A 72,089-nucleotide genomic window follows, 5' to 3' on the forward strand; every position below is an offset into this window, starting at 1 on the left:
CATATCCAGAAAACGTAAAAATAAATGTATTAAATACATGACCAAACTTAATAGATTTACCAACGGAATTCTTAAAAAATTGCCAGCCTACTAAACTTGCTTGATAAAAGTCATTTGATCAATTTACTGCCTTATTAAAATAATTTGACCAATCTATTAAAATAGATTAATATCACCACCCCAAATTGGATTTACTAATTCAAAATAAGATCGAGCTTTACAAACTATATAGACTTAACTAATTAAGAATAACATTCTAACTCTCATTATATCTTGCCTCCAAATTCAAGAATTAGTATAAAAGTGTTTCTAATATATTAAATATTACATACAAAGAGGAATAACAAACTGTAGCCGCCTTTCTCTATCTTACCATAGAAAAAGAAAAGATGGAAAAACAATTCTAACAAAAAAAACTAACAAACGAATTAAATCAAATTTTCAGACTTTAAGAAGATATAGATCTCATATATCATGTTTAAACTATACAGAGGAGATTGAGTGTTATCCTTTTTGTAAGATTTCACAATTAAAAAAAAATATTTACAATATGTTGAGTTGAACTTGCGAACTTAAAACCACGAAAGATACTTCGATTTTCGACTCCGACCTAAAAAGTCCACCAAACAATTTATCTTCAAGTAATTTTCACTCTAAAAGAACAATACTAGTGTTTCTTAGTTGCTCCTTTTTTTATCTGTCTGATTGCCTTCCATACTCCTCCCTTTTGTGTCTTTATTTATATAAATGAATGGGATTATGTATTCAAAGAAATGGGTGTTGGTGAGATCGTGTGTATGTGATGTCGTGTGCGGTGAGTGACATAAAAGTTAGAGAGTGTGGAATGAGAGACGTTAGGCTTGTGGGATTTTTGGGGTTAAAGATTTGGGATTAGTGATTAAATTAGGATCTTTTCTCCATTTCTTTTTTATCGTTTAGAGAAATAAAAGAAAATATAAAGATAAGAATATTAATTACCTATTTTTAGATTAATACAAATACATACTTGGACTATGATTTAAATGACACTAAAAATAGATTAAAATTACTAATTTACTTATTAAGATCCTAATTTTAAAAAAAAGTAATATTTTTTTTGTAAATTTTTTCTATTTAAAAATATGAACAAAACATATACTCTAAGAACATGCAATTTTTTTTTGTTTTTAATGTTTCTCAAATAAAACCTATAAAAGTAAGCTAAAAGTTTAAAATATCAAGATTAGACCTAAAAATAATATTTACAGGAAAATAGAATCGAATTCGGGTGTGGTAAAAAATTAGTTGTTCACACAAACGAGTCAAGCTAAGGACCACTTCCCATCTCACATTTAATCGTTGTTTTTCCTGCATAAGGCTAAGCATTGCCTCATTCCATTGCATATGGCTAAGCACTGCCTCATTCATTGCATAAGGCTAAACCCTGCCTTTATCTGCATGAGACTAAACATTATCTCCATTACATTGCATGAGGCTAAGCATTGCCTCCATCATTGCATAAGGCTAAACGCAACCTTCATATGCATGAGACTAGACACTGTCTCCATTATATTGCATGAGGCTAAGCACTGCCTCCATTATTGCATAAGGCTAAGCACTTCCTTCCTCTACATGAGACTAAACACTGTCTCCAGTACATTGCATGAGGCTAAGAACTACCTCCATTATTGCATAAGGTTAAGCACTGCCTTCCTCCGCATGAGATTAAGCATTATTTTCATTACATTGCATGAGGCTGAGCACTGCCTTCACTATTGCATAAGGCTAAGCACTTCCTTCCTCCATATGAGACTAAGAGCTATCTCCATTACATTGCATGAGGCTAAGCATTGCCTCCATTAGTGCATAAGGCTAAGCACTGCCTTTCTCCGCATAGGGCAAATCACTTCCCTCATTACATCGCACGAGACTAAGTACCGTCTCCACTATTGCATAAGGCTAAGCACTGCTTTTCTCCACATAGGGCAAATCACTGCCCTCATTACATCGCATGAGACTAAGCACTGTCTCCATCACTGGCATAAGGCTAAACACTACCTTTTCTCGCTTGCATATGACTAAGCATCACATGTTCCCTCTATCAAATGATCGAAATTGCCGCATCTTTGAATTTCATGGGCTGAAACATTGCCACATTGTCCAAAGATGTCATAGTCTGAAGGCATCATTTTCATAGCCCGAAGACATCATGCCATGGCCTGAGGATCTCTCAAAACTGCATATCATTATTCAAAGGCGTCTTAGTCCAGAGACTCCATCCTCATGGCCCGAGGACACCATTTTATGGCATGTGAATCCCTTATCATACGCTGCATGGCCCAGGACGAAGGACATCATCCTTATCATCCGAAGGGAATTTGTATCATGTTTAAATTTACGCAATAACCCTATATATTCACATGCATTGTGTTTTAGTTTTAGCAGGTAACTCGAGAGGTAACCCTTATACAAACGGGAGCAATTCTCGCTCCGGTTTTCGTTCACAATGTTCACATCTTTGATTATCTCAAATGTAACCAATGATCGGCAATTGATTACTCTTTGATCCGTAACCGCCCAAACATTTTATCTCGAATATCCGTAACATTCAAATTTGTATTCATAGCTCCACCTGAAATTATCTGTTACTCACGACACTATTCTATGCAAGAGATCCTTTTTCGAAACACACGACCACTCTTATAACAATTCAATCGGTTTCGTTCGCCGTTGAATCCAAAACTAAACGTGGTCCGATTCTCGTAACACCAGAGATATGTAGGAAACCTAAGAAGCAGAGTTCAACCCCCATTTTTTCAATCACACCTCATCCTCGCTCATTTCGCACAAAATTGGTCATCATTTTCTTTACCCGACAACTCTTTCATCATTCTCGGGTAAAGAGGGACAGTTGTTGATACCTAATGTTGCTCTCATATTTTATAAATTTTCCATATACTTTTAAATATTATTTTTACATTATTACCCAATTTGCAAGAGTCAAATAAGTATTTTCTATAATTTTCTATAATTTCTAAAGCTTTAAAATTGATTTTCTCGCATTTTATTTTTCAAATATTTATTAATTATACCTTCAAATTATTTTGGGATGATTTAATTATCCAAATTTATTATTTTCACGCACATGCATGTTTTATGATATTTTACATTATTTATATAATTACATTTTTGCATTTTCGTGTTATTTACATATTCTTTGCATTAATAGCCTATACTTTACAATTAATTACATTTATTATTCTATTTAGGGTCAAAATAACTCTTTATATTTTTATAATATTCATCCATTATTTTAAAAATATTAATTTTCATAAATAGTATTGTTTTTATATTTATTTAGCTATGTTATTATTTTATTTTTCCCTTAATTTCTTTTATTTAAAATCTGTCCCAAAATAGGCCAAATTTATGACCCAATCCACCAGCCCAGACTACAAAACCTTATCCCAATAACCCTTAGCCCTAACCAAATGACCCATTGATTAAACCCGGTCGCGACTTGCTCCTGTTGACCCGCCCCACTCTTTCCTTTATCTGAGTCGTTGATCTCAGAAATCAACGACCTGCAAGACATCTTCCCTTCTTAAGCTACCCAACCCCAAACCTTAACACATATTCCTCCAAGACAGCCGCCCCTAAATACTTTCCTTCTCCCTTCTTCAGAAACCCTAGTCACCTCCCCCAATTTTCTCCGAATCCGATCAAATCATGGATTCCCTCCGTGATTTACTTACCTTTTACGTGTTAACTTGATGTTACTTACATGACTTTGGTGTTACTTAGTACTTACCCATTTTTGGCAAGTATCGGTCTCCGAATCAACGGAAATCAGCTTCATTCTTCGAGATTTGGATGATATTTCATCTGTATACATTCATGGCAAGGTTGTGAGGGTCCGATTCACCAAGATCTTTGGCCAATATGTGATCCTTATCAAACTAGGGTTTACCTGGTTTCTTCTCCTACTCAAATTCTAAATTTATTTTTGCATGTTCTTCTTTCCTTGTTTATATTCGATTAACTATATTTCCTTATTGGTATGTTGATTCTTACTACTATGTAAACCTCTTTTCCATGTTTCCCCTCTAAGACTTAACAACTGCTACCACTACTATTATTCCCTCAACTCTCATTCTTTTATACTTTCTGTACTCTTGGTTGTGGCCGGATGAAAGACAAGGCCACCAGAATCTTCTCTAACTAAATCCCTAGAGCGAGCACTGCTCAGGGCTCGTTCGAAGCTCCTGTGAACTCTAATGCACTAGGGGTTTGGAATTCCTGCTGATGTTCTTACTTCGCTACTGGAATTTGGTGATTCTTCTCTATTTGTTGTTAAATTTTCAAACTGGTATGTGTTCAAACTCTCGCAAATATGTTTCTTCCCTATTTGTGTTCATGCTTCTGAATATCCCTGTTATGCGGGATTTTTCAAGGACAATATAATAATGTGCCGATCTTTGCACTGAGTTTCTCATAATCCTACATCTGAACTTGTACAAGTTAGCATGTGTTCAATTAGTGTAGTCAACTTAAAGGATTTTAGGACTATGATACTTGTTCGAAGTTGTTGTGTTCGTGTATGCTTAATCTCTTACATTGATTGTTTGATACTGCATCCTTTTCATGTCTCAATCTGAATACTTGCATTAAAACTCCTTGGGAATTACTGCTTTACCAAAATTTGCCCTAATAAGTCCCTATCTACTGAATCCTTTATGTTTGAGCTACTATTTTCCTTGATCTATATCTACATGAATCATATGTGTCTTAATTTTTGTCTTAACATGATTGCTCCATTGTCGAAAAACTTTAATGTTGTGCTTTGACTTATTCAATCCTGCATTCTCCGGTATTGCCTAAGTTTTCTAGTTGAATCTGAATGCATTTATCTTCTTCTGTCACACATGGTCAATGGGTATAAGTCTTGAAATTTTCTTGTCCTATTAACCTTAAATTAGTATACTTTCCTTACTACTCTAAGTTTTTTGGATTTTAAATCTTTGTGCTATTCCCTGTATGTTAAGATGTTTCTCGATTGTTGTAAGACCATGACCACCAGTATGTTTGTTATACTGTTTAGGTTCTCATGATAGAAACTTGCATGTGAAATTTCTATTCTCTTAACTGCAACTCTGTCAGACTTCTACGATTAAAGTTCCTAAGTCTAAAGTCCTTTTTGACTCATTCTGGATCATGCCTTAGGCTTGATTTCTAAAACTTGGCATTGTGTGTGTTTACTCTACTTACACAATAGACATGTCTCTTAAGTGTTCCTAATGTATGACTGTGTTCAGCATGCTACACCCTTCCTTTGTTGAATAATTGCAATCATGGACTTATGTTGTTTTCTGTGTAAAATTTACCCGGTTGAGAATTAAGCCATATTGATTCTCATAGTTTTCCTATTCTTTGCTTAATCAATCCTGTCACTCTTGCTTCTGAAATGCCAATGTGTTTATGTGAATCCTTCTAAATGTCCTATAATTTTTTCTCTAAGAGGTATTGCTTCAGGGCTATTTTATTGATTTCCATGTGTGGTTCATTAACTTATTTGGCTAAGTGGTCAATCTGTAATTATTGGGCTTGTTATGAGTTCATGGATGGCCTTGCACTGTGTCAATAGACACACTCTCCTATTTGAGATGCGTTTGGATCTAGGCCTGCTACCTGCGTGAAAGAGAACTGGTTAAAGGCCCAGGCAGTAGTGGGTTATTTTCATTTTGGCCTGTTCTTGGGCCTGCAGTTGTTCCTTGTGTAATATTTATACTTCTATTCATTATCTGGGCATGTAATAGTTTGTAAACAAACAGATGGGGTGATTAGTGAAAAGGGGGATGGGGTATCTTAATTTTTGCTTAAATGGGTAGAAAATATGTCCATAGGACTTATTTGCTTTGCTTGCTGGTGCTTTAATTCTACGCACTAATAGAAATCATGCCTATAGGAAATCACACGTGTCACTTACTCAATTTTCCTAATGCCCATACATTATCAAAAGCATTATTGTTTGGGTAAATGCTTTACCTACTCCTATGTCTACTTAGATAGCATACCGATAGGATGGGTAGTGCACGCATAGGACACAATTTAGAATTTAGTTTGAGCGCTTTAGGTAAATAACTTTAACATAGTAATTGGGTAGCAGGAGATGATAGTCTGTGCCCGTTGATAATATGAGTAACCCCTACCCTAAGAGAGTTGCGAAGTATTATTTATATTGTACGAGGTGATCCTTTAAGCTAAAACACTTAGGACCCCCTTCCTTTATATGTTTATTGGTTGTGACTTGTCTCTTAAACTTAGAATAATTAAGTGGTGTCATGTAACCTCTAAAGACTTGTACTAATCATTTACATATAGTTTAATTCCTTCACATGTATGATTTTCTTCACACTTGTTTACATTATAGTTAATCATTTAAATTCCCTGTCTTCCCTCACTTTCGTGATCACATAGGAAAATTATAATCTAATAATCCCACATAGCGTGAATTTAGGTCGGGACCCACAGTTGTGGACCTCGAAGAGTGCCTAACACCTTTTCTTTGAGGTAATTTGAGCCCTTACCCGAGCTTTGGTGACGTAGACTAATTAAACAGAGTTATTCACAAATAGGTGACCTAACACACCTTAAAATTATTAGGTGGAGACTCTTCTCTTTTGATACTCATTTAATGGAGTTGTCACATGTCGAAACCCGCTTTTGAGAGAAAAAAGGACGCAAAACTAGGTAATTGAGATTGCTAGGAGGATCGAGAGTATTCATGGCCAGAGTAGGGAGGCGAGCTCTAAGAAGTTGCCTCGTTATTTTGGTGGCTTCAGCGGTGCCTCTTCTAGAGGCAGGTTTCATTTGATAGAGTCCATCCCATCAGGCCGGTTAAGTTAGCTCTACAGGTCACTCATGATACTTCACTTAACCACATTGCTTATGGATCCCTTTTTGAGAAGCCAGTATTCAGTGCAACTTTAGCTCCTATCGGTGCACCTCCAATACAGAGTTACTAGGATGGTTATTCAGGTCGACAGGGATAGCTACAGAGTCAACAGTCACGTCAACAGATGGGTTGTTATACATTTGGGGATCTGAGGCACGTCATGGAGTTTTACACTAGATTATAGAGCATCATGCCATAGCAGGGTACTCGTGACATGGTTCCATCACTGGTTGCTCCATCACCTTCTCCGCGAGCTTGGGGAAGGGGTAAGATAGCTAGAGGTGGAGGCCAGTCAGTGAGAAGGCATACGAGAGGTAGAGTTCAGGTTGTTCGGGCTCAACCCATTGTTATGCATTTCCTAATAGGTCTAAGGCAGAGTTATCTGATGTAGTTATTATTGGTATTATCTCAGTTACTCATAGAGATGCTTTAGTGTTGTTTGATTCGGGTTCTACATATTCCTATGTGTCTTCATATTTTGCTTCGCACTTGAGTATGCCTCGTTATTCTCTTGATATTATTGTTTCTGTATCTATGCCTGTTGGGGATTCTATATTGGTAGATCGGGTGTACCGATTTTTTGTTTTTACCATTAGAGGTTCTCATACCTTAGCTGATCTTTTATTGTTGGACATGGTTGATTTTGAGGTCATTCTAGGTATGGATTGGTTATGCCCGTATCATACCATCTTGGATTGTCATGCTAAGACTGTGATTTTAGCTATGCCAAGGTTGCCTAGATTATAGTGGAGAGGGACGGACCCTTGGTCATTCCACAAGCAGAGTGGTTTCATTTTTTGATGTCTCAACGTATGGTTTAGAAGATGTGTCTAGAATATTTCGTGTACATTTGAGATTCTAGGCGGAGATTCCTTTTATGGATTCGGTTTTGGTTTTTTTTGAGCTTCCAGAGGTGTTCCTAGCAAATTTTCCCGGTATGCCGCCTGAACGGGATATTGACTTTTGCATTGACTTGGATCTGGGTACTCAGCGTATTAGTATTCCACAGTACCGTATGACTCTGGATAAGTTGAAGGAATTGAAAGAGAAGCTTCAGGATTTGCTTGATAAGGGATTTATTAGACCGAGTATTTCAGTTTGGGCTATGCCGGTTTTGTTTATTAAGAAGAAAGACGATTCTATGAGGATATGCATTGATTATTGACACCTAAACAAGGTTACTATCAACAACAAGTATTTGTTGCCTAGGATTGATGATTTATTTGACTAGCTTCAGAGACCAAGGTGCTTTCCAAGATTGATTTGATGTCGGGCTACCATTAATTGAAGATTAGGGCATCGGATGTCCCTAAGAACACTTTTAGGACTCGCTATTGTCACTATGAGTTCTTGGTGATGTCGTTTGAATTGACTAATGCCCCAACAACTTTTATAGATTTGATGAACCGAGTGTTTAAGCACTATTTTGGATTATTTTGTGATTTCCTTCATTAATGATGTTCCAGTTTACTCTCATAGTAGAGAGGAGCATGAACAACACTTTCGGGTTGTACTTCTGACTCTGAAGGATCGTCAGCTTTATGCCAAGTTTTCAAAATGAGAATTCTGGTTTGACACAGTTGCTTTTCTTGGGTCATGTTGTCTCTTCTTAGGCTATCAAGGTTCATCCTAAAAAGATTAAGGCAGTTCAGAGTTGTCCTAGACCTACTTCTGCTACAGAGATTTGGAGCTTCTTAGGTTTGGCAGGTTATTTTTGTCGGTTCGTGGATGGGTTTTCATCTATCGCAGCCTCATTGACCAAGTTGACCCAGAAGGTGCCCTATTCAGGTGGTCGGATGAGTTTGAGAAGAACTATCGGAAACTCAAGGTTTCTTTGACTACCGCTCCAGTGTTGGTCTTGCCTATAGGTTCGGGGACTTATATTGTGTATTGTGATGCTACATGCATTGGGATTGGAACATTGTTGATGTAGGATGGTAAGGTGATTACCTATGCATCTCGTCAGTTGTATGTTCATTAGAAGAACTGTCATGTTAATTATTTGGAGTTGGCAGCTATTGTGCATGCACTCAAGATTTGGAGGCACTATTTGTATGACATGTCATATGAGGTCTATACCGATCATCGGAGTCTCCACCAATTGTTTAAATAGGAGGATCTAACTTTGAGGCAACAAAAATAGCTAGAGTTGTTGAAAGACTATGATATCACTATATTGTATCATTTTGGGAAGACCAATATGGTGGCAGACACCTTGAGTAGGAAGACGTAGAGTATAGGCGGTTTGGCATTTATACCAGCTTTTGTGAGGCCATTAGCCATGGATGTTTAGGCTTTGGCCAACCGATTTGTGAGAGTGGATGTTTCGGAGCTTTGTCAGGTTCTTGCTTGTATTGTAGCATAGTCATCTTTGTTGGAGCGCATCAAGGATCACTAGTTTGATGATCGTCACTAGTTGGTGTTGAAAGACATAGTACAGCGGGTGGTGGTAAAAAGGTTGTGATTGGGGATGATCGTGTTATGAAGAGAGTTGATCCTTGAGGAGGCACATAGCTCTCGGTATTCTATTCATCCGGGTGTCACGTAGATGTACCATGGCTTGTAACAACATTACTGGTGTAGAATGATGAAGAAAGATATTGTTGGACATGTCTCTCAGTGTTTAAATTTCCAGCAGATGCAGTATGAACATCAATAAACGGGTGGTTTGACTCAGAGATTGTTGATGCTGGAGTGGAAGTGAGAGAGCATTAGTATGGACTTTGTGGTAGGGTTACCACAGATCTTGATGAAATATGATGTTATTTGTGTCATTATTGATAGATTGACCAAGTCCGTGCATTTCATTTCGGTGATGACTTCCTACACATTAGAGCGCTTGGCTAAGATCTACATTTGAGAGAATTTTCTTCTGCATGGTGTGCCCATTTCTATCATATCGTATCATGGCACATAGTTCACTTTACACTTTTGGAGAACCGTTCAGCGTGAGTTGGTCATATAAGTTTAGTTGAGAACCTCGTTCATCCTCAAATAGATGGGCAGTCCGAGCGAACGATTCAGATTTTGGAGGATATGTTGAGGGCCTGTGTTAGGGAGTTTGGAGGCCATTGGGATCAATTTCTACCACTGTCACAGTTTGCCTACCACAACAGCTACTGGTCCAACATTCGGATGACGTCGTACGAGGCTTTATATGGCAGTCGGTGTTGTTCTCCTATTGGAAGGTTTGAGCTTGGCGAGGCTAGCTTTATGGGTATAAATTTGGTTCGTGATGCTTTCAAGAATGTGAAGTTGATTCAGGATCGCCTTCAGGCAGCACAATCCAGGAAAAAAAGTTATCTGGATCGGAAGGTTCGAGATGTGGCTTACATGGAGGGTAAGAATGTTCTTCTTCAACTTTCGCCTATGAAGGGCGTGATGCGATTTGGGAAGAAGGGAAAGTTGAGCCCGAGGTTTATTGGTGCGTTTAAGATCTTGGAGAGAGTTGGGGAGGTTGCTTATAGGCTTGCATTGCCTCCTATCCTAGAAGGGGGTACATCCAGTATTTCACGTTTCTTTGCTTCGGAAGCACCATGAGGATAGCTCACACGTTTTTGACTTCATCATGGTACAACTTGATGAGAATTTGACTTATGAGGAAGAGTTGTTAGTTATTTTAGATCGGCAGGTTCGAAGGTTGAGGTCAAAGGATATTTCTTCTGTGAAAGTACTTTAGAGAGGTCAGTCGACTGAGGAAGTAACCTGGGAGTCCGAGTCTGATATGAGGAGTAGATACCCATATCTTTTTATTGGTCCAGGTACATTTCTATGTCTGTTCAAGGATGAACGTTTCTTTTAGAGATGGAAAATGTGACGATCTGATAGGTCATTTTAAATACTAGCTTCTTTTTCTTTGTTCTAAGACCTCTCATAGCTTCATTTGATGTTAAATGACTTGCGTGCATGGTCTGTGTCGCTATTCAGAAAGTTATATGTTAATCTTAAAGAAAATATAATTTTTGGCTTAAAATGAGGCTAGAGTTGACCATGGTCAACGTTTTTGATAAACGACCTCGGATCGGTTTTTTGATGATTTTAGAAGGTTCATATGATGTTATTAGACTTATACAGATGTTTGGTTGGGGTCCCGGGTGAACCGAGCGCGTTTTCGGCGCATTAGGTGAAATATTGGAAATATTGGGTTTTAAATTAAAAATATTTAAGTTTTGATGATCGATTTGTGATTTTTATGTTTTTTTGATGATTTGAAGTAGCGAGCGAGTTTGTATGATATTGTTACACTTGTGTACATGTTCAGACTAGAGGGCTCGGGTGGGTTTTCGGATGGGTTGCGCAAGGTTTTGTATAGCCGATACTTCAGCTGGTGTCACTTGCTTGCAGATCTCGTAATTGCGAGGTACTCCTGGCAAATGCGAGCCTCGCTTATGTGTGTGACTGCTCGCATTTGCAAAAGGGGACTTGGGGTTGGAACTTCTCTTTTACGAGGTCAATGTCATTTTTGCGAGCTAGATGGGGATCGAATTTGTGACCAAAGTGTCGCATTTGTCACACTGGTAGGCTGGGAGTTGCTTTCCATTTGTGAGCTGAAGGGTCTTCGCTAATGCGAAGGAAATGTTGCATTTGCGACAATTACATGACTGGGACATTGTTCGGTTTATTGAACAGTTGTTCGCATTTGCGAACCTCACAATTGCGAACAAGAGTTCGTAATTGCAACATCTGCAGCTGGGTAAAATGTGAGGATTTCAGGACTTAACTCATTTTACACAATTTTCCATCCCTAGACTCCATAGAGGCAATTTTGAGACTTTTTCTTCCCAAATTTGTTGGTAAGCAACCTTAACTTGTTTTTAATTAATCTCCATTACTTTTTCATTTATTTCTTCATCAAATTTAGAAATTTCAAAGTATAAATTGGGAGTTTTTGGGTAGAATTTAGGAATTTTATAAAATTGAGATGTAGACCTCAAATTGAGGTCAGATTTTGAAACAAATCACATATTTGGGCTCGGGGTGAATAGGTAATCTAGATTTGGTCTTAATTTCGAATTTCGACAATGTGGGTTCGAGTTGACTTTTTCAATTAAGATAAAGATTGAACCTTTTTCATTAATGGGTAGTTTGTAAGCCTTTTTTATAATGATTGAATGTTATTTGGCTAGATTCGATTGGTTTGGAGGCTTGTTCTAAAGGAAAAGCCATGATTGATTATTGGTTGTGTTAGAAAAGATGTAAGTATCTTAGTTAACCTAAATTTGAGGGAAATAAGGTAGAATCTAGTGTATTTGCTATGTGAGCTATGTGTTGGGAGCGGCGTATATGCGAGATGACGAGTGTATGTGCGTTGGTCATGGGATAAGCATGCAGATGTAATTTTCCTTACTTGTACCATGTTATTGCGTATGCGATTTCTTCCATGCCTTAGATAGATTGTTAATTCTTTGATTACTCGCTTTCATGTTTATTTCTTATGTTGAGATTGTTGTGATATTAGGAGTTGAGTTCGTGGAATTTGATGATTGGTTGTTGGCACTAAATGTTGAACGATTCTCATATCATGAGTTGTGTTATAGAACTATTGTTGAAGTTGAATTTGCTTTCCACCTTGCTTGGTATTTGTGTTGTTATTGCTTGGTGAGGAAGAGTGAAAAGCACAAAGGGTGTTGTGGTGCTTCATTTGCATGATTATTTATTATTATCATGTGAGGATGAGAGTAAGCACAAAGGGTGATGCCGTGCAAATGCTTTATTATTATTATTATCATATAAGGATGAGAGTAAAAGCACGAAGGGTGATGCGGTGTACTTGTATTTATCTGATATGGTGGGGATGAGAGTAAAAGAATGAAGGATGATGTCGTGCAATTTGTTGCTCTTATTGCTTTTAATTGATATTTGGAAATGTGAATTTGAATTGGGTTTTTCATTGCTTATTTTCGAAAGAGGTTTACTTAGTGATTCTTTACTTACTGTTTTCGTTTATTGTCCCCTTTTTATATGTCCCTATCCCGTTGTTACAATTGATTCTTTACTTGCTATTCCTTTATATATATACATTCAAACCTCTCTATATCATCCTGGTTTGTTTCGATATTTTTTGGCTGCTCTAGTGAAGTGTTGTTATAGAGAACATATATTATAACATAACATAAGAATCAGTTCCGAGAAAAATATGGCTTTTATAGTGAATGCTTGTTATATAGAGATGTTATTATAGAGAGGTCTGACTGTATATATGTATATATATATATATAAAAATATATATATATATGTTTGTGTGTGTGTGTGTGTGTACGGATGTACATATCTATGTATGTATGTATATAACTGCACAAGTTTATAGTAGGTGTCGTGTCTTAGCTTGGGCACTGCCTCGTCTGGGTTAGGCTCGATACTTATGGAGTATATTGGGTCAGTGGTACTCATACTATACTTCTGCACTTCTTGTACAGATCGTGACATTGGTACCAGTGAAGTCCCGAGAGGTACTTAGCGGATACCAGAATTGTCATGATCCAAAACCACCAATACATGATGGCGCCTAACTCACTTGGTAGGAAAGCCGTATATAACAAAAAGAAGAAAAATAACATAATTTAACAAAATGACACAAGTCTGAAGCTTTCCAATATAACACAATATTGCCATTACATGATAAAATCCCCCAGAACTAGTAAATACAGAGTCATGAGCTCTGATACGGAAATACAAGTTTGAAATGGCCAAATACAATACTGTCTGAAATAAAGGCAACAATATATAAGAGAGGAGATGCAAAGACTGCGGTCGAGAATGCAACTCTACCTCGTCTCCCATTGATCAGCTCAACAAGCAACTCCCCTACTGATGATTGGGTCCGACACCTGGATTTGCATAATAAAGTGCAGAGTGTAGCACGAGTACAACCGACCTCATGTACTCAACAAGTGTGTGTGTGTGTGTGTGTGTGTATATATATATATAAAAACTGCATGAGTTTGTAGTAGGTGTCGTGTCCTAGCTTCGTCACTACCTCATCTGGGTTAGGCTCGACACTTATGGAGTATATTGGGTGAGTTGTACTCATAATATACTTCTGCACTTTTTGTGCAGATCTTGACATTGGTACCGGCGGAGTCCCGAGAGGTACTTAGCGGATACCATAAGTGTCACGACCCAAAACCAATACATGATGGCAGCTAACTCACTTGCTAGGGAAGCCGAATATAACAAAAAGAAGAAAAATAACAAAATTTAACAAAATGACACAAGTCTGAAGCTTTCCAATATAACACAATACTGTCAATACATGATAAAATCCCCCAGAACTAGTAAATACAGAGTCATGAGCTCTGATATAGAAATACAAGTTTGAAATGGCCAAATACAATACTTTCTTAAATAAAGGTAACAGTATATAAGAGAAGAGATGCCAAGACTGCGGTCGAGAATGCAGCTCTACCTCGTCTCCCGTTGATCATCTCAACAAGCAACTCCGCTACTGATGTTTGGGTCTGACACCTGGATCTGCATAATTAAGTGTAGAGTGTAGCACAAGTACAAACGATCTCATGTACTCAACAAGTATCATAATTAACATCAGCGAGGTAAAATAATCAAGAATTATAAATGATACTTGTTATAACCTGTACAATTTCATAAATTCAACAAGTATAGAATAACAATATAATCAAGTCATAAAGAAGAACCATATGTGTGTGCACAATTACTCAAGTACTCTGCCTAGTCAATAATCTAGCATATAAAGATCATATGGTAGTAAATCAGGTAAATAACCACGGAAATTGCAAGTAAAGATAAAATGCAAAATCTAAAACAGACATTTGCTGGATTTTCCTCAATATTACCATATATGTACCAAGTCACTGATCAGTTTTTCTAAAATCCGCGTGTACACCATCAAGAAAGAAACATGAGAGGGTGATCCCAGGGGGATGGATCCATATCCACTCGCTGCACGGACAACTCACGTGCTACACGGGAAACTAATGTGCCAATAATCATCATCCGCTTGGCGTGGTCACATGCTCAATATCACAATCCACCTGTCATGGTCATGGGCTATCAGTCAAGATCATATCACACAGAGAACAGATATACAAGATTACATGTATATGGTGATTGAATATCAAGTTTCATACTCCTGGACTGATATAAATAACATGCTAAGGTGTATCCATGTGGAAAGTGTGCTATCATAGCTCAAATCATTAATTCCATCACGAAAATAGCAATTATAAAGTTAAATCAGGAGATTAATCTATGTGTAACCACATATATGGCTCAATTAGCTCACAACGAGCTACAAATATGTGAAATATCACCCAAATTGAGGTTGGAATTCAATTTACTAATCAAACACTAAAATTGAGGTTGGAATTATGAAATAATAACAAATCTGAGTCAAAAATACTTACCCCGATCCAAATCATGAAAATCCTCTTCAAAATCACCCAAACCCGAGCTCTCTAACTTAAAATGTGGTAAAATAACAAAAGCCCTCCAAATAGAGTATATATATATATATATATATATATATATATATATATATATATATATATATATATATATATACGTCTGCCTAGGGGTACTCTTCGCGATCGCAACAATGCCTTTGCGATCATGAAGAACAAAATTCAGCAGCTACCAAACCTCTTTTGCATACGCGACATCCTTGTCGGGAATGTGATGACCAAACAACCCCATGCCTACGCGAACACATGAACTCTCCCGCGAAACTGAAGGCTTAAGGCCAGATGCCCCTGCCAGCCTCCCTTCTACGTGAGCGTGTCATCTATCACACGTTCACGATGGTCACTGCACTCCAAAGCATCGCGAACGCATTCCCAAACTCGCGAATGCGAAGATCACTTCACCTTCCAACCAAGAAGTCTCCGCGAATGCAGCCACTATGTGACGATCGCGATGAAGAACACACCAAACATTAGATCAACAGTACAAACATGATGGAAATGGTCTGAAACACACCTGAGGCCCCCAGGACCCCATCCAATCACACCAACCAATGTCAAAACACAACACAAACCTACTCAAGGCCCCAAATCACACAAAATAACATCAAAACAACGAATCGCACACAATTCAAGCTTGATGAACTAATGCACTTTCAACTTCCAAAACTCATGTTGAACCATATCAAATCAACTCCGAATGACCTCAAATTTTGCATGCAAGTCCAAATGATACAACAGACCTATTCTAACTCCCGGAACCAAAATCCAAATTCGATATCATTAAAGTCAACTCCCGGTCAAACCTCTCAACCTTCTAAACCTTCAACTTTCCTACTTTCGCCAAAAAGCATCAAACCAACCTACGGACCTCCAAATAAAATACGGACATACGCTTAAGTCCAAAAATACCATACGAAGATATTGGAACTATCAAAACTCTATTATGGAGTTGTCTATAGAAAAGTCAAACTTCGGTCAACTCTTTCAACTTAGGTTTCCAAACTTGAGACTAAGTGTCCCAATTCACTCCAACACCTTCCCGAAACTAATCCAACCACCCCGGCAACTAACATAACCATAAATGAACATATAAAAGGAAATAAATAGGGGAACAAGGCTATATTATACAACACGACCGGTCGGGTCATTACAAAACGGTGATTCAAGGTAGAGTTTCATCTCGTTTGCAGGCCTTAGTCACTTTTCTATTTCTGTAGTACAATTTTCATTTCCCGAACAATGTTGTATTTTCTTTCAGAATGGTGTATAGAAAATTCTTGAAGCTTATGTACTTTGTGACACCACATCTTGGGATGGATCACGTGGTTGTTAGTTTTAGACTTATCTTGTTTACTTTTGAAATGCTTTTACTTTCTATTATCTTTTTGTTAGACGTAAATTTACCATTTTTTCTGTATTTCATCTACTGTGTGTTGGATTGTAGCACCAGCAGTAGGCTACAGAACACGTGAGGCGGCCTATGGTGCGAGGCTTTCGGTACACTGGAGGGAAAGAGTCGAGCCCTAAGACGCCCTTGCCTTGGCGCGAGGCAAGGCATAGGGCGAAGATGCCCTAGCGCACGGTGTCGGCTCCTTTAGCTATGTATTGCTTGGACTTTAGGTATAACCCCCAACCCTATTTCATGATTTTCTCTTATTTGGTCATTTTGAGAACTACACAACTCCGATTTGGGATATATTTGAAGGAGAGTTCATCTAAATAGTTTGGGTACATCATCTTACTATAGATCTACAATACACTACTTGATTTAAACATGTGTTTCCTTAGGATAAAGGATTTGAAATATAGAAATTGGGGTTTGGCTTGTCAAAATCCTCGTGGTTCATCAGTGAGCCACATTTAATGTAGTGCTCGCCTAGTTGAGTCTTCATTTAGGGCAATGCCGGCATAGAGTTCTTACCATGCTCCATTTACTCAGGGTTCCACAGGCAGTTATTCGGGTTATTAGGGTCAGTATCCTCGTAGAAAAGGTTGCTTCGAGTGTGGAGACTTGAGTCATCTCAAAAAGGATTGCCCCAAACTTCTGAGTAGAGTCCCAGAGTAGAGCATGAAATCTATAGTTTTAGTATAGCTAGCTACACCACCCGCACAACCATCTAGGGGTGGGGCTCAGTCTGTTCGACGTCGCCCTACAGGGGGAGGTTGGTCCGGTGGCGCACAAGCCCGTTGCTATGCATTTCTGGGTAGGCTAGAGGTAGTTACTTCAGATGCAGTGATCATAGGTATTGTTTCCATTTGTAACCGAGAGGAATTAGTTCTATTTGATCCTGGTTCTACATATTCCAATATGCCTGCATATCTTTCTTCTTGTTTGTATATACCATTTTCTTCACTTGATATTCTTGTTCATGTATCTATACTTGTTGGTGACTCTATTGTGGTGGATCGCGTTTATTGATCCTGTGTAGTGACTATTTCTGGTTTTGAGATGAGGGAAGAGTTTTTGATGTTAGATATGGTGGATTTTGATGTGATCTTGGGTATAGATTGGTTATGTACACACCATGTTATTCTTGATTGTCACACTAAGATTGTGAGATTGGCTATGCCGGGGTTGCCGGGGTTGGAGTAGAGAGGTTCCTTGGTTGCACTCCTAGCAGAGTGATTTTATACTTGAAGGCTCAACGAATGGTTGAGAAGGATTTTTTGGAATATTTGGCCTTTGTTCGAGATGTTAGTGATGATACTCCTACTATCGAGTCAGTTCCTATAGTGAGAGAGTTCCCCGATGTATTTCCTGCAGGCCTACCGAGCATGCCACGCGATAGGAATATTGAATTTGGCATTTATTTGGCACCAGGAATGCAACCTATTTCTATTCCTCTGTATCGTATGGATCCAGTTGGGTTAAAGAAATTGAAGGAGCAGTTGGAGGAGTTGCTTGATAAGGATTTCATCAGGCCTAATATGTTACCTTGGGGTGCACCAATATTGTTTATGAAGAAGAAGGATAGTTTTATGAGGATGTGCATTGACTACGGGCAGCTGGACAAGGTTACCATCAAGAATATGTATCCCTTGCCTCGTATTGATGATTTGTTTGAAAATATTCAGGGTGCCAGAGTGTTCTTAAAAATTGACTTGAGATTAGGGTATCATTAGTTGAAGATTTGGGCTTCAAATATTTCTAAGACGACTTTCAGAACTTGGTATGGGTACTATGAGTTTTTGGTGATGTCTTTTGGGTTGACTAATACCCCCAACAGCCTTTATGTATTTGATGAGCAGAGTGCTTCAGCCTTACCTAGATTTTTTTATTATTGTATTCATTGATGATATCTTGATATATTCCCCGAGTAGGGAGGAACACGAGCAACATTTGAGGATCGTGCTTTAGATTCTGAGGGAGAAACAGTTGTATGCTAAATTCTCTAACTGTGAGTTTTGATTGGATCTGTGACGTTCTTGGGTCACATGGTGTCTTGTGAAAGGACCTACAGTGGATCCAAAAATGATTGAGGCAGTTCAGAGCTGGCTTAGACCTACTTCAGTGACTAAGATTCAGATTTTCTTAGTTTGGCAGGTTACCATCGCCGTTTTGTGGAGGGATTTTCATCCATAGTAGCCCTATTGACCAGGTTAACCTAGAAGGGTGCTATTTTCAGGTGGTCCGAGGAGTATGGGGAGATCTATCAGAAGCTCAAGGCAACATTGACTACAACTCCAATTTTGGTATTACCTACAGAGTCGGGACAGAGTCGGGATCCTATACTATATGTTGATCTTGGATGTGTGCTTATGCAGAATGGAAGAGTGATTTCTTATGCTTCATACTAGTTGAAGGTTCCTGAGAAGAATTATCTGGTTCATGATTTAGAGTTGGTATCCATTGTCCATGCATTGAAGATTGGAGGCACTATTTATATGGCGTATCTTGCGAAGTGTATACTGATCATCGCAGTCTCCAGCACTTGATTAAACAGAAGGATTTAAATTTGAGGCAGTGGAGGTGGTTAGAATTACTGAAGGATTATGATATTACTATCTTGTACCACCTGGGGAAGGCTAATGTAGTAGCAGATGCCTTGACTAGAAATACAGTACGTATAGGCAGTTTAACTTTCATTCTAGTTGAGCAGAGGCCGTTGGCCATAGATGTTCAGGATTTAGCCAACATATTTATGAGATTGGATATTTCTGATTCCAGTAGGGTTCTTGCTTCAATGATGGCACAGTCTTGTTTACTCGAACACATTAAGGCTAGAAAGTTTAATGATCCCTATTAGCTCATTTTGAGGAATACAGTTCAGCGGGGAGGTACCACGGAGGTAGACATAGGTGATGATGGTGTATTGAGGTTGCAGGGTCGGTTCTGTGTTCTGAATATTGATAGGTAGAGAGTTGATTCTTGAGGAGGCTCACAATTATAGATATTCTGTTAACCCAGGAGTGGCAAAGACGTACCATGACTTGAGGCAGTATTTTTGGTGGTGGCGGATGATGAAAAATATTATGGGCCATGTTTCTAGATGTTTGAATTTCCACCATACTAAGTATGAGCACTAGAAGCCTGGTGGATTGAATCAAAGGTCGACTATTACAAAGTGGAAGTAAGAGAGGATTACTATGGATTTCGTAAAGGAATTGCCTTGGACTTTGAGGAAGTTTGATGCCATTTGGGTCATTATGGATCAGTTGACCAAATCTCCGCATTTCATTCCGGTTATGACTTCCTACACTTTAGAGAGGTTGGATAAGATCTATATTTGGGTGATTGTTCGTTTGCATGGTGTACTTGTTTCTATTATCTAGGATAGTGGCACTCAGTTTACTTCACATTTCTGGAGAGCAGTGCAGCATGAGTTGGGCGCCCAGGTTGAGTTGAGTACATAATTTCATCCTCGGACAGACGGGCAGTCCGAGTGCACCATTCAGATTTTGGAGGATATGTTAAGGGTATATGCTATTGACTTCGGAGGTAAGTGGAATCAGTTTCTACCATTAGTAGAGTTTGCCTACAACAATAACTATCAATCAAGTATTTAGATGGTGATTTATGAGGCCTTATATGGGAGGTAATTTCGTTCTCCAATTGATTGGTTTGAGCATGGGGGGGCTAGGTTGTTGGGCACTTACTTGTTTCATGATGCTCTGGAGAGAGTTTAGTTGATTTAGGAGAGGCTTCGCATAGCTCAGAGCAGGAAAAAGAGTTATGCAGATCGGATGGTTCGTGATCTTGATTTTATAGTAGGTGAGAAGGTTCTACTAAAGATATCACCTATGAAAAGTGTGATGAAGTTTGGGAAGTGGGGAAAGTTAAGCCCTTGGTTTATTGGTCCATTTTATGATTTTTGAGAGAGTTGATAAGGTGGCATATAGGCATGCATTGCCACTGAGGTTGTCATCAGTTCATCCGGTGATTTATATATCTATGCTCCAGCGTTATCATGCAGATCAGTCCTATGTGTTAGACTTCAGTTCAGTTTAGTTGGATGAGGACTTAAGTTATGAGGTTGAGCCGGTAGCGATTCTAGATCGGCAGGTTCTACGGTTGAGGTCCAAGATGATAGCTTCGATGAAGGTATAGTGGATAGGGCAAAGGGTTGAGGAGCCAAACTGGGAGGTCGAGTCTGAAATAAGGAGCAAGTATCCACAACTATTTGTTACATCAAGTATGTTTCTATACTCGTTGGAGGACGAATGTTTGTTCAAGAGGGGGAGAATGTAATGACCCAGCCGGTTGTTTGGTGTATCTGATCCCCTGTTATTTATCTTTTTTGTGTTCATTTGATATTTTTTGACTTGCAGGGTTGGTTGGTTTATTTCCGGGAAGGTTTTAGAGGGAGTTGGTACACTTGTTTCATTCTTGGAAGCTTAAGTTATAAGAGTTGACCGAGGTTTGATTTTTGTGTAAACAACCTCGGAATGGTATTTCGATGGTTCTTATAGGTTCATAGTGATTTTGGACTTATGCATATGTCCAGATTTAGATTTGGAGGTTCCTAGGTGATTTTGACTCATTTTGGCAAAAGTATTTGAAGGTTTAAAAGGTTCATAGATTTGATGTGGAGTTGACTTTGAAGATATTGAGGGCGTATTGTGATTCTGGGAGTTGGAATAGATTCATTTTTCATTTGGGACTTGTATGCAAAATTTGATGTCATTCCGAGTTGATTTGATGTGGTTCGGCATGAGTTTAGGAAGTTGGAAGTTCATTAGTTTCTTAGTCTTGAATTGACATGTGATTCGTGATTTTGAAGTTGTTTTGTTTGATTTTAGGCCTCGAGTAGGTCCTTGTTATGTTTTAGGATTAGTTGGTATGATTGGACGGAGTCCCTGGCGCCTCAGGTGTGTTTCGGGTTGATTTCGGATCATTTTGGATTAAGTTGGCATTTCTGAAGATTGCTGAGTTCTAGTGTTTTTCCATATGCAGAATTTTGGTTGTTGATGCGAGTCCGTAGATGCGGGCTTGGAGCCGCAGAAGCGAAGCTGGGCTAGAGTTGCCAGGGGTCGCAAATGCAGGAATTATTGGGCAGACTATATGTTTTCGAGAGTTTGGCCAATTTATTATATTTTGAGATCGGGAGCTCGGATTTAGGCAATTTTAGAGGATATTTTCATGATTTGGATTAGGGTAAGTATTTTCTACTCGGATTTGGTTATTATTCATGATTCCATCATTGTTTTAGGGTTTTGATTGATGAATCTATGGAAGAAAATTGGGGATTTTACTAAAAACTTTCTTAAGTGATAATTCGAGATTTGAAACTGGATTTATATGAAACCTATACGGTTGGACTCGTAGTGGAATGTATGTTCAGGATTTGTGACTTTTGATGGGTTCCCAGGTGCGGGCACGGGTTGAATTTTTTGATTGATTTTGCTTATTTGTTAGATATTGCATCTTTGTTGTTTGGAATGGTTTCCAATAGACTTATTTGATAATAATGGGTTATTTTTGGCAAGATTCGAGTCGTCTGGAGGTTTATACGCATGGGAAGGCGTTCCTAGAGTATTGATTTTGCTTGCTTGAGGTAAGTGTCTTGACTAAACTTGGTTTGAGGCATTAGTTATCTGAGTTATTGGTAATAGCTACGTGTTATGGGTAGCAAACATGTGTGGGGGTGAGCCTACATGTGTGCATCGGGGATTCATGCTCGTGGTAGTGCTTAGGCTATGATATGCCTTTAATCGATTACTAAGCTTTATTTTGTGATGTATCTTGTATGTGTACCCCTTTTGTGAGCTATTTGAACCATGTTTGAGGTTACATAGAGGTTAGTCTCCTGATTGAACTCGATAATTGCTACTTCTGTGATGTAATTACCTGGTTTGAGCTATGATAGCACACTTTGCACATACATACACTTTAGCATGTCACTTATACCAGTCCATGAGTATGAAAATCGAGATCCATTGTTCATGTACAAGTAATCTTGTATATCTTCCTTCTGTGTGATATGGATTGGACTAGTGGCATGTGAATTATCCATGCGATTGTGATTATTGGAACGTGAATACGTCATGCGATTGTGATTATTGGCATGTGAATACGCCATGCGGTTGTGATTATTGGAACATGAATATGTCGTGCGATTTTGATTATTGGCACGTGATTATGCCATGCGGTTGTGATTATTAGCAAGTGAATTCGTCGTGCGGTTGATATTATAGCACGTGAGTTTTCCGTGCATTTGTGGGGATAAAGATCCACCCCCTAGGGTCACCCTCTCATATTTCTCCCTTGATGGTGTACATGCGGTATGAGAAAACATGGCTAGTGTTTGATTTGGTTATTGCATTTCTTCTATAATTTCCATTTCCTTGGTTGTATACATTTTTTAATTGCATATCTTCTTTATATGCTAGAGAAGGAATGTATACATGACTTGTTTTGCATACCTTTTCTATATGATGGGTTGACTAATTGAAGCAGAACGTGCTACATTATCTTGTGCACCGAGGAGGCTTATTCTCTGACTTATGACTTGATGATGTTATTATTCTATTCTTTTGAGAATTATGAACTGTTCACGTAATTAGCGAGTATCATTAATAATTCTTGCTTCTATTACCTCGCCGAGGTTAGTTATGATACTTGCTAAGTACATGGGGTCGGTTGTATTAATACTACACTCTGTACTTAATTTTACAGATCCAAGTATTGGACCGAGTCGTAGCTAGCTGTGAGTTGTTGTTATGAGCATCTTCGAGGGACGGGTTAGAGCTACATCTTGAACGCAGCCTTTGGGCGTTTCTTGTCATTTTAGTACTATTGTTTACTTTCAGACAGTATCTCATTCTGTGTTCCAGATGTGTACTTCAATTTAGAGATCATGGCTCTATATTTACCAGTTCTGGGGGAGTGTACTTATCGATGCAGTTCATTTATTTTGTTGGCTTTAGACTTATGCTATTTCCACTATTTCTATCATTATATTTCGCTTATGTTATGTTAGCTTGCCTAGCAAGTGAGTTAGGCACCATCAGTCCCACCAACTCATCATGATCAGGGGGATATACTCATCGTCTGGAGCTACTGGTGGCTCCCTACTTGCTGCTCTAGCATGATCTCTAGCTACGGTACGTGCTCCTCTGCCTCTGCCCCGGCCTTTCATAAAACCGGCCTTGGGGGCAACACCATCAGTCACTGTAGCACGTGTTCTCACCATCTGTGAGAGAATAGAAAAATAAAATTCAAACTCGAGAATAAATAAATCAGCACGATAGAGAATGAAAGAAAGCAAACATTTTCCTAACGGTTCGGTAGCCACTTAAAAATAAATACAAACGTCTCTGTACTGAACCGCAAGACTCTACTAAACTTTCGCATGACCCCTACAACCTATGAAAATAGGACTCTGATACCAACTTGTCACGACCCAAAAACTACAAACCAGTCGTAATGGCGCCTAACTCACTTTCTAGGCAAGCCGAACAAAACAAAATAGAATAAGATAACAGAATTAAAGTAAATAATATAAATTCGAAGTCAATGGACATAAATGACTACATCAATACATAAATCTCACAGAACTAGTAATACAGAGTCACGAGCTCTACAATAGAAGTACAAGTCTTTAAATACAAATTAAAATATTGTATGGATAATAACAACAACAACTGAAATGGAATGAGATGCCAAAGTCTGCAGTCAAAATGCAGCTCTACCTCGTCTTTCGGCTACTCACAACAACAATCACAATGACTCTCGGCTCGGTCCAATACCTGCATCTGCACAATTAAGTGTAGAGTGACGTATGAGTATAACCGACCCCATGTATTGAGCAAGTATCATAACTAACAGCGGCGAGGTAATAGAGGCAAGATTTATTAATGATACTCGCTAATAACCTGCTCAATTATTGAATTTCACAAGTACACAACAATAATATCAACAAGGCATAAATCACAAATAAGGTCATCTCGGTGCCCAAGAGATAATGTGCCATGTATCAGTTAACAACCCATCATATAGAGAAGATATGCATATATGATCAAGTCTCGTATGCACAAGTAAACAAATAGAGAAGAGATGTACCATTCTCCCCCTAATAAAACTAAACAGCATATAGAGAATATATGCGAATAAATCATGTATACATCCAAGAAAATTGCAAACTAATAAAAGATGCAATAAATCATGTATACATCTAAGGAAATTGCAAATAGAGAAGAGATGCAATAAACCAAAACAAATGCTAATAGGTTTTCCTCATACCATGTGTACACCATCAAGAAAGACACATGAGAGGGTGACCCTAGGGGGATGGATCCTTAGCCACATGTTGCACGAACAATTCATGTGCCATATAGATAACCACCACATGTGCTAACACAACTCATATCCGCAGGAACCGCTCACGTGCTATGAAGCCAGTCCATACCACATAGAAAGCATATAGAAGAATACATGTATATGAACAATGGATATAAAGTTACATACTCAAGGACTAATATAAGTGACATGCTAAGGTGTAGGCATGTGTGAAGTGTACTTCCATAGTTCAGACCAGGCGATTACTCCACAAGAATAGAAAGTAACATTTTGAACAGGATATCAACCAACAGGTAATCTCTAACATGATTCAAATAGCTGAAAGGGGGTACATCATAAGAAGTATGATAACATGAAGCTTAGCAATCAATTTAGGGCATATAGTAGCCTAATCACTACCCCGAGCATGGATAATACTCCGGTACACGCACATGGGCTCAATCCCCTCACATGTGCGCTACCCATAGCGCATAGCCAACACTAATAACACAGGAAACTAGTGCCTCAACCATGTTTAAGTAATATAGTTACATCAAGCGATCCAAATCAATACTCTAGAAATGCTTTCCCGTGTGAATCAACCTCCAAACGGCTTGAATCTAGCAAAAAACAACTCAATGTTATGAAATAAGTCCGTAGCAAATAATTCCAAACAATAAAGATACGCTCTTTAATAAATATACAAATTCAACCCCGGGCCCGCACCCGGAACCTGAAAAAACTCAAAAATATTAAACATCCATTCCAATACGAGTTCAACCATACCATTTTCATCCAAATTTGACTCCAAATCGGGGTTCAAATCTTGAATTTTCACTTTGATAAGTTTTTACCAAAATCTCCAATTTTTCCTATTAGAATCACCAATCAAAAGCCAAAATCAAGTAAGGAATTATGAATAATAACAAAATCCGAGACAAAAATACTTACCCCAATCCAAATCGCGAAAATCGCCCCAAACATCGCCCAAATCCGAACACCATATCGTAAAATATAATAAAATGAGTAAAGATCAACCCAATTGTATACTTTGTGATCGCAAAGTACAAAATCTTTTGCCTTCCAAAATACCCTACGCTAATGCGGCCCCAGGACTGTGATCACATTTCACCAGTAGCCAAGCCTATGTGAACGTAGGTCCCTTCCACGAATACGAAGGCAAAATCAACCTGCCTACCCCGCCTGACTCACACGCTACGCGAACGCACCGCTTCAGCTCCTAAAGGATCGCAATCGCGTCCAACTTTCGCGAACGCGAAGAGAAAGATCCACCTTCCACCCAAACACAATAAACGATCGTGTGAGACCTTCTACGATCTCGATGAAGACACCATCATCAGAAAACCAGTAATTCCAAACATGAGAGAAATGGTCTGAAACCCATCTGAAACATACCCGAGGCCATTGGGACCCCGTCCAACCACACCAGCTAATCTCAAAACATAATACTGACCTACTCGAGGCCTTAACCACACAAAATAGCATCAAAACTGCAAATCTCCGATCAAGATCAAACTCTTAAGTTCATAAACTTCAAATCAACTCCCGATCAAACCTATGAACCTTCTAAACCTTTAAATTGCCAACTTTCGCCAAAAAGAACCAAATCGACTTAGGAGCTTCCAAATCCAAATTCAGACATACGTTTAAGTCCAAAATCACCATGCAAACCTATTGGAAAGCTCAAAATACAAATCCGAGACCATCTACATAAAATTCAAACATCGGTCAACTCTTATAACTTAAGCCTCCAATAATGAAATCAAGTGTTCCAACTCCCTCCAAAACGTTCCGCGAACCAAACTAACCAACCCCGCAAGTTACGAAACATAAAATGAACATAGAGAATGTAATAAATAAGAGAATGAGGCTCAAATACACAAAACGACCGATCGGATCGTTACAACACTTCAGTAGTTGTGTTGTCATCATTCTTCTGGCCACTACTTTTGCCTCGACTTTACTTTGGGAAATCTCTTTTGAAGTGATCAAGTTGACCGTAACTGTAGTACTTTTTACCTTTTGACCGATTTTTGGACTTTCCATGACCTTTCGATTTATCACGGGTACTCGAAGCTTTATGAAGACTTCTTCCATTGTTTTCCATGATAAGAGCATGTCCCTGGTTTTTAGGATTCTTCATTATCTTATCATTGAGTAGGATGGCTGATGTGACCTCCTTTAATTCGATGGTATCTTTACCATGTAAGATGTTTGTTGCCAAGTTATCATAGGAAGATGGCAACTAATTTAGAAGCAATATATCCTTATCTACTTCACTGATTGGTTCTTCGATATTTGCCAGCTGTGTGACTAATCCATTAAGCAATTTTAAATGGGACAATAAATTTGTACGTTCACTCATATAGATGGCATAAAGTTGCTTTCTCAAAAAAAACCTTATTCGTTAAGGATTTAGACATATATATACTTTCTAGTCTTTTCCAAATACCACATGCGTTATTTTCATCTCCAACATTATTGAGCACATCATCAGACAAGTGCAATTTGATTGCATTAGTCGTTTTCTTATCCATGACTGCCCAATCCTCAGCTTTCATGGTTTCTGGCTTTGCCTCTTTGTCATCTAGTGCAATACCTAACTCTTGTTGGATGAGTATGTCTTTCATCCTTTTTTTTCATATGGAGAAACTATTATTACCGTGGAATCTTATCATTTCATATTTTACTTTTGACATTTTGTTTGGTGACATAAAAAGCCGACCAGTAATAATATTTTTGTAAATGAGCAGATGATGTTCTCTGATGCCAATTATTGGTAAATAAAACCCCAAAAAATAATATTCACAGTATACGACTGTAATAAAAGTTGATTACTAAAATACAGGAAGCAACAATAATAATAAGAGAAACAACGACACCAAGATTTTATGTGGAGAAAAAAAATAACATTCTTTTAATTTTCTTACCTCACTACAATACTGCTCAAACTCTTTATTTTTTTTCCATAGAGTATATTTCTTCTTACTTGTGAATTGCTCTCTTACTCTCTTTGTTTGATGTGTCTTCAACTGAAATAAAAAGCATGCTAGTTATAAGAGAGAAATGACTTACATGATGTCATCCATGACATCACACCTTGTGCGAACTAAAGTAATTTGCAGTGTAAACAGAAGAAAACTTATCTATCTCCAATTTTCATATAGAGTTCATGTCGACAAAAATCTTTGCATAGATCTATCACGATCTAAAATCTCAACCAGTCATGATGGCGCCTAATGCACTTGCTAGGTAAGCCGTACATAACAATAGTAAACCATAATAGCAAAAATGACATAATTAACATAAGCTAAAACCTTAATATAGCATAATACCGTCATTAAATGATAAATCTCCCAGAATTGGTAAACACAGAGTCATGAGCTCTAAAACGAAAAAAAATAAAAGTCCGAAAGCTAAATGAGAATATTGTCTACAATAAAGACAATAGTACAATATGGAAAGAGATGACAAGACTGCAGTCGAGAATGAAGCTCTACCTCATCTGTCGGTGATCAACTCAACTAAACGCCTTGGCTACCGATGACTGGTTCGACACCTGAATCTGTACAATTAGGTGCAGAGTATAGTATGAGTACAATTGACCCCATGGACTCAGCAGGTATCATAATTAACCTCGGCGAGGTAAAAGCAGAGAATTATAAATCATACTCGTTATAACTTGTAGAGTTCATAAATTCAACAAGTACAAAACAATAACATGATCAAGTCATAAGGCACAAAAAGAGCAATCTTGGTGTACACAATTTCAAGTACTCTACTCAGCCAATAATCCAGCACATAAAGATGATAAGCAAGTAAATCAGGTAAATAACCAAGAAAATTGCAAATAAAGATGAAATGCAATAACCAAATAACACCGGCCAGATTTTCCTCAAACTTTCCATAATCGTACCAACCATTGATAGTTTTTCTCAAATTCGTGTGTACACAATCAAGAAGGCGCATGAAAGGGTGACCCTAGGGGGTTGGAACCATAACCACACGATGCACGGCGTAGTCACTTGCAATAATCATACTCCACCCGGCATCGTCACAGGATAAATATCATAATCTGCCCGAAGTGGTCACATGCTCAATTTCACGGATCTGCCCGGCGTGGTCACAGGCATAACAATACAATCTGCCTGACGTGGTCACAGGCATAACACAATCTGCCCGACGTGGTCACAAGCATAACAACACAATCCGCCTGGCGTGGTCACATGCATAACAACATAATCCGTCCGGCGTGGTCACATGCATCTAGTCCAAATCATATCACACATAAGCAAATATACAAGAATATATGTATATGATCAATAAATAGCATATTTCATACTCCTGGACTGGTATAAATGACATGCTAAGGTGTATGCATGTGCAAGTAAGCTATCATAGCTCAAATCGGCAATTTCATCACAGAAATAGCAAATATCAAGTTCAATCAGGAGATTAGCCTCTATGTAACCTCAAACATGGATCAAATAGATCACAACAAGGTTACAAATATGAGAACATCACAGCATAAAGCTTGGCAATCAATTCAAGGCATGCCATAGCCTAAGTACTACCCCAAGCATGGATAAATACTCTAGTGCTCGCACATGGGCTCAATCCCACACATATGTGCTACACATAGCATGTAACTATCACAAATAACTCAGGCAAGCAGTGCCTCAACCAAATTTAGGTAAGATACTTACCTCAAGCAAGCCAAATCACTATTCTAACAAGCCCTTCCCACGTGGATAAACCTCCGGACGACTCGAATCGTTCCAAAACAACTTAATATAATCAATAAAAGTCATAGGAACCGATTCCAATTGATAAAGCTAAGATTTTTAACAAAAATCAAAAAGTCAACCCTAGGCCCACACTTAGAACCCGACCAAACTCACAAATTTCGAACACTCATTTCGATATGAGTCCAAATTTATGTGTTTCATCTAATTCCAATCACAAATCGACCCTCAAATCATCAAATCCCACTCTCCAATAACATAGTCCAAAAAATGGTTATGAAAAACACTCCAAAAATCGCCCTAGACCGAGCTCCACAATTCCAAAAATGAGAAAACAATCAACCCTTCGAATATAAAAGTCTACCAGTAATTTCGCATCTGCGGCCATATAAACGCATCTGCGGTTCTGCATTTGTGGTCATAATATCGCTTCTGCGATACTAGTCCATCCTCCGGAATTACGCTTATGCGGCCCAATGCACGCATCCGTGCTTGCGCATCTACTGTAGATGTGGTCCCACTCTTGCGCCGAGGCCCTCGCACCTGTGATTTTCCCCAACTCCAACCTAGCCCACTTCTGAGACTCCTTGCCTGCACCTACTGACATGCATCTGTGAAAGGTCCTCCGCAGGTGCGAATACACTATATTCAACATCCCTTCAGCCATGCAACACAAATCCAAAGAAGCCGAAACCAATCTGAAACACACCTAAGGCCCCGGGACCCCGTCCAACCATACCAACCAATCCCAAAATATAACATGAACCAACTCGAAGCCTTAAATCACAAGAAACAACATCAAAACTATTAATCGCACTCAATTCAAGCCTAAGGAACTAATTCAAATTCTCAAATTCAAAACATACGTCGAACAAGCCTAAACAACTTCTAATGACCTCAAATTTTGCATGCAAGTGCCAAATGACACAATGGCCCACTTGCCACCCCTAAATACGAAATATAAAATTTTCTATCTCAATTAGCAAGCATGTCAAAGGGTCACGGTACACATAAATATATTCACATTTCCTAAACTGCTGAATAGGTTGTACGTGGCAGATATAAGCTGCAGAATCTTTAGCCAACTCCTTTAACCATTCAAGATAAGGATCAAGAGAAAGAGTTAAAAAAAAATAGAATTATCTGTACAAATTAGAGAAGACTTATTTGTTCTTTTTCCTCAGAGAATTTCCTCTCTTGCTATCAAACTTCCAATAAGTAGTCCATATTAACCCGTAGGTCAACATTTAACACATGAACTAAACATAAAATGAAAAAGTTGAATTTGAAACTTGAAACAATGAACTGAACCTTATGACATTCAAAATATCAATAAGCATTTACATGGTAAAGATGTGCAAAAGGGAATTGAATGCAATAGAAGTGCAAAAAGAACACAAACGGAAATCAGAAGAAGCCGGATATAAAGGAAATCTAAGAGTAAAGGGGAAAACAAGCTCCCTGAATGAATATCTCAAATTAAAAGTTGCAAATTCTATCTACATATAATTAAAGTTGCTAAGGATGTAGTTAATTCTTCCTACAACTTTTCTTTGTCATAATAGGTTTCTCAATACAACTAATACTAATCTAATATGTCAATATGTAGAGGACCAACAAATGTTCAACCATACATTGATATTAGTTTATATGCAAGAGCTAAACAACCTATTCACACTTTTCGTCTATGTCTTCTAACCAGCACATTCAAGAATGACAATGTCATCCTTGAGATAGTGACCTAGAGAAAAAGAATGTTATTCAACACGAAAAAATTGATGAGCTAAAGAATTACACTGGAGAGCTACTTGCACCATTAAATAATACCAAATAGATCAGGCACACCAAACTAAAGCATAAAGTAGCTACATTATCAGCATACCTATTTGCATGTTGCGCATATCCAACTCCACATTGTCAATATTTTTCTTTTTTGTTAATGCTTTTTTTTTTTAGGTTGACATATCCAAATAGCCGATGATAATTCAAGCTCTTCAGCTCTCACCTACCATCCATGAGCAAGAGATGTCGGTGAGGTTTACTTAAAATAAATATCAAATATCTTATGGACAAACATAAAAGGACAATTTCTCACTTCAGCTTTCAGTATCTCATAGTAGAGTACTAGAAAAAAAAGTTAAGAACTAATCGTGCAAATTCTAAGTACCAAAACCACGCAAGGAACGGTAAAAACACAAGAAAATATGAGTGGAATTAAAATTGAAACAAAATCCTTATTAATTTGCGAAGCCGGGGAAAAAGGAAGAAGCGGCAAGCACATCTTTCTTTCTATAAAAAATGTCATTCTCTTATCACCTAGGAAGAAAAACAGAATAATATCACTTCACATGTACTATAGTCAATTCTATAAGAACAATCCAATCCTTCGACCAATACAAGTGAATTTCACAGTTCCATTGGATCATATAGTAGTAATGACCAAAAAACCTCTTATTCTATACATATCTCTTGCTTGTCAGCTAATTTTTAACCACAAATGAAACCATTCCTTCTAGCAGAAAATATATACAATCTTTGAAGAAGAAAAAAGCAAGTTAACGAAAGATCCACCAACTATATTGACAGAGAAAATGCGAACCAACAGTGAAACCTTAGATCCACATGAATAAGTAATCAAAACATAGAGAAATAGAGAGGACCTGGCTAAACCTTGTTTGGAGATGGGAGTTGACATCATAAAAGCACAACGGGGGAGGAAGAACTCCTTGCCAACGGACTTCATCGGGCAACAGAAGCTTCGTAGTTTCTTCGCAATCAACGCCACCGTCTCACAGGCCAATCGAGGGCCTTGGCGAGAAGTGGGAATGAAAGAATAAGAGAGGAGAGAAGAGAAACTTGACAACAATCTGCCGATACACCGCCGATAATTTGCTCTAAGTTGGTGGGAGGGAGAGAGAGAAATTGCATAAAATATGGTTTAATAAATTGGGGGTGGAAGAGTGACGGGAGGGAGTTCTAATCGGTAAGAGCGAGAAGTCTTGGTCTTTTAATATGGGAACAACAACACCCGCTATAATTCCACGTCGGTGGAGTATAATTTGTAAGCAGAGTATAATTTGTAAGCGGACGTTATCCCTTATTTTGTGAATATAGATAAATTATTTTTAATAGATTTTTAGCTCAAAAAAATATAAGCATCACAATGATCAATACGATAATAATACGATAATAAAATGATACGAAAAAACATGTAAAAGTAACAGAGAAATAATACGATAATAAAATGATCAAAATAAAAAAAAATGACGCATATTCATAGAAACTTACTTGGTCTTTTAATATGTGAAAAATTAATACCAATGCGAGAGTTCATACTTGGTCTTTTAATATGTGAAAAATTAAAATAACATGGCATCTGTTCAAGACCGTAATTTTATGTATAGAACCGCCGTTTTTAAATGAAAAATATAACAGTTCCGAAAGTGCCGTAATATATGCATATTGCGGAGGTTTTTTAAAACCGCCGTATTTAAATTGCCGTGAATTCACTATTTTTTTGTAGTGGCGTACCTTCTCTCTTTTAGATCTTTTCAATGATTGTTGTCCTTTTCCTTGTTGTTCTTGCATTTTCTTTTTCTTCCTCTCACGGACTCTGATGCTCCCGTGTTCATCAACCTCTCCATCTACACCTTCCATGTGTTGTTCTTCACATGTGGAAGGATTACGTACACGTATAGTATGAGGTAATTGTTGAAGTGAGTGACTATCTCATCTAAAAGTTTAAGCTGTTAAAGAGAACACACTTTTATTTACTAAAATATTCTTCAACACGCCCCCTCACGTGCGGGCGTGCTTCTTTTTTATGAGCCAAGCACGTGAAAATTCTTTTTGATATTGGGTGGCCATGAGACTCGAACCCAGGACATCAGTCTGCTTTGATACCATGTTGAAGTGTGTGACAATTTCATCTAAAAGCTTAAGTTGTTGGAGAGAACACACTTTTATTTAGTTAAATATTCTTCAACAGTAATAAAGTTAGTAATTGTATCATTATCATTTTTTATCTTTGTTGATTGAACTCCATCAATCTCGGCCACATCTTCTCTGAAAATCACATCTCTTTTGCTAATAATATTCTTCGTTTCTGGGTTCCACAATCTGTAACCGAACTTCGCATTTTCATAACCGATGAAGATGCAAGGAATAACTTTGTCATTTAGCTTTGTTCTCTGCTCTTTGGATACATGCGCAAAAGCTTTACATCCGAGCGCTTTCTTATGGGAGTAGGACACATCTTTGTTGGTCCAGACTTTCTCTATAATGTTAAACTCCAATGGAGTTGATGGACTTCTGTTAATCAGGTAACAGGTTGTGCAAGCTGCCTTAGCCCAAAACGACTTAGGTAGTTTTGCCATTTTGAGCATACTTCTCACTTTTTCGACAATGGTGTGATTTATCCTTTCAGCTACACCATTGTGTTATGAAATATTATCTCATGTCTGATTCTATGGCTTGAGCAGTAGTCTTCAAACTCCTTTCAAGTATACTCTTCTCCATTGTCTGTCCTGAGATACTGCAATTATTGACCCGTCTCCCTTTTCCACCAAAGTATGGAATTTATGGAAAATAAAATACCTGATCTTTTGTTCTCAAGAAATAAACTCACAATTTTCATGAAGCATCATTAATAAATGTGAGAAAATATTTGTTACCTCCCATTAATTCTTTATCCGTTGGACCACAAACATCAAAATATACTAAATCTAGTATATTCAGTTATCTTCCATGAGTTGCTTGAAATGATACCCTATGTTGTTTTCCAAAAAAATAATAATCACAAGAATTCACAGTTGTACTTTTGCAAAGGGAATAAATGACTTCTTGGCTAGGATCTGCAATCCCTTCTCACTCATATAGCCTATTTTACGGTGCCATAGAATAGCAAGTGTGTCATCTACAACCATATGTAATCCACTTTCACATATCTTAGTGGTTGTCTTGCACAACGTGTATAGAGAAACTCCTTTATCAATCACTAATGATCCTTTGGTGATGTCACACCCCAAAATTGAGGAGCGCGACTGACGCTCAACCAAGAGAACCCGACCGAGCAAGCTTGTTATCACCTTCTATCCAAACTCATCCATGAATAAAGAGGAGATGTACTCTATTAATCAACGCTGAAAATATTTCATTAATAACTTCCATTTCATTCCCATTAGCAGCTTCATTCATAATTTCCAAAATATTACGAGTTTATATAATTAATGAAAAATATGATTTCCAAATATCAACATTTCTAGTTCAATTCCCAACATCAACCACAACCCACAACATGTCTACGGAGCCTCTAAGTAGAATAGAAGAGTAATATAGAAATACCGGCAACAAGGCCCCGGCTATACCTCAAAATACAATACATGAGAAACAAAAGATATATGACCCCGAAATAAAGTGGGGCTCACCAAATCAGCTGAAAAGAATGTACTGCTATCACTGATCAATGCCACCTGTTGTAGAACCACCTGCATCCACTAAAGATGCAGCGCCCCCGGCAAAAGAGACGTTAGTACTGTCGAATAGCACTAGTATGTATAGCTAAAAGTGCTCTTTCAAAATAGAATGCCCATATAAGAAAAGGCAACACATAGAGATAGAAAGTCACAATCAACAATATCCAAATGTCCAGTTAAAATATAATAATTTTCAAAATACGAACTTCATATATAATTTTTGGTTGGGAGATCATTAGCACCGATATTACACCGTCTTTGTTAGCACGGAGTCCGATCACGCCCGATCGGCTAGATCATCTCCCCACGGACAATGTGTTTGACAGGTGATGTGAAAGAAAATTATTACCAAGAGTAATACCACCATGTGCGCAACATGGAGTCCGATCTTCACCCAATCAGCTAGGTCGTCTTCCCACATATGACGTGTGGGTTGACTTTTTCCTTCCACAATTATTACCAGTTCATCCCAATGAAGGGAAAAAATATCACAATTTTATATCAAATAAGGGGAATAACCACAATCCACCCCTACACCGGCACATGTAGTTTCAGGTGTGGGCCTTATGACCCACCCTTCCTCGATTTTACTAATGATGCTCTCAAAAATATTTTATTTTTGATTTGCACACAGAGGTAAGATAATACAATTGTACTCACCTCAATATTTTTCACATTGTATAAGTTCTCATTAGTATTTCCAGTCATTCACAATGACAATATACCCTTGGCTCATTTGGCCATTCACAACATTCTTTATTCCTGGCACGATGGCCGTATTTCATATTCCACACTTTCACCTCTTTTAATTTCAAAGATCACCATCAAATATCAACATATAGAATATTTCAGAAATTATATACTTCAAATCCATTTGAAATGGGAACTTCAAACACAAATGATTTTTTCCCAAAGAATGAGGCATACCGACCAACAATAGAAACACACATGAAAAATCATAAACAATCAATATACCATTTACTCTTGCAATACTTTTCCCCAGAAATGACAATGTACAATTTCAACACATGAGTATATAGAACTCGAATCACGTTGGATATATTTATACAGAAAAACATTAGTTAAAGCAGCCACTAATGGGGATGAATTGAGTACAAAATCTCTTAGGCAAATTCTATTATCCAAATCACTTTTAACACCGTTGAGTCGAGGCTCATTTCATATTCTTTATCGCATTCTTTCGAATCATTTGAACTACTAGCCACAGTCATAACTTAAATTCTTGGCACGTTGGCCACACTATATATCCCCAATACAATTATTTAATTTCCAACCACCTTTATAGGTTATCAACAATAAGACATTTTCAATCAAGACTTTAGGCACACATATGAGCAATTATGAGTCTTAAGCATCTCGAGTATTTCTCACCCAATTGGTATACTAGTTTTCATTTTAAACACAACTCAAAGCCACAACATTTTAATACGCAAATCATACTTTGAACATTGACCTTTTGACATAAGGCTCATTCGGAATAATCAAGTTTATAGGCAATAACCCGGAATATAGAAGTTAGGAATCTTGAGCCAATCATACTTGATCTTACGGAAATATTATGGAATTCGATTCTAAGAGAGAAAGTTTAGCCAACATACCTCGCTTTGAGCTTTCCTTAAATTACTACAACGTTCCGAAAATTCTAGCAATCCCAATCTATTTGAGACATAACAAAATTGAACACAAACTAGGAAGATATTCATGGTTTCAGCTCATTTGAGCATTTTATAAAACACCTAGTAGGCATGAATCTATACATCTCTTAACCATAGAATTAGTTCATCCAAATACTACCATTTACCAACAATTTATCCCACCATCATTCTTAAATAATTCTTAACTTCCAACATCACATACATGACCATCCATCCACACCCAACCAATCAATTTTCATCAAATAATCACATTTCAATCTCTACAATGGTTATGTATTTAAATTGAGAACTTATAGCTTCCAATCACTATAACCTAAGTTATAACACATATTCTATACATAAATAATCCCCATAGATTAGTTAGAGATGGTAGACATACCTCTTGTAGTGAGACTAGGGGTGTTCAAAACCGAACCGAAACCGAAAACCGAACCGAAACCGAAGCTTAATGGCTTATTGGTATCGGGTTAACGGTTTAACGGACGGGGAACATATTGAATTTTATTTATTAACGGCTTATCGGTTTGGGGGCGGATTATTCAATTTTCTTAACGGATAATCCGTTAACCCGTTAATGATATATATATATATATATATATATATATATATATATATATATATATATTAAATATCAAAAACCCTTCCACTTCTTCCAGTACTCCACCTCTAAGTTCTAAGTGTGAGACTCATGAAAATCCCAACTTGTAGTGTTCTTGACCAATTTGGGAATTTAAATGGAAATCTATGGATCTTCAAGATTACTCCTTGTTAATACAAGTGTTTAGGAGTAGTAATCAACTCAAAATTACTCCAAAATATTACCTTGGTTCATGGGAGGGAGGTGTTGGGCGGATTCCCCTTGATATAGGAGCCCTAGCTCAAAGAAATGACTGGGTTCTCTCTCTACCCTGCCTTGGGGTTATTTAATGAGTTCCTACGTGTGCGGCCGCGCACCTGAGGCAGAAACTCTCAAATATGCACGGTCGTGCATCTGGTGTGCATATGACACAGGTCCAGTAAAATGGCCATAAATTTCTGTATACATATCCAAATGACAAACGGTTTGATGTGTTGAAAACTAGATTAAAATGGCTTTAATGTTATAGGTAGATCACCGCATAAGTCATTATATTAAGGGAGTTCTATTCATTTGAAGTTGGATCATGTGCCAATTGAAACATCCTTTCCACTTAATGTGTCTAACTTATTACACACAAGTTCTTGTCATTCCCAAAATACCTTAGTATGTTCCAACACACCCTAAACATACTTTATCAATTCAACATGATGTGGCTCTATCCCATAGATCTCCTTTAATACTCAAATACGTTATTCCCAAATACCGTTGGCGCACTTTAAAATCTTAAATCATTAGAAATTTTTTTACGGGGCCTTACAGGTGAGCCTCTACTTCCTTTAGCGAAGTGATTCTCGTACCCGTCTCGATCTAGAGCAATCCCTGAAATCAAATTCATTTGCATAGCTGGTGCATGCCCCACATCTTTTAGAACTAATGTGCATCTGATATTTGTCTTGATACAAAGGTCACCAATCCCTACAATCTCTGAGTGACGCCATCACAAATCTCCTGCTTTGTACCAACAAAAATATTATCTTACCGATATTGCATGGTGTGACGTTGTTGTGTCAATCATCTATTCTGACTCTTGGATTGCTAAGTTGTCACGACCCCAAAATCCTGCCTTAGGATGTCGTGATAGTACATAGTTGCTAAGACTAGGTAAGCCTAACACACATTGAGAATTTAGAAGAAATAACAACTAAGACATTAAATTAGACTGATAAATCTCATATTAAAACCAAAATGGGACAACAGTCAGATAATTTCCCAAAACCGGTGGTACAGAGTCATAAGCTCTAAAGAAGTACACTAGTAATCTCTAAATATAAAATTATTTGATATGAAGATAAACAATAGTAGAAACAATAACAGAAGATGACTCCGAGGCCTGCGAGCATCAAGCAGGTATACCTCGGAGTCTCCGAAATGTCTAATCAACTCATTGGTGTCCGGCACGAGTAAAAGTACATGGATCTGCACAAAAATATGCATAAGTGCAGCATGAGTACACCACAACGGTACCCAGTAAGTATCAAGTCTAACCTCGGTAGAGTAGGTCAAGACACCTACTAGACATAGAAACCTATGCAAAATATTAATTAAATCTAACAACGGAGAAGTAAAGGCAATTAAATTACAATAAAGCAATTTATCAGTAAAAGGTTAATAATGGAAATAAAAGCAACAAATGACAACAAAGAGGGTACATATGATTAAGGCAACAAGTAACCAATTACAATAAAAAATATGAACGGAATGAAGTAAGGGAACAAAAACAAATACTGTTCAAATTAGTAAGCCTTTCTAATATAGAATGTACAATAAGAATCATATCGAGGTACCATACCTCATATTCACATTTCACGAATCACAATCACAATCTTCCTTATATCGTCGTGTGAGCCTTACATATATATTTTAAAAATATTTTTTTCGAAATAGTTTCACGCGCTTTAACCCATTTATCTCACCGTGTGGCTTCAAGTAATTCCCTTACTATAAACACGCATATAAATCCCACCTCGTCTCGCCGCATGCGCATCAATACCACCCTTATACTATCACATGCACATCAATATCACAACACAATAATCAAATTGCATCACACGTGCCCATATTCCACACATTTGTCAAAAATCAACAATACCAATGTCACCACAACATGTAGCCCACAGCTCAACCACAACGTGCCCAAGAATCTCAATAATAACGAAATGCATTGTGTAATAACTCAACAAGGAGAGATATTCCAATAATCAACAACTTCAACCACAAAATGTATTATTAGCTCTAAATAGCTACTACTTCAATAAGCTCAACAATGAAAGGTATTTTCACGAAATGACAACATCAGCTCAAGTTCATAACTTAGGCTCAATAATGAAAGAGATAGCATGAAATAGCTACTACTAATAAATGCATGAGAATAACTCAACAATAGGTGAAATAACATGTAATAACAACTACTACTAAATGCATATAGGAGTAACCTCGACAATCAAAGAAAATAGCACAGGTAATACAACTTTAATTAAAGCATGTAAGAATAAACTTGACAACGAAAGAACAAATAGAAAGAACTCCAATTAATTACTTATAAGTAACCTAAGAGTCTAAACCGGTCAATTATTCACATATAAGCCAGTGTACACACTCGTCACCTCACGTACACGTCTTCCACATAATCAAATAGTGCAATCAAACCCAATCCCAAGGGGTAGTTCTCCTATCCCCCAAAGTTAAATAAGATACTTACCTCAAACAAGCTAAATCAATAAGCCCTTCCCGCGCAAATCCAACTCCGGACAGTTCAAATCTAGCCAAAATAACTAAATATTATAAATAAAAGCCATAGAAAGCAATTTCGGATAATAAAAATTTGATCTTTAATGAAAATCAAAAAGTCAACCCGGGCCTGCATCTCGGAACCCAGCCAAACTTAAATATTCCGAGCACCCATTCCGATACGAGTCCAACTACACCAAAATCATCCAATTTCGACTTCAAATAGGCCCTCAAATTATCAATTTATGTTTTAGAAAAGATTTTACTAAAATCCCCAATTTTCTGAAATTCAAATCACTAATCAAACACTAAAACCGAGATTGGAATCATGAAACACTAACAAATTTGAGTAAAAAAATACTTACCCCAATCCAAATCGTGAAAATCTCCTTCAAAATCGCCCAAAACCGAGATCACTTACTCAAAGTGTGATAAGTGAAATTAAACCCTCGACCAAGCTTTATCCTGCCCAGGCATTTTGCTTATGCAGAAAAACAGTCGCACATGCGACTCCACATCTGCGGAAAAAGCATCACAGATGCGGCCTTCACTTAAGATCCATCAATTTCGCTTATGTGGACCTAAAACTTCTGCGGACAAAGAACCGCACTTGCGGTCCCCACTAGTTTAGTCAAAATCTGCACATGCGGAGAAGTTCCGTTTCTGCGGTTGCGCATCTACGCTCCCATGTACACACCTGCAGACCCAGCTTCCCTAGCCAATCGCCGCATCTGCAGCCAAGTAGCAGCTTCTGCGACGCTGCACCCGCTGCCCAAACAACGTAGGTGCGGAAGCACCAGAACTCAGCAAACTCAGCAGTACAACCAAGTCTTTAAACAAGCCAAAACCAATCCGGAACACACTCGAGGCCCCCGGGACAGCATACCATCAAGTCCCAAAACATAAGTCGAACCTACTCGAGGCCTCATATCATACCAAACAACATCAAAACTACGAATCTGTACCTCAATTCAAGCCTAATAAAATAATAAATATTTCCAAATTCAAAACTTGCGCCGAACAAGCCTAACAACTTCGAATGGTCTCAAATTTTGTATGCAAGTCCCAAATGACACTGCTGACCTATACCAACTCCCGAAATCACAATCCAAGCCCGATATCAATAAAGTCAACCCTCAATCAAAGCTATCAACCTTCCAACTTTCACCAATTCAAGCCAAAATAATTTACGGACCTCCAAATTCACATCCGGACATACGCCTAAGTCTAAAATCACTATACGAAGCTACTGGAACCATAAAATCATTGTTCCGGAGTCGTCTACATAAATATCAAACTCCGGTCAACTCCTACACCTTAAGCCTCCAACCAAGCAACTAAGTATCCCAAATCAATCCAAAACTCACCCTAAATCAAACCAATCATCTCGGCAAGTCACGCAACCATATTTACACATATGCAAAGCATCAAATAGGGGATTTGGGGCTAAAATACTCAAAACGGTTGGTCGGGTCATTACATAAGTGCATGCATTCCTCCTCCTCATGAACGAAGAGAACCATCGAATTATTGTTGTGTAATACAGCATATGTGTTGTCATCATTCTTCTGGCCACTGCTCTCTCCTCGACCTTTCATTGGGTGATCTATTTTAAAGTGACCAGGTTGACCATAACTGTAGCAATTTCTACCTTTTAACTGGTACCTAGACTTTCCTCGACTTTTGGATTTATCACGGCTAATTGAAGCTCTATAAAGACTTCTTCCTCGGTTTTCCGTGATAAGAGTATGTCCCTAGTTTTTAGGCTTTTTCCTCATCTTATCATTGAATAGGATGGATGATGTGACCTCCTTTAACTCGATGGTATCTCTACCATGCAATATGGTTGTTACCAAGTTATCATAAGAAGATGACAACGAGTTTAGAAGAAAGACAGCCTTATCTACATTGGTGATTGTTTCTCTGAGGTGTTTTAGCTACGTGACTAATCTATTAAATATATATTTAAATGGGGCAAGAAATTTGTACCTTCGCTCATATAAATGGCATAAAGTTGCTTTCTCAAAAATAACTTATTTGTTAAGGATTTGGACATGTATACACTTTCTAATTTTTTTACAATACCACATGCACAATTTTTGTTGCCGACATTATTTAGCACTTCATCGGGCAAGTGCATTCAGATTGTACTAGTCGCCTTCTTATCCATGGATATCCAATCCTCAGCTTTTATGGTTTCAATCTTTGCCTCTTCGCCATTTAGTACAATTCCTAACCTTTATTTGATGAGTAGGTGCCATATGAAGAATCGGCATTATCGTTGAATTTTGGTACTTCATATTTTACTCTTGACATTTTTTTTGGTTATATTGTAAAACCGACCGTAAATAATATTTTTGTGAATGAGCAAAACCTGTGCTTTGATACTAATTGAGGAAAAGTAATTTCCACAGAAATAATATTCATGGTATACAACTGTAATAAATGTAAATTACTAAAATACAGTAACCAACAATAATAATAAGAAAAACAAGGACCGAGAGGAGAAACTGATTTCACCGTAGCAAAGCTTTTACAATTTGTGGTACCGAATAAAATACTACAAGACCACTGCACACTCAAAATAAATAACCTTTTTTTAGTTTTTCCATATCACTACAATACCACTCAAACTCTCTATTTTTTCTCACAGATTATTTTTTTCTTACTCCGTGAATTGCTCTTTTACTCTGCCTGTTTGGTGTGTCTACAACTACAACAAAAAGCCTGGTATTTAAAGGAGATAAATGAGTCACATGATGTTATTTATGAAATCACACCTTGTGTGAGCTAAAGAAATTTGCAGTTTAAATATAAGAAAAACATATATTCTTTTTTCCTATATTAAAAAAAGACACACAATTTCCTTCAAACTTTCTGTAACGATCCGACCGGTCGTTTTGAACATTTACACTCCTTTCAACTATTTGAAGTCTTGAATAACTTCGTACGAGGTATTATGACTTATGTGAATTGTCGGTTTTGGTTTTAAGATATTTCGGAGTTAGCTTGGAAGAATGAATTTCATGTTGGGAGCTTAAGTTGAAATAATTGACCGGATGTTGACTTATGTGTAAACGACTCTGGAATAGAATTTTGATGATTCCAATAGCTCTGTATCGTGATTTTGGACTTAGGAGCGTGTCTAGAAAATTATTTGGAGGTCTGTAGCTCATTTAGGCTTGAAATGACGAAAGTGGAATTTTTGGAGTTGTGGACCGGTAGTGAAATTTTTTATATCGGGGTCGGATTCTGATTCCGAAAGATGGAGTAGGTCCGTAATATTGATTTTGACTTGTGTGTAAAATCTGGGTTCAATCGGATGTGGTTTGGTTGGTTTTGGCATCAGTTGTGATTTTAGAGTTGTTTGATGTGATTTGAGGGATCGACTAATTTTGTATGGCATTTTAGGATTGGTTGTTATGTTTTGTTGAGATCCCGGGGGCCTCGGGTGAGTTTCGGGGTGAGTTTTGAGCTAGTACGGGTTTTTTGGCACTCTAATATTGTTCTGGGGGTCTTTGGAAGTGCGGACCGCACATTTTGGGAGTGCTGAGGCAAAACGTAAGTGCGGACCTCCGGGGAATTGTGCGGACCGCACAATTTTGTGTGCGGCCGCACTCAGGAACTCTTAGATTCAATAGTCCTACTTCGGAAGCTTATATCTTTTGATCCACAAGGAATTTTGGGATGATTTAATAACTAACGTTGTAGCCCTTAGTGTCTAGTTTCCAGAAAGGTAAAGAGCTCATAATTTGGACATCTGTAGAGAAATACTAAAGCCTGGCAGTGCAGTCACCAAGTGAGTGCGACCACACAATTTTTGTGCGACCGCAGGAGCTGGGATGTGCGTCCGCACTTGGAATTGTGTGGACCGCACATGGTGTGTTCAGAGAATGTGCTATATAACCGAGTCTTAGGTTATTATTTCATTTTTGGACCTTGGGAGCTCGATTTGAGACGATGTTTCGTGGATTTTTCAAGAAATTCATTGGGGTAAGTGATTCTAACTCTGATTTGGTTAACATACATGAATATATCATTATTTTCATCAAGTAATCAGTATTTTGAGATGAAAATTTGGGGAAAATCGTAGAAATTTCATAAAATATTTTTTTAGGATTTGAACACCGATTCAGAGTCGGATTTGAGTGAAATTAGTATGGTTGAACTCGTAATTGAATGGGTTGCCGGATTTTGTAAGTTTCGTCAGATTCCGAGACGTGGGCCCCACAGGGCGATTTTTGAGCTAAATTTCAGATTTTGTTGGAAAATTAGAATTTTCTTATGGAATTAATTCCAATAAATTTTATTGACTGAAACAAATTATTTGTGACTAGATTCGAGGCATTCGGAGGCCGATTTGCGAGGCAAAGGCATAGTAGAGTAAATAATTTCACGTTTTGAAGTAAGTAATAGTTTTAAATCTGGTCCTGAGGGTATGAAACCCCGGACTTTGTATCATGTGATTATTTTTTGGAGGTGACGCACATGCTTGGTGACGGGGGTGTCGGCGTGTACTAAGGGGATAGTGACTTGGTCCGTCCCGTGGAAACTGTGAAGTTGAATAACTTGTTGTTAGCTATGTGCTCTCTATGTGTTGTGGAAATTTGACCGTAAGTCATGTTAGAAACCATGTTTAGGCTATATGTTGGTATTGTTGGGACCCACAGAGGTCGTGTACATGTTGAACTATCTGCTTAATTGTTGTTTTGTACTCAGTCACAGTTTACTTGATTATGTTCTCCCAGTCTCTATTGTTCATTATTGATGCATCATATCATTGTTGTTTGGGCTGATTTCATTATTGTTGAGAGCCCGAAAGACTGGAGAGATTTATGACTGAGCGAGGCCGAGAGCCTGATTGTGAGATATTATACTATAGCACGTGAGTTATCGGTGCAGCATGTGAGTTGTCCGTGCGGATCCAGATATTATACTATAGCACATAAGTTATCCGTGCAGCACGTGAGTTGTCCGTGCGGCTCCAGATATTGTACTATAGCACGTGAGTTGTCCGTGCAACACGTGAGTTGTACGTGCGGATCCAGATATTATAATATACCACGTGAGTTGTCTGTGTAGCACGTGAGTTATCCGTGCGAATCCAGATATTATACTATAGCACGTGAATTGTCCGTGCGGATCCAGATATTTATACTATAGTACGTGAGTTGTCTGTGCAGAACATGAGTTATCCGTGCAGATTATAGCGCTTGGACTATAGGAGCCCCTCCGGAGTCTGTACACCCCCAGTGAGCGCAGGTACCCATTAAGTGTGAGTGCTGAGGGCTGAGAGCCGAGTGGTTGAGTTGTTGTGACGAGTTGAGTGACTGTTGCCCTGAGAGGCTGTACTTGTTTTTCATTTGTTGTTGCACTTAGTTGCTATCTGTCATTGTTGTGAAATACTCTGAAAGATTTTATATCCGGATTACATGAACTTGAACTGTATAAAACTGATTTGACTTAAACTACTGGATTTGAAAGCATGTCTATTCTTTGATGGAATTAATGAAAGTGAACTATAACTGTGTAGCTCGTCACTATCTTCAGTTCCTGATTTTTTATTATTACTTGCTGAGTTGGTTGTACTTATACTACACCATACACTTTATGTGCAGATCCATGTGTTACCGGACATAACGGGTGTTTATTCTTTCGCACAATTGATTTTTCGGAGATTAAGAGGTAGCTGTCGTGTTTCGCTAACCTTGCCTCTCCTTCCCTATCTCCTTATTTACAGTATTTGGTCTCAGACTGTTATAGATTGTATTTCCAGACTTGTATTCATAATAGATGCTCATGTACTCAGTGACTCCAGGTTTTGGGGAAGTGTTCGTATCAGTATTCGTGGGATTTTGTATTGTATTTAAATATTATGTTTTCAAACTTAAAGGAAATCGGGGGTTATCGGCTTGCCTAGTATTGAGATAGGCACCATCACGGCAGGTCAGATTTTGGGTCGTGACACTTTCTCACTTAAGATATGGGACTAGACCCCTACAAATCACCCCCTCTAGTCTCATGCACCTGAATGACAACGCACTTCTGCAATTTAGACTGTCATGATATAGCTCCTCCTGAAAAATAAAATAGATGTCCAGCTGTGATTTTTTTATTATTAGTATTACCAGCCATATCATCATATGTATATCCCTTCAAGACTGGATCCGATTTTCCAAATTACTAGTATTCATCAGAGGTTCATTTTAAATACTTGAGTATCCACTTCACAGCTTCCCATGTTCTTTCCCGAGATTGTCAAGAAACATGTTAACAACACAGACATCATGAGCAATATCAGGTCTGATACATACCATTGCATACAGTAAGCTCATGTAGAGGAATATGGAACTTTAGCCATGCTTTCTTTATCTTCCTTTATTGTAGGACATAATTTCTCACTCAACTTCATATGACTAGCAATGGGCGTACTAACTGGTTTAGAACTCATCATGTTAAAACATTTAAGCACATGTTCAATGTACTTTGTTTTGGCGATAGGAATAACCGTCTATTTTCCCTATCTCGGACAATCTTCATTCCTAGAATTTGTCGTGCTGGACCCAAGTCTTTCATGTCAAATGACTTGGACAAATCTTCCTTCAACTTGGCAATAAACTTCTTATCTTGTCCTACAATCAGCATGTCATCAACATACAATAACAATTTAAAAAAGTTATTAACAAAGAATTTATTATAGTATACACATGGATCTGAAAAGGTCTTTGTGAATGTTTGACTTTTCATTAATGAATCAAACTTCTTGTACCACTGCCTTGGCGCTTGTTTTCAACCCATAAAATTATTTTTTAATTTGTACACCATGTGGTTTTTTCCTGTACTTCAAAACCTTCTGGATGCTCTATATAGATCTCTTCTTCCAAATCTCCATGTAGAAATGCAGTTTTCACATCCATATCCTACACTTCAAGACCTAAGCTAGCTGCCAAGCTCAAAATTGTTCGGATAGAAGTCATTTTGACAACATGTGATAAAATTTTATCAAAATTAATACCTTTCATCTATTCGAAATCTTTGCCACTAATCGAGCTTTGAATCTGACCAGCTTACCATTTCTATCTTTCTTGAACTTCAAGACCCACTTTCACTTAAGTGATCTTTTGCCTTAAAGAAATTCAACCAGTTCATACATGTCATTCTTTTGTAGAGAATCCATCTCTTCTCGCATGGCTTTCATCTACTGATTTATTTTGGATGAGACAGTACTTCCATGAAGTTCTACGAATCTACTTCATTAGTGACGAGGATATACTCTTAAGAAAGATGCCTTCTCTACCTTCTCTCTTTCAGATATTTTCAAAGGTTGTTTTCCTTTTTCTTGTTGTTGTTTTTATTCTTCTTCCTCTTGTGGACTCAGATGCTCCCCCTGCACATCAATCTCTTCATCCACACCTTTCATGCGCTATTCTTTACATGTGAAAGGGTTATGTACAAGTACAGTAGGAGCGGTATCAAAGTTAGTGGTTGTACCATTATCATTTTTTGGTCTTTTTTGATTGATCACCATCAATCCTGACCGCATCTTCTCTGAAGATCACATCTTTTCTTCTTCTGATATTCTTGCTTTCTAGGTCCCACAATATGTAGTCGAACTTTTTATCTCCATAGCCGATGAAGACGCAAGAAATAACTTTGTCATCCAACTTCATTCTCTACTCTTTCGGTGCATTCTCAAAAGCTTTACCTTCGAACACTTTCAAATGCATTCGCATTTCTAGTACGTGTCGCACATATTTTATAACTAATGTGCATCCGACATGTGTCTTGATACAAATTTCTCCAATCCCCACAATCTTTGAGTGACTGGTATTTCCCATCTTGACCATTGTAATGTCTCCTGCATTGTACCTACAGAAAAATTCTCTTAACGATGTACTGCTATGTCTACAATCCATTCTGACTCTTGTCTTGCTAAGTTCATGCATTCATCCTCCTCGTGAACGAAGATAACCACTGATTCATCGTTGTGCACTACAGTTATTGTGTTATCATCATTCTTCTGGCCACTGCTCTCGTCTCAACCTATTTTTGGGCAATCACTTTGGAAGTAACCGGGTTGAACGCAACTGTAGCAATTTCTACCTTCTGGCCAGTTCCTTGACTTTCCACGTCCTTTGGCTTTTTTACGGCTACTCGAATTTCTATATAGACTTCTTCCTCTCTTTTCCATGATAAGAGCTAGTCCCTAGTTTCCAGGCTTCTTTTTCATCTTATCATTGAGTAGGATGGCCGGTGTGACCTCCTTTAACTTGATGGTATCTCTTCCATGCAAGATGATTGTTGCCAGGTTATCATAGGAAGATGGCAACGAGTTTAGAGGCAAGATAGTCTTATCTACTTCCGTAATTGTTTCTCCGAGGTTTGCCAACTGTGTGACTAATCCATTAAAAATATTTAAATAGGACAAGAATTGTGTACCTTCACTCATAGAAATGGTATAAAGTTGCTTTATCAAAAATAACTTACTCCCTTCTTTTTAATTTATGTGAACCTATTTTCTTTTTAGTCCGTACCAAAAATAATGATCCTTTTTATATTTGGAAATAATTTACCTTTATGTAATAATTTATAGTCACATAAAATATGTGTGCCTCATATTACATCACAAGTTCAAAAAAAAAATTTAACTTCATGCCCAGTCAAATAGGTTCACATAAATTAAAATAGAGGGAGTATTTGTTAAGGATTTGGACATGTATAGACTTTCTAGTTTTTTTCAAATACCACATGTACAATTTTCATCACTGACATTATTGAACACTTCATCTGACAAGTGCAATCTGATTGCACTAGCCGCCTTCTTATCCATGGTTGCCCAATCCTCAACTTTTATAGTTTTGGGCTTTGCCTCTTTGCCATCTAGTGCAATGCCTAACCCGTGTTGGATGAGTAGGTCTTTCATCCTTCTTTGTCATATGGAGAAACCGTCATTACCGTTGAATCTTATTGCTTCATATTTACTCTTGACATTTTTCTTGGTCACAAGTAAAACCGATCGTAAATAATATTTTTTGAATGAGTAGAACCTATGCTCTGATATCAATTATTAGAAAAATAATGCCCACGAAAATAATATTCACAGTATATAATTGTAATAAATATGGATTACTAAAATACAGTAACCAATAACAATAATAAGAGAAACAAGGACCGATAGTTTTAAGTAACCAACAACAATAATAAGAGAAACAAGGACCGAGATTTTTACGTAGAAAATCCTTCTGAATAAGGAAGAAACCACGACCCAAGAGGAGCAACTGATTTCACCATTAGCAAGACTTTTATAATTTGTGGTACCGAATAAAATACTCCAAGATCACTTCATACTCAAAAATAAATAAGCCTTTTTTGATTTTCACAACCCACTACAGTACCACTCAAAATCTCTATTTTTCTCACAAAGTATGTTTCATCTTACTTTATAAATTGATCTCTAACTCTCTTTGTTTGGTGTGTGTTCAACTGAAATAAAAGGCTTGCTATTTATAGGAGAGCAATGACTCACATGATATCAGTCAAAATTAGGCCAAGGTGGAGATTTGTAATTATGGCCAATATTTTGGCTAATGGAGTCTATCTCACATAAGAATAAGCATCTTTGTAAAGTGTAGACTTTGTTGGCAATTTGGGACCCAAAAATATTGCATTGTGTGGTAGACATCATTTACACAAGTTGTATCTCTTCTTTTCCACCTAAGAGGCCAAGACTTTTTTGCTTATAAAAGGGAAGGTCATTAATTCATTTTAGACACACCAACAAGACTTGAGTCTTCATTTCTTAATTTTTCCTTTCCTCATTTATTAAGAGTATTTTGTATGAGAGTTAAGTGTTAGGAAACACTTGTATGAACCCTTTCTTTGGAGTGATCTTGTGAGGTTATTCTCTTAGGGTATTTGGGATTAATTAGAGTATTTACTCTAATTTTATACTCTCTTTTGTACTCTTATTGGTATAGTGAAATTTCTTCTCTCCGCTTGTGGACGTAAGTCACTTTGACCGAACCGCGTTAAATTTGTGTCTTATTTATATGCTTTAATTGTCGTTGTTATCAACTTCTATTATCTTTGTTATTGTCATTATACCGTTGTTTGGCTAAATTCTGCACTACCCGAGTTCCCGATCCAAACAAATTGGTATCCCAATACTATTTCCTGCTTCTAAACGACTCAACAACTACAAGAAATTACAAAACAACCACGAGCAGTCATGTTATGGGTAGAAATTTAATTTTTGCATCGGCCTAGCTAGCCCTGGTTTCAAACTCCCTGTGCAATGCACCTCTTAAATTATTTAATTTGATCAACTATGCACAACTTCGTTGGAAATATTCGATAATTTCTCTCCAACTAGATGTGGTATGCGACGCCTGCCAGAACAATTCTGTAAGCTGTTGCATGTGAGTTCCTTCCATTTGCATACGTTACTACCCATTCTATCTCCTCATTCCATCCTTGGACTGGTTTTCTCACTCCTTTCCAATGAAGTAGTTAGCCCATATTGCTTCTGAGAATCTGCATTTGAAGAACAAATGTTGGTGGTCCTCCACTTCATCCTCACACAGTGGACATATTGGACTGGTTGGAATTTCCTACTTTGTTAGCCTGTCCCTGGTATATAATCTTCTTTAGATTGCTAGATATAGTATGAATACCCATTTTGGGATCCCGTGATTGTTGCATTTGGTTCTTCTCCACACTCCACAGTACTTTAGAAAATTCTCCTCTTAATTTGTTGTATACCCGTCCGATAGAATAGCAATCTTCATTTAGCACTTATTCTCTCAAACCAGCTTATGTTAGGTACTTTGCTTCCTTAAGTATTTTCTGGATTAGCTATGATGCTTGTTTGCTCTGTACATTCCAGGGCTTCTTTTCCTTTATGTAATACATGTGCACCCATACAATCCATAATTTGTCTTTCTTCTTGCACAGATTCCATAGATGCTTTAGAATTGCTGCTTTGTTCCATGTGTATATATTAGTGATATTAAGCCCTCCAGCAGATTTTGGCCAGCACAGCTTTTCATGCTATTGAGCTTTGTTCTTAGCCTTAGTATTTCATGTCCATAGGAATCTTTTGCAAACTGTTTCAATCTTTTATAAGACCATCTTTGGTAGAGGGGAAATTTGGGACTAGAAGGATTGAATAGCAATGAGTGCACTCTTTATTAGCTATAGCCTCCCTACATAGGATAAGAATTTTGTAGTCCACCATGCCAACCTTCTTAGGATTCTGTCAAAGAGAAGTTGACATTGTCCAGCGGACATTCTTTTTGTACTCAAGCGTACCCCAAGATATCTGAAAGGTGAGCCCTATTGTGAAACCAAGCATTTGGACAATCTCCTATTGAATACTCAGTGGAACCCCTCCAATGTAGATGCAACTTTTACTTTGATTTGCAACTAGGTCTGATGCCTTAGATAAATTTTGGAAGCATTGGTACAACATCTTAACTGACTTCACATCTCCTCTACAGAATAGGAGTAAATCATATGCAAAACTACTGGATTATGTTCATCTTTTCACATCTTGGGTGGAAATTAAAATCAGGTTTATGTTTTAGAGTCTTCAATATTCTTGTCAAATATTCCATTGCCAAGACCAACATGTATGGGTATATATGATCACCCTGTGTCACCTCTCTCTTGGCAGCAAATGGGGGAGCTGCGCTACCATATATAGTTATAGAGTAGGACACAGTCATGACACATGCCATTATCCACCTCACAAATTGTTGTGGAAAGTTCAGACCTGTTAGAATTTGCTCGAGGAACTTCCATTCCAAAGAGTTATATGCTTTATGCATATCAATGTTTACCATGCACCTAGGTGATACTCCTTTTCTTACCATGCACCTAGGATCACACATCTGTTATCATTTTGCCAGGTACAAATGTAACTTGGTTGCAGTACACTACTAGCTCCATAACATGTTGTAGTCTACTAGTGATCATCTTGGAAATTATCTTATATAGAGTTGTGTAACAGGAAATAGGCTTGTATTCCCTTATGGATGATGGAATTTTGACTTTAGGTATTAGAGTGACTGCTGTAGTATTGATTGGTTTATACATCTTGCCAGTGCTAAAGAAATCCAGCTCTGCTTTAGTAACCTCTTCCCCAATTACAGGCGATGCTTTCTTATTCATAAAAAAGAAAGTATTGAAACCATCTCCCCCTTCAAGTCATCTATTCCCTTCAGAGCTAGTACCACATCTTCCTTTGTAAAATGCTTTCTTATTCTTAAAAAAGTAAGCATTGAAACCATCTCCCTCTGGGGCCTTCAAGTCATCTATTCCCTTCAGAGCTAGTACCACATCTTCCTTTGTAAAAGGCTTTATGAGTTGCAATTGATGTGATCTACTTAGCATTGGCCCTTCTTTAATTATTCCTGGATGTATGGCAGGTAGAGTATCAGCTGCAGATCTAAGTAATTTTTGATAGAACCCACTAATCTCTGCATGAATGTCCTCGGGTCTTTTAATAGTCTCCTCATTCACTGATTTGAGCATCCATATCTGGTTTTGTGCGTTTCTTCCCTTTATATTGGCAAAGAAATCAGTTGTGTTGGAATTCCCCAGTTTGAGCCATTGCACTCTAGACTTCTGTCTGTATATACTTTCTTAAGTTATAGTCCATTTCTCTAGTTGCATTCTAACATTCTTTTCTTCCTCAAACAGTTCTGCATTCTGATTTGTACTCATCATCTGTCCTTGTATATGTTTTAGGCTTTGTCTGAGACTATGAATCTTTTTTGTTACCCCTGCAAATTTCTTTTTGTTCAACTGCTTTAACTTCTTTCTGACTTCTTCCAGATTTTGCCATATAATTGTCATTTTCCCATTATACAGGCACCAGTTCTCTTAAACAATTCTTGTAAACTCGGGATGCTCTGCAATACAGTTGTAGAATTTGAAAGGCTTCTTTGTAGTGTCAGCTAGTACTTCAAATTCAATACCAAGTGGGGAGTGATCTGAGATGTAGATGTCCATTACATGTACTTAGCTAGTACTTCAAATTCAATACCAAGTAGGGAGGGGAGTGATCTGAGATGTAGATGTCCATCACATGTACTTAGCTAGTACTTCAAATTCAATACCAAGTGGGGAAGTGATCTGAGATGTAGATGTCCATCACATGTACTTGTAAAGGAGGAATAGTAGTCATCCATTGGGCATTGACAATAGCCCTATGAATTTTGCTAAAACCATGACCATTGATCCATGTGTAGGATACTAGGATCTACCAATTATTGGCATTTCTGTCAAGTTGCAATCATCCATGAAACCTCTGAAATTTGCAGTTTCATCGTCTTGCACCTCACTTCCATGTACCCTATCTTCATTTGTTAGGATAGTGTTGAAATCCTCCATAATCAACCAAGCTTTTTCCATCTGTTCATCTTTCTCCCTCAATTTTGTCCATAAACCTCTTCTATCATGGATTGTGTGCAGTACATAAACAGCTGAGAACTGAAACTTTGTGGCTCTATTGTGATATGCTACTATACCATGTATTAGTTGATCAGATTCTTCCAATTTAGTAAAATTGACCTCATTCCAAACAACCCAAATCCTGCCTCTACCATAGGGTGAAGTATTTGTGCACCAGTTTCAACCTGGTAGTACTTTATTTAAAATCATTGTTTCTTTATTTGCTATAACTCTATGTTCTACTATTGTTGTCATCTCAACTTTATTTTCTCTAAGAAGCAAGTTCATCTCCTTGTGCTTAAACACTTTATTAAAACCTCTAACATTACATGCTACTAAAATCTTGAAGACCAAGGTATAAATATTTCTCCCATTCCGCTACTACTTGTACTACATTCCTCTGTGCCATTTATGGTTGGTCTTAGGTTTCCAGGTTGATCATCTATCAGTATCTTGAAACCATTTGTAACATCCACATGTCTTCCACTTTCTAGGACCTAAGGATTTTTGGCTGCAGATCTACCTTTCACCTCTTGCCAATCATCCTTCTCTGCTACTAGGGACTGGGGACTAGTGATGGTTCCCAATTGCGGTTCAGCGAGGAGCTGAGGGCTTCTATCTTCGCGTTCGCGAGGTCATCGGCTTGTTCGCGTAGTTGTGGTGCCTGTGTTCATTGCGTTCCTGAGGAAAGTGCCGCGAACGCGAAGCGTATTTTTAACTGAGTTTATTTTTGTGCATCGCGATCGCGAGGGTACAACCACGAACACATAGGGTACCAATGGGCAATGCATATAAGTACTCTATTTCGGACCTTGAGCTTATTTTATCATATTTTGAGTTATGGAGCTCGGATTCGGGCGATTTTGGAGGGAATTTTCACCACGTGGATTGGGGTAAGTATTTTAAATTTGATTTTGATTATATTCCATGATTCCATCTTCGAATTTGGCATTTGATTGATGATTCTAAAAGAGAAATTAGAGATTTTTGTCTAAAACTTTCCTAAAGTGAATTCTTGAGTTTTGAACATCAATTCGGAGTCGGATTTGAGTGAAATATGTATGGTTGGATTGTATTCAAATGGGTTGTCAGAATTTGTGAGTTTTGTCGGGTTCCGGGATGTGGGTCTGGGTTGACTTTTTGGTTGACTTTGAGTATTTGATTAAAGATCTGATCTTTATCGTTTGTATTCGATTTCTATGGCATTATTTGATATTTTGATATGCTTTTGGCTAGTTTCGAGCCGTTTGGAGGTTGATTCGTGCACGATGACACTTTAGTGTATTGATTGACTTGTTTGATGTAAGTGTCTTGCCTAACTTTGTTGGGAAAATTTTTCCTAATAAAATGATATTGTTTGCTACATATGGGGGTGATACATATATGAGGTGACAAACATATATGTATGTGCCAGGGTTAACCATGCTCGTGGTAGATTATACGATTCTTTGTGCCTTGTTGGAATATGTGATTTTCTTGCTTCAGGTTTTACTTGACTTCTATAATAATATGAATATGAATTTTAATGCTAGAAACTATGATTCAACTTATTACAACTTGATTAAATTTGACGGACTCTTTGTGAAACTGTTAATATGCTAAATTCGGTCATAACTATACCAAATCATGAATACATGTCTATGACCGTAATTCTGAGGTACTTGGGTTCCACACTTATGTTGAAAGCATGTTTGAGTTTTTGTCGAAATACTTGAACAATAGGATTCTTGAGGTTTATTGAATTGTTTATTGGTTCGAGAGCTGTGATTGAAGTTCATGTGGTGTATTTGCTTAACCACTTTTATTGATGTTATTCATGTTTCCTACCTTACTTGTCATTGATATACATGTGCTTGGTGAGGAAGAGTGTAAAGCACGAAGGGTGATGGCGTATCATTTCATTTATATTATCTTGTGAGGAAGGGTGTAAAGCACGAAGGGTGATGCCATGACATTTCATATATATCATTACGCACGAAGGATAATGCCATGTCATTTCATTTATATTATCATGTGAGGAAGAGCATAAAGCACGAAGGGTGAATATCGTGCCATTGCATATACATTATCATGTGAGCAAAGAGTAAAGCACGAAGGGTGATATTGTGCCATTATATATGCATTTGTGTGTTCATTCTAGGTTGTCATTGTTGCACCTATGCTTTCTATGTGACTTCTTGTTGTTGTTGTTATTGTTACGTCTTTGCTCCCTACCTTAATTGTTATTTTGCTATCCATGTTTTCTATCTGTTTATCTGGTCACAATCATGCTTTCCGTCTTATTTGTTATATTTACATCTATGTCTGTTGTGCTCTTATCTAAACCTTTTACCTTCTTAGATAGTGAAATATATGTCCTCCTACCTTAATTACCATCATTATTTCTGTACTTCCCATCTTGTCAGTTACTATTGCATGTATGCTCTGCCTTGTTCGAAATTGCTACATGTGCGCTTTCCACTTTGTTATTACTGTTATCGACATTTTTTTACCTCGTTGGCATTGTTATACATATTCTTGGTGAGGATGAGATAAATGCATGAATGGTGTTGTTGTGCCAATTGATTTGACATACATTTATATATTCGGTGAGGATGAGATAAATTCGCGAAGGGTGTTTCCGTGACATTTGACTTGATATCTTGAATGCATTCCTCATACTATGAAGATTCGTGAATTTACTATATCGTATGGTGGTTATCTCTTTAAGAAAAGGATTGGTTGTGACATGGAGGAAACTGACCGTAATTTCTTTTAGTAATCATTTATTGCTTCGCATATATGTTCTTGTACTCTTGTTTATTATTTCTTGTATTGGTTTTATTGCAAATTTAACTGAACAAGTTATATTAGTGAGTATTTTTTGATAAAAAACTCGTCAATAATTTACCGAGGTTAGTCAAGATACTTACTAAGTACATAGGGTTGGTTGTACTCATGCTACACTTCTGCACCTTGCGTGTAGATCTTGGAGCTGCATAGTTGTGGGAGACGAAGCCTTACATTGAAGACGTACCCGCGTTCCAAATTCAAGCTATCTCGTGTTCATGGTAGCTTAGGTTTGAGTGTCTGTTTATGTCAAATTCAAGCAGATATTGTATTTATTAATCATATCTATTTTGTAAATCTAAATCATAGTGGCTCATGACTTGTACTACCAATCCTTGGGGTAATTGTATTGAATTCAGTTATAGTTTTTATACACATATATTGTCGATTTCTCAGTATTGTTGTAACTTTTATTGGTTGGTTTACCTAGCGGGTAGGGTTAGGTATCATCATGACTTGGTGGATTTTTGGGTCGTGACAGAAGATTTACCTATAATGGAATTGACTTCAAGTTATCCTCCTTCAAATTAAATTCAGGTGTCCATGGCTTCATTACAATTGGTCACTTAATTATCATATGAAGCCCTTATTTACCCGTAAAATGGTACAGTTGAATTTATAGCATGATTTATAGATAAGCGAATTGATATGATCCAATAATAATAAATAAATAAATAAATAAGAACAAAATAAGATTAACCACTGAATTTAAAGGAGATAACAATCCTGACTCAGAATTTAGCCTTTCTGAGGACAAAAGTAAACGCAATGTTTAGAGGTTCAAATTGAGAGTAACAAGATAATAGATTATAGCTTTTGTATGTATAATGTTTTGTGTCCTTATAATAGTGGTTAATCCTACTATTTATAGGCCTATGTAGGGAGACAAGATCCTAAAATCAAGCTCCTCTTGAATGAGAATAAAATCATCAATAATGGGTGCATAACGACTAGCTTTGAATGCAAATATTCTCTATAACAGCTGCTCATTAAATGACATTCGATGTCAAACCTTTGAATCTTTATTGTCAGATATACTTCCTTCGGGATCCATCCAGCACCGGTCACACATTTCGCACCCGGTGTCAGTTATTTGCTGATTCACTTTTTACGTGTATCCGGTTCCACGTGTCACCTCACCATTCGACTACTTGTTATCAATCAAGTTCACCCCATACAGATAGTACCCCTACTTTTCGGTGACACAACTCAGTATTATCGGGAAGTAGATAAGAATTCATTTCTTGGCAGGAAAGTTCCTGAACGTTCTCTAACACTTGAAGGGACACATATCTTCTCGCATTTAATGCCCTGAACGCGTGTTGTCCCGTGACTCAACAAATATTTTTGCCAGTTTTTGAGGTAATCATGAACATATTTTTTGTCGTCTATAACTTCTTCGCTACTCATCAATTTTACTTCTTCACTTTCATTTCTTTCATAACTCATTCTTCCTCTTTGAATCCCCTTAGAGATTTTCTGCAACACTCAACCTTCTCAGTAAAACATTTCTTCACGGATTTATAACCACCATGTCTTCTCGTATCTCTTTCACTGGAAACTCTGTCTTTGTCCTTGATGGAGGTCCAAAGAAAAAAAAACAAAGAGGTTGATGTCGAGTCTGAACCTCCAACCGTAAACACCATCATACCCCTTCATCTTAGCACCACATCTGATCTATAGGAACAAAAAACACCTGCAAATTCCACAAGTGGTAGGTTTTGGCATGTCCGTAATTTCCCTTCCCCCATTCATCTTCCTAGTATCCCCATTATGAAGGAGGACTACAATTGCAGCAATATTGATATCTTCGCCCCAGATGTGGAAGAATGAGTTACATACTCCAAGGCGGGATTCATGTACGTCTATACATACCCCTTCACTTTGGGTCCCTTCACCTTAGGGTTAGGTGAAGGACTTGACCCAAAAATCCCGGAGTTCTGCCACCGGTGCCAGGTTTCCTTGGCACAAGTAGGCCCGTTCATATGGCGTATGGTGGCCTTCCTTTGTCAATTGTGTATCGAGCCTGGGGAAACCCTAACCCTTGCACATATGATAAGCCTTTACTCTGCCAAGATTATCCGTGGGGGAGTGATAAAACTTAGCAAGCATGGTCATCACGCTCTCCTCACCTGCTCAGCCCGCTGCATCTAACTCCTCGAATACTAATTTTGAGTATTCGGCATCCGAAGGGGAAATCGAAGAACATGAAGGTCTCGAACCGGTAGCGGAACAACCTTCTTCCACTATGGAGAATGAAGACCCTTATCTCCCTTCGGGTTCTGGCAGCAAAGATGTATAAAGTTTTCCTTTTATCTTTTATAATTATGCCAAAACCTCTTATTGCATTTGGCGGTTTACTTAATAAAAGAAACTTTTTGCCTAAGTGTAGTGCAAAAATTATTCTCTTTCGTTTAATTGACAAAGCCTCGGGAATATTTCTACGTCCAAAGCTTTTGATTCTGGGCATAAACACTTCCGGAATCTACACTTTACTATGAGGGTATCATAAGAGAGGGCCCTTATGTTTACATTGCTCTTGAATATGTCGTTTCATGTTCATTCCAGCACAAACGTTTGAAGGTTTTGCTAACTTTCAAATGATAAAATAAAGTAACTTATCATTCGGACAAGAAATAAGATAAGAATAAAAGGACTTTGATTTATTCCTTCTATCTTTAAAAGTACATTTACATAAGCATTCATTTGCTTAAGTAAATAAAGCTACCAATATATGTGGCTAACTTGTACAACTTATTTCTACTGGGTTGATCATGCAGTCCCTGGTCCTCATAAGACATTGATCTCGGTTCTAACGGTTCCTGTTCTGTATGGCACTCTTGGTACTGTAACATATATTACTTCCCCAGTGTTCGAATTCTAAGTATGAGAATTCGAACACTGAAAGTCTTGCATTCATCGAAGGCTTTTTCCTTTGTTTTATACTTTTATTGTTGCTTCATCAGTGGAGACAACTTGTGAATTGTTAAATAATCTGTTTGGGTTTTGGGAGGCAAGATTTTCCAATAGACCAAATATTATTTAACCATCCACAAGTTGTTTGCCATATGAGCTCATGGTCATCGATTCCATCGGTGGAATAACTTTAGTGCCTTAATATTGAAGGTTTTGCCTTTGTCAATGATCCTTCCATCGTAGTATGATTTACGTTGCTTCCTCGTTAAAAACCTTGCCAGCAAAAACTCGATTAGGAAAAAATTTGGACGAAGGAAAACATAGTGCAACACATACTTTCAGTACCAACAAGGATCTTCAGCAATAATACCTTTTGAGGCGAGTCACGTTCTAGTTGCTTAGCAATTTGACTACATCTTGATTTTTCAGTTCATAGGAGCCTTTACCAGCTATAGATGAGACCCAGAGGACCTTCTCACGTTGATCCTAGCTTTCTGGGGTTAATTTCCCAAGTGCTTTGAGTAATCTTCCTCATAACCAAATCTCTAATTTTGAAATAACGGAGATTTGCTGTAACGCTCCGAAACCGGGGAGCGCAAATGACGCTCAACCGAGTAAATCCGGCCGAGCAAGCCTATTAGATTTCCTTCTACCTAGACTCAACCATGAATAAATAGGATACATATTTTCGTTACTTAGACAATAAGGTGATCATGTCTATAATACCAACTCATTACCAGTAGTTTCATCATTTTAAAGTCTCAAATGTCACACACATTTTTCATAGTCTGAAATGGAACAAGTAATACAACCACAACATAACATTGTCTGACTTTCCCAGCACCCATATACAACCCACACTGTGTCTATGAAGCCTCTATAAATACAAAAGAGTACTATGATAACGCCGGTAACAAGGCCCCGACTATACCTCAAACACAATACATAAGGAACAAAAATACATGACCCCGAAATGAAGTGGGGCTCACCAAGTTTGCTGGAAAGAGGGTGTACCGCTATCACTGATCAATGTCTCCTGCTGTGGAACTACTTGCATCCATTGAAGATGCAGCGCCCCCGACAAAAGGGACGTTAGTACATATGGAATAGTACTAGTATGAATGACAAAACACCCTATCAATAGAATGATAAATAATACGAGAAAGTACAACCATAATATCAGTGGAAGCTTCAAACAATATCATACCTCAAATTAGAATCAATACAATGTTCAAATAAATTTCCATATTTTAAGTCGGGAGGTCTCTAGTACCAATATGCCCCCACTCACAATTCTAATATTCACAATACCAATACCACCGTACTTTTAGCACGGAGTCCGATCACGACCTGATCGGCTAGGCCATCTCATTAGAGATATCAACTAAAATCATAATTACCACCATGTGTGCAGCATGGCGTCCGATCATGACCCGATCGGCTAGGCCGTCTCATTCGAGACATCAACCTTTTTATACCAATCATCTCATTTCATACTTGTTTCACATATTTTCATTTCATTGGCACTAGTGGCCACAATTATAAAATCATTCTTGGCACGTAGGCTGTATTTAGTATTCGATGCTCACCTTTTTCATTTTCAAACATCATCATCATCCTCAACAACAAAGCATTACAAATCAAAGTTTTTAGTACACATGTGAGCAATTAAAAGTCTTGGGAACATAGAGATTTTTCACAAGATTTGGCATAATAGCCTTAACTAGAACTTGACTTGAAGTCACAACATTATTAATGCACAACCCATACTTTGAACATATTCTCAATTAATAACATAACATGATAAAAGCATTTTGGGTTACATATTGAACATATATCTTTCAACACAAGCTTATTCGGAATCGCCACTTTCATAATGAACAATTCGGGACTTACATAAATCACATGAATACCGTGAGATTCAATTCTAAGGAAAGAGTTTAGCCAACATACCTCAATTGAGCTTCCTTAAAACTCTAAAATATTCCGGAATTCTTAGCAACTTCAATCTATTTTAGAAATATAAAAAGTTGAACCAAAATTAGGAAGATGATCATGGTTCTAGCTCATATGAGCAATTTATCAAACACTAAGTGTGAATTAAGGTTTCAAGGTCCTTTTATGGAGGATTCAATCATTCCACAACCCATTATTTACCATTTTTAGCTCACAATCTTCCTACATACTTTGATAACACATGAAATCAAATAAACAACTCCCATACCCAAGAATTTTCTTGCTAATTAACCATTTTTAGATAAATTTCAAAATTAAGGGCTAGGGTGTAGAATCTTACCTCTAGGATGAAGACCTTGTGAGTTTTCCTTGTGAATCTTCCCAAATCTTGAGCAAAGATTGGTGAAAATTAGGCTAGGGTTTCCTTTCTCTAAAACACTCTCACTTCTCTCTAAAACATTAAATATTTGCTCAAAAATAGACCATTGTGTCTATTTAACGAAGTGGTCGGGTTATAAAAACCCAAAATAAAGCTCCAGAACAGGGTATGTGGTCTGTAGAATAGGCCGCATAATTACCCTCCGGAACTGGGCAAATATAATCCGGTCTGCGTTCATTATGCGGCCTGCAGACCTATTCTACGGTTACATAATGCACCATAGAATTGGTCTGCAGTCACACAATGCACCGCAGAACCTTTCTCCGAAAAATTCAAAGTTGGATATGCGATCAGAGTGCGGCCCGCAAAATTGATTTGCAGTCGCATAATGGACCGTGAAATGACATCAAACATTCCCAGTTGCCTGCCTCACTCTGCACCCTTTATGCGGTCTGCATAGTGATTCTGCAACCGCATAGTGGGCCGCAGAAGTGCGATTCTTCTGCCCAAATATTTCCTTTACTTTCCAGTGCATTGTTCAACCCAAATATTTCCTTTACTTTCCAGTGCATTCTCAAACACGTAAACCCAGTTCGGCACTACGAAATATTGTTTTTCCTTTTCAAAATTTTACGGGGCCCTACATTTGCCCTGCGGTTGTAGTACCTCTATATCATTTGTTTGTAGTCCACTTTCCTCACGCCAGATCCCGGTGCTCCTGAAGTAAATCTAATCTGATCAGTAATGCCTCATTGTTTGCTTCTTCAATCGCTCAGGAAAACCTTATGGTCAGTTCCCTCACTTCCACCGGTATCAATGCCTCTGAAGCGTATACGAGCAAAAAAGGGTGTTTCACCCGTGCTCGACTTTGCGGTGGTTCAATATGCCTATAGCACTCCTGGAAGCTCATCTGTCCACTTGCCCTTGGCATCTTCTAACTTCATTTAAGATTTTGAAGAATTACCTTGTTGGTTGACTCCGCATGTCCAGTAGAACTTTGGTGGTACGGAGAATACATAATTCGTTTGATCTTTAATCCTTCCAGAAATGTTGTGACTTTAGAACATACAAACTATGGCCCGTTATCATAAGCAATCTCTTTTGGTATTCCAAATCGACGGATTATGTGGTCCCATATGAAGTCAACCACTTCTCATTCTCCCATTTTTTAGTAAGCACTTACTTCAACCCATTTAGTAAAATAACAAGTTAAAACTAAAAGAAATCTTATCTTCTCGGGCCCTTGCGATAAGGGACTGACTATATCCATCTCCCCTTTCATGAATGGCCACGAGGGCACCACTAAATGCAAAAGTTCAACTAGTTGATGCACTAATTGTGCATGACATTAATATTTGTCGCACTTTTGTATGAATGTCTTTACGTCCTGCTCCATCTGGGGCCAATAATAGCCAGCCCTGACTAACTTGAGAACTAACAAGTCTGCACAAGAGTGATTTTCATAGTCTCCTATGTGGACTTCTATCATCACGTAGTTTACCTACGAGGCCCCTAGGCACCAAGACAATCATCCTTGGAATGATCTCCAGTATAATTCTCCATCAACGAGGCAGTAACGAGCTGCTTTGGTTCGTAGTACCCGGGATGCCTTTGGGTCCTCGGGTAATTTACCATGCTTGAGATATTCAATGAACTCATTCCTCAAATCCTAGATTAAGTTGTGTATAGGGTAAAATTTGTTTATAGTAAATGGTCGAATGATGGCGTGACATGTGGACCCAAAGACAGATAAAAGGTGAGTCAAGTAACAACCAGTACCTGTGACAATAACTGCAATCGACATTAGATAAATCCCGAAGGGAGCGTAGTCAACAGGAGTAGATCGAGTATTTTCCATCGGATAGCATTCAATGAGAGAATATTCTTTCATATTAAATGGGAAACTATTGTAAAGAATATTTGCATTCATAGCATGATGTTATATATTCATGAATGACTCTTTTATTGTAATTTAAGTAGGGCTTGATCCAAGGATTTTGTTTCCCTAGGTATAGCTATAAATATTAGGCTCAACAACCATTGTATGACACGAAACACTTGAAAAAACATATGCTATATTTCACTCTCAATTAAATAATTTTATTTCTCTTTTACATTAATTATATTTCTATCCTCGGAGACACTGCGCTCGGAGCCAGGCTTGTCATCTTCTTCAATTTCTATTGCTAAGTTTTTATTTTTATCTTATTTATTTATCATTTTTGGATCAAATCAATTCTCTTGTCTATAAATCATGTGACAAATTCAATTGTACCATTTTACGGGTAAATAGATTGGCGCCCACCATGGGGCTTAGACAGTTGTATAATTGCTTTGATCCTTACGTTTGTTACTAACATGTTTGATTTTTCCCTTAGCAAGAAATCAGAAATGGCAGCTAATGATGTCAACATCTCACACTACGGTGAGGGACGCGAAGACTTTCCTCAATATGAAGATTCAATCAGCGACATCTGTAACAAAGGGGACGAAGTGATCTGGTTCGTGAAGGGCAGTACCCTCGGTATGTGCTGGAGCCGGCTCCCTATGATGCGGAAGAGGAACATGTCATGGAAACAATGAAAATCTTGAGAGTGTAGTAGAAAGACATCATGAGCCACCTCTCAAGACAGGATAGGGTAATGACGGAGTTGAAACAAGCATTGTCAAGCTCTTCCAATATTGTAAGGAGAAGAGGTACGGTTCTTCCCAGCATTCATGCAAATCAGACGACTCAGAGAGTTGATAACAACACCCCAAGAGGCGAGGATGGTTCGACGAAGCCGGAGGGATCGCTAGCGGATCAGGAAATGACAATAGGAATGATCCCTTAAAAACTCAGCTTATGAAGTTTATAAGGGAGATGAACGAACGAATACATCAAAATGCGAAGGAGTTCCACGCTCTGATGGATCTGATTTCGGGCACACCACAAGTACTGAAAGGACAATATTCCAAATAATACACGCAATTTCCGTTTAAACCAAGTGCAGCACCAAGTTGATTCTAAAGAGGTTCAAGATGCCGGACATACAAAAATACGACGGGACTTTGGATCGATAGGAGAACATCACCACCTATACCATGTCTATGAAAGGGAATGATTTGTCTCAACATGAGATCGAATCGGTCCTACTGAAGAAGTTTGATGAAACCTTCACAAAGCGAGCCCTGACATGGTATTCACTCTTACCCGAGCATTTGATGAACTCTTTTGAAATGCTTGAAGATTCATTCATTAAGGCTCATGCCGAGGCAAAGAAGGTCTAAGCTAGGAAGGCATACATATTTAGGATTACGCAATTTGAGTCCAAATTGTTGTGGGAATTCATGATCCAGTTCCAAAAAGAGAGGATGCTGCTACCGGTTGTACCAGATGAGTAGGCTACAGAGGAATTCACAAAGGGGTTGAATCTACAAAGATCCGACGCCTCTCAAAAGTTGAAGGAAAACCTGCTCGAATTCCAAGAAACCACCTGGGCGAATGTCCATAACCGTTACGAATCAAAAATAAGAATAGAAGAATATTATCTCGGGTTCCCAACATCAACCAAGGAACGAGACCGAGATAAAAACCAGGCAAGTTTAAAAGAGACTTCGATGCGGATCGGAGGTCTGTGAAAGGTCATTTCCTTCCATATGAAATAATTGAATGTCGCAGCAGCAAGGGGATTCATTCCTCTGATAGGTTCGCTCCTAATAGAAGAATTGACCGTAGCCGAAATAGCAGGTCATTACAAGAAAAAGAGCTACCAGGGGCCCGGGACTCCACATATCCCAAGATATCGGATTACAACTTCAACATCAACTTAGCAGAGCTGGTATCAGTGATGCAGAATATCAAAGAAACACAATTCCCAAAACCAATTAGATCTGATCCGAGCCAGAGGGATCCCAACTTGTGGTGTGAATATCATGGGACTCACGACCATAGAACTAGGACTACTGGTATCTTCGTGAAGAGGTGACGACATTGCTAAAGAATGACCATCTTAGGGAATTCTTGAGCGACCGAGCCAAGAATAAATGTATCCGTAGCTGGGACAATGAAGAGCCTTCGAAGGTAGCAGAAGACTCCCCTCGTTTGACTATAAACATGATTTTCAGAGGGAATGAAATTAATGGCATAACCTTATCGACAGAAAAGAAAAAAAAGATATCAGTGACTCACAACAAGAGACTTCGGGAAGTCACAGAAGATGATATCCCTTTCCCGGAGGAAGATGCCGACGGACTTCTTTTGCCTCACAATGACACTCTAGTAATCTCTCTTAATGTTTAGATTTGAAAATTAAGCATGTTTTGGTTGACCGAGGAAGCTCAACCAACATCATTCAATGGAGAGTGCTGGAGCAAAAAAAGCTAACCGGAAGCATTATTCCGGCGACAAAACTCTTAGCTGGATTCAATTTGATAAGTGTGACAATCCAAGGAGAGATCTGGCTACCCATGAATGCAAAAGGTGTAACCAAGACCACCTTATTCGAATTGGTAAACGGTTACATGGGCTACAACGTAACCCTCGGAAGGTCGTTGATACACGAAATGAAGGTTGTGCCCTTAATATATCATCAACAGTTGAAATTCCCAACCCCGGAGGGAATCAAGCAGATAAGAGGAGATTAACCGGTGGCAAGGGAGATGAACACAGTGACAATTTGCAGCAGCAAGGGGAAGGAGACGAGCAAATAGCAATTATAGCAACTGATGCCTTCCCCCTATCCAAATGAAGATGATAAAGGTGAGGAGTCATCGCAATACCACCAGGTGTCGAGATACTTTCAGGTATCGGAGGAGACATATGGAACCAAATTCACTGCAAAAGAACTCAAGAAAGTGGCTTTATTCAAAGAATTCCTGGAAAGAAAGTTTCACTTGGGAACATGACTCAATCCCGAACTCAGGTTAGATTTTATAAAATTTCTTAAAGCTAAGGAATATTGCTTTTCATGGTCGCACTCGGATATGACAAGTATCCTATTGGAAGTGGTCGTGCACAAGTTGAGCCTGGACCCAAACTATTGCTGGTAAAGCAGAAGAAACGCCTGATTGTCGAGACAGGAACATGTTTGTTAAAGAAAAGGTAACCCGATTACTCAATATCGGTTCCATACGAGAGGTAAAGTATCTAGAATGGTTAGCCAATGTAGTTGTCATACCAAACAAGAATAACAAGTTTAGAATGTGCATTGACTATAAAGGTCTAAATAAGGCATGCCCTAAAGACTCATTCCCATTGCTAAACATTGATCAAATAATTGATGTTACGGTCGGGCACGAGTTAATGAGTTTCCTAGATGCTTACTTCGGATACAATCAGATGAACCCGAATGATCAGGAAAAACTTTGTTCATAACAAACATTGGCACATACCGTTATAATATGATGCCATTTGGGCTCAAGAACACCAGAGCAACTTATCAGAGGCTCGTTAACAAAATGTTTGAAAATTAGATAGGCAAGACAATTGAAGGAAACATTGATGAGATGTTAGTCAATTCTTTGAATGCAGGAAATCATTTAAAACACCTCCTAGAAACCATTGATATCTTGGGAAGTATAACATTAAACTCAACTTGAAAAAATGTGCGTTCGGGGTTGGTTCCGGAAAAGTCTTGGGGTTCCTGGTCTCGCAAAGAGGGATCGAGGTAAATCCCGCCAAACTCAAGGCTATCGAGGACATTCTGGATCAATTGACAAATTTAAAGGATGTACGAAGATTAATTGGAAGGTTAGCAACCTTAAACATGCCTTGAAAGACTTAAAACAGTACCTGTTAAGCCCCACGTTACTTTCAAAACCAGGGGAAAGTGAGTAGTTGCTAATATATCTAGCGGTCTCGGAAGTAGCGATAAGTGCCGTTTTAGTCCGAGAAGTAGAAGGTACGCCATTTCCTGTCTATTATGTTAGTAAAATATTGTTGGGAGCAGAGACTCGCTATCCGTACCTCAAAAGGTTGGCCTTAGCTCTCGTAGTCGTCTCTTGAAATCTTAGGACTTATTTTCAATGCCACCCGATAGCCGTTGTGATAACCTTTCCCTTGAGGAATGTTATTCACAAGCCTGAGTTGTCAGGTCATCTGGCTAAATGGGCAGTTAAAATTAGTCAGTTCGACATCGAGTATAAGCCTAGGACTACGATCAAGTCACAAGTTTTGGCTGACTTTGTGGCTGATTTCAGTCCCATATTAATGCCCTTGGCTAATAAGGAAGTTGTGCTGGTGTCGGAAACAGCATTAAGAGTTTGGACCTTGTTTACGAATGGAGCTTCTAATGTAAAAGGAACAAATGGAGCTTCTAATGTAAAAGGATTTAGTCTTGGGGTAGTTCTAGTCACACCCTTAGGAGAGACCCTGAGGTAGGCTTTTAAGACTGTTCCATTAACTAAAAATGAAGCCGAGTATGAGGCTTTGGTTACGCGACTTGAACTGGCCCGAGGACTTAGCTCCGAGGTCATCGACATCAAATGTGATTCCAACTGGTAGTAAACTAAGTATATGGTATCTTTGACACAAAGGAAGAACGCATGAAACAATATGTGAACAAGGTTTAAGTATTGCTGGCATGATTCAAGGAATGGTCGATCATACACATCCCGGGAGAAGAAAATGTGCAGACAGATGCATTGGCTAATTAGGGGTCATCTACGGAGATGAAAGGATATGACTCTGGTACCGTCATTCAACTTCTACATTCGCTATTGGATGTGGATGGGTATTGTGAAGTAAATTCAACCAACTTATTCTAGGACTGGAGGAACGAATTCGTCGAATATCTTCGACATGTAAAATTACCCGAAGATGCGAAGGTATCCCGGGCACTATGCACCAAAGAGGCTCGTTACTGCCTCATGGATGGGCAATTATATAGGAGATCGTACCAAGGCCCGTTGGTCCTATGTCTGGGAGCCCCGGAAGCGGACTACGTAATGAGAGAAGTCCATAAAGGAATTTGTGGGAACTATTCCAGTGCAGAATCGTTGGTTCTAAAGATGGTTAAGGCAGGATACTATTGGCCTCTGATGGAATAGGATGCAAAGACGTTCATTTAGAAATGTGACAAATGTTAATGCTATGCACAGTTGGTACACCAACCGACGAAATTCTCACATTCGGTACTGTCCCCATGGCCATTCATGAAATGGGGGATGGATATAGTTGGTCCACTGCCACTGTCCCGAAAAGGTAAGATTCCTTTTAATTTTAACTAACTACTTCACTAAACAGGCTGAAGCAGGTCCTTACCAAAAGATCGGTAAGCACGAAGTGGTCGACCTATTTAGTGAAGTAAATACGGAAGGAGATTTCTTGCGACAACGGACCACAGTTCATAGGCTCAAAAGTCACAAAATTTGTGGAAGATTTGAAAATCAAAAGGATTACATCCTCACTGTACCATCCAAACGCTAATGGACAGGTGGAATCAACCAATAAGGTGATTATCCAAAATCTTAAAAAGAGGTTAGAAGCTGCTAAAGCCAAATGGTCCAAAGAGTTACCTGGTGAGCTATGGGCATACAGGACGATGATGAAATTGAGCATGGGAGAAACACTTTTCTCTCTCGTATATGGCACAAAAACTCTAATACTGGTAGAATTGGGGAGCTAACTATACGATTTTTCCGAGCAAACGAAGAAGAAAACAATGAGGCACTGCTGGTAAAGTCGGATTTCCTCGACGAATATAGGGACTTAGCGTATGTAAGTATGGCAGCTGAAAAGAAAAGGATGAAAGATATTATAAACAGAGGGCTAATCTCTGCTACTTCAAAGTAGGTGACTTGGTTTTGATAAAGGTGACTCAGAGCATTCAGGAAATCAATGTTGGGAAGCTAGGTCCAATATGGGAAGGTCCTTACTGCATTTCAACTGTCACCGGTAAAGGGTCACGAGTTGGAAAATCTAGATGGAGTCAAATTGCCCAGCAATTGGAACATGACTACCTCAAAATGTATTACTGCAGATGCATCCTATCAATACTAAAAGTATGTGTTGCACTTTTTTTCCCTTCGACTAGTTTTTGTCCCAATCATGTTTTTTTGGCAAGGTATTTAACGAGGTAGCAATGGAAAACATACTATGAAAGGAGCTTCATCTACAAGGATAAGACATTTAAATGACAAGGCACTGAAATTTCCACATCAATGATAAAACGCTATGGGGATGGTTAAATAATCTTTGGCTCTATGTCAAATCGCTAATGGGAAGCAAAGCTTGCCATCGAACCAAAGACTATTTAACCATTCACAAGTTGTTTCCACCAATGAAGCAAGACTTCTAGTGTTTCAATTCACATACTTCGCATTCTAACACTAGGGGGGATAGTATAAGATACGGCAACAAAGAATTCCACAAAAATTGAGGACTGTTAGAACTGGGAACAATAATGCCTCATCCAGACCGGGGACTGCCCGACCAGCCCCCTAGAAATAAGTTGTACAAGTTAGCGACATGCATTGGCAGTTTTTTTTTTACTTTAGAAAATGAATGCTTATGTAATTTTATAGATATAAGGAAAAAAATAAAGTCCTTTTATTTAATCTTGTTTCTTGTCAAATCGATGAGTTAATTTTATCATTTGAAATATAACAAAAACTTCTAATGATTGTGCCAGAATGAATAAGAAACATCATGTTTAAGAGCATCGTAAACATAAGAGGGACCGCTCTTATGAAACTCTCATAGTAAAGGGTTTATTCAGGAAGAATCTATGCTCGGAATCAGAAGCTATCAGATGAAAGTATACCCGAAGCTTTAACTAATTCAAAGCAAAGAGGATGTATTTTGCACAACACTTAAGAAAATTTCTTATTTATTTATCAAAGTGCCAAACTCAATGAAAAGTTTGGCATAATTACAAAGTATAAAAAAACAAAAGGCAAAGAAGCAAGAATCTAAGCATTATCGATGTTGGATCCCAAAGGGAGAGAGGGATTTGCGTCTCCCCCGGTGGAAAAAGGCGGATCAGCTACCGGTTTGGGGCATGGACCATCATCATCATTTTCTTCCCGAGTATTTGGAACAGGTGCTCGAAGAGTCGGTTGCTGCAGACCAAGCAAGAAGATTTTCTCGGGTAGTAAGCTCCAGTTCTCTGGCCTTGACGATGCAATCATCAATATCGATGATGCCCGCTTTGGCCTATTCCAAGGTTTTCCTCCTCATAAGATATATAGAATAAATCTTCTCAAATATGAGGGAATCCTCTTGGTACTGAAGCTTTGCTTTAAGTCTATCAACCTCAGCCCGGAGGTAGTCCCTTTCGGATCTCATGGCACCGAGGCGAGAATCAAGTTCTATAGTTGTAGATAAATGGATAAGATTTTGCTCCATAATTATTTTAAAATGCTCCTCAATCTTGGACTTTATCAATGGCTTCTTCGGCTTTGGAGGTCAGCTCTACCTTCAGGTTGTTTATTTCATCCTACGAGGCCGACTCGCGCTCGACAGCAGTGAGCATAACGTCATGTAACTCGGCCCACTTAGCCTTGGCCTCTTGATGCTTTTCATGCAATTGAGTAGCCTCTTGACGGTGGGACATTTTCTATTGCTCACTCTACTGCAACCGAGCCTTGAGCTCATCCATCTCAACGGATTTGTCCTCTAGAATCAGGAGGCATGCAACAAGTTGATTCCTTTCGGGGAACAGTTGATCCCGCTTGGAGGCGAGTCCTTGTTTATTGAGGATCAATCTTTGCAGGCCCTCAAAAGCGAGAAAGTTGGCCTATAAAAAAGAATATCAAGGTTAGAAATCCCATTGTAGCAGATAAATGGAAAAGAAGTGATAAGAAAACAAGTATGGTACCGTTGCCGCATTGTGCATAGCATTATTTAACACACACTCCCCTGAAAGTGAGCGCATCTTTGTACAATAGTTTTCTGAAGCCAGCGGCTTTACATAGTTTGCAAGCTCCACCGTCTTGGACAACATATGACACTCCTTCGAAACCGAAAGAGTATCACTTCTCTTCCGTCGCGGATCTGGGAAGGGGGGAATAATTATGCCCCAAATTCCCAGAGTTGGGAGACTGGGGGAAGAATCACCTCTCTCTCAAACATCTGTCACCGGTGGAGGAGATGTAATTGTTGCTGGTGGCAAAGGTGCAGCTGGTTTTGAGGGGTGTGAAGTTGTTGTTGTTAAAGGATAAGAAACAGTTGCGGTGAGGGCACTGCTGGTCGAAGTCAG

At 38.2% G+C, this 72,089-nt stretch overlaps 1 long non-coding RNA gene across 3 annotated transcripts; it reads right to left on the reverse strand.

Annotated features, from left to right (window-relative positions):
- Positions 1-24,286: 24,286 nt before the first annotated feature.
- LOC104086095 (uncharacterized) lies at positions 24,287-32,885 on the reverse strand. 3 transcript variants are annotated; one of them, XR_011407953.1, is made up of 6 exons: positions 32,517-32,885; positions 31,739-31,861; positions 29,032-29,377; positions 28,612-28,676; positions 28,042-28,143; positions 24,287-24,567 (listed from the first exon to the last, which is right to left on the reverse strand). It is a non-coding gene; the product is annotated as an uncharacterized lncRNA (long non-coding RNA). The 3 variants fall into 3 exon arrangements; XR_684019.3 differs by lacking the exon at positions 29,032-29,377 and having other exon boundaries at positions 32,517-32,881; XR_684020.4 differs by lacking the exons at positions 28,042-28,143; positions 29,032-29,377 and having other exon boundaries at positions 32,517-32,881.
- Between the last annotated feature and the right edge of the window lie 39,204 nt (positions 32,886-72,089).

Source organism: Nicotiana tomentosiformis, chromosome 5 (genome assembly GCF_000390325.3).
Source record: "Nicotiana tomentosiformis chromosome 5, ASM39032v3, whole genome shotgun sequence".
NCBI lineage: Eukaryota > Viridiplantae > Streptophyta > Magnoliopsida > Solanales > Solanaceae > Nicotiana > Nicotiana tomentosiformis.